Consider the following 65,066-nt stretch of genomic DNA (forward strand, 5'->3'; position numbering starts at 1 on the left):
TGGCATTTCCTAGACAAAAACCTCAAACAAAATATTACAAACACATAATAATATTAAAGACCATGTATAACATTGAAGTCTATAACCTGTACACACTCAAACAAGAAATCATGTGACGCACAAAAGATATAAGTTGTTGAAAATAAAAGCATTTATATATGTAATAGCAAGCAACCAAAACAACCAGGTTTTCGATATCCTACGTCTCCCCCTAAACATAAGCATCCTACTTCTCCCCTTTTTTTGTCTAGAAAGATCAAAGGCCTAAGAGTAGGAGTGAAATAATAAATGTCAAACAGGATGGAGAAAAAGGCATCAATTTCGTGAAACATTTACCTTCGAGGTGATCATCATGTGAAATCAGCGGAAGATCGGCGGAATATAACAAAATGAGGTGGGAAAAAAAAATCCTTTTTGTGAACTAGAATCACTTCGGAAGAATGAAAGTGACGATAAATTCAGAAGGGAAAGAAAACCAGAGCAACAGTAAAAAAATAAACATGGAAATAAACACATCTTTCATATTGTCTTAAGCTCCCCCTAAACAAATGCTTGAAACAAAACATAATAAAATGCAACACGCTGATGATATTTTTTTTTTTTTTAATTTGTATGAGAAGAAAATCATTGTACCAAGAAGAATAATAGAGTAACCACATGTAGTTCTGAAACCTTATTCACAAACTAGCACTTTTTCTAAAACATAACGTGTTTGAGCAATATAGCCTAAAGTTGATACTACACAAATGTAATTAAGCTTTACATGATCCACTCAAATTTAACCGTAAACTCACAAGACATACTCTCATATTGACTCTCAAAGTGTTTGGGACTAATTGTATATGCTCAAAAGATCATTACATGAATGCTTTACCATATATAGGCTTGTAGATTGATCTCATCTCTACGCATCGAAATTACTTTCTTTGGATCAAGTAGGTCTTTGTGAAACGTTCACTACTACATTGAACACTTCTTGCAGCGAAGTGAAGCTTGTCGTGCAAAGACATCTTTTGTCCTCTAAATATTAACACAATGAAAACTTAGTTGCAAACCTGTTGTCCAGCAAAGCTCATGAAAAAGTGTTTGTGCGACGAAGGAAATGCAATTGGTCATGTAATGGCACTTGCGTGGCAAAGAATAGCTTTGTTTGTACCATACTTGACCAATCCCGAAACTACTGAGTACCGGTCAACGTTATACCGTCAAGGACCCATAAGAGTTTCCCTCCAACCAGGAGGCCAAATACAGTGCGACACGTGTCGACATCAGAAGCCAATCATAGCGCGACACGTGTCAACATCAGAAGTCAATCACAACATGACACGTGTCAATGTCAGAATGAAACTAGAAACTCTCTTCTATAAATAGAGATCATTCTCTCACAATATTTCCTAATGTCATTTGTACTAAATCATTCACTAGTACTCACTAAAAGAGAGCTTGAACCTATGTACTTGTGTAAACCCTTCACAATTAATGAGAACTCCTCTACTCCATGGACGTAGGCAATCTGGGTGAACCACGTACATCTTGTGTTTGCTTCCCTGTCCTTAGCCGTTTGCTTACTTATCCATACTAGTGACAGGAGCAATCTAGCGAATGTCACAAACTTAACACTTTCTGTTGTACCAAAGTCCTCGCTAATTTTGTGTATCAACATTTGGCGCCGTCTGTGGGAACAACACTTATTCCCACTCTCTTCAGCTTTGTCAAGCTGGTTTCCACCATTCGTACATTCTTTTTTGACCAAGCATCCCTCTCCAACATGGGGAGCGAAAGAAGCCACAGCACACAAAATGACACCCCTCTTGCACTTAGTGCGAAGCAACGAAAGAATGAAGGAAAGAGGGTTGCTCTTCAAGCTAAAGTCGATGAGCTAGAAGCTTAAAACAACAAAATAGCAATGAAGAATGAGGTCCTCCATGAGCAGTATGAGAAGATATTTGAGACGCTCCACGAAACTATGCATACTCAAACACGCGAGCTTGTTGCCCCTATGGACATCAACAGGAGAAACCCCATTCTCACTTGCCTTTGGTACAGAGGCAGTTGTCCCAGTTGAGCTTGAGCAAGCAACGTTCCGAGTCCAGAACTACGTGCAAAGCAAAAATGATAAACAACTTACCCTCAACTTAGATCTAGTCGAGGAACACAGAAACTAGGCTCACTTGAGGAATGTTGCCTACAAGCAGCGCATCTCCAACTACTATGACTCAAGGGTCAAACCTCGTTCTTTCAAAGTGGGGGACTGGGTATTGAAGAAAAGATTACTCTGCGACAAAGTCCCGAGTGAAGGAACACTTAGTCCAAACTGGGATGGACCGTTTGAAGTTGTTGGCATCAGTCACCCTGGCTCCTACAAGCTTAGAAGCTCCAATGGCAAGACCCTTGGCCATCCATGAAACGCTGATCACTTGAAGTACTATTACAAGTAAACTCACATTGTACAAGTGTTAAGCTTCAGCTGTTCAGCATCCTATGTAACGAAGACTATTTGGCATAAATTCAATAAAGAGGTGATTTAGACAACTCGATCCTAATCCTCTTACATTCCTAGCAATGAAACACTCGGGTTCAAAGCTTCAACATGAATGCTTCCAACATGAAACAAAGTCTAAGTATATGTCAACAAGACTATACAAATAAACGAACAGCTTCACAGTATATTCGTTCAATCATACATTCCAACATATTCATACATAAGCCAACTGTGCTTTGAAAGGGTTCAACATATTTTGTGTCATTCGACACTTGCTACAATGTGCCTAGACATCTTGCCCTTATTCTCACCAACCAGGTGATGACATATGAAAAAGGAACTCATCTTCATGCCACCAACCAGGTGATGAAATGTACAACCCGTACTCTCCTTCATGCCACCAACCAGGTGATGACATGTACAACCCGTACTCTAATATCATTTGGCAACTTGCCACTCATGCCACCAACCAGGTGAAGAAAGAACTCATCTTCATGCCACCAACCAGGTGATGAAATGTACAACCCGTACTCTAATATCATTTGGCAACTTGCCACTCATGCCACCAACCAGGTGAAGAAGGAACTCATCTTCATGCCACCAACCAGGTGATGAAATGTACAACCCGTACTCTCCTTCATGCCACCAACCAGGTGATGAAATGTACAACCCGTACTCTAATATCATTTGGCAACTTGTCACTCATGCCACCAACCAGGTGAAGAAGGAACTCATCTTCATGCCACCAACCAGGTGATGAAATGTACAACCTTTACTCTCCTTCATGCCACCAACCAGGTGATGAAATGTACAACCCATACTCTAATACCATTTGGCAACTTGCCATTCATGCCACCAACCAGGGGAAGAAAGAACTCACCTTCGTACCACCAACCAAGTGATGAAAGCAACTCACCATTCATTCCATCTATCAAAAGACAAGTGGTACAACTTGTACATGTGAACTCCTAGCATTCACAAATAATCAGAAACCCTCAAGCTTGACAACTTAACTAGAGGAGCACTTATGCCCAACAAGAGTTATAGTTACTAACAAAGTCTTATTGCAAGCCAACAACAACTTCAGTGCATGGCATACGAAGATAAAGCTATTCAGCCCTCTTGCATCTGCTTCAAACATTTCCCCTTTGTAACAATGCAAACACTACAACTCGTAGAAAGCTTCACACACTCTTGATCAAGACAGTGTGAAGCAAAACCAATTTATGGTGCCAACAAGAGCTTCATCAATAGAGGGCAACCACAATTCTCAAAAGCTTCACACACTCTTGATCAAGACAGTGTGAAGCAAAACCAATTTATGGTGCCAACAACAAGAGCTTCATCAATGGAGGGCAACCACAATTCTCAAAAGCTTCACACACTCTTAGTGTGAAGCAAAACCAATTTATGGTGCCAACAAGAGCTTCATCAAAGGAGTTCAACCATAATTCTCAAAAGCTTCACACTATCTTGATCAAAATAGTGTGAAGCAAAATCAATTCATGGTACCCAAAAAAAGCTTCAACTCCAAAGTTTCACCTACAAAGCTTTAACACAAAAGCTTCACCAACAAAAGCTTCATCAATGGAGGACAACTACAAATTCTCAAAAGCTTCACACTATCTTGATCAAGGTAGTGTGAAGCAAAATCAATTCATGGTACCCAACGAAAGCTTCAACTTCAAAGCGTCACCTACAAAGCTTCAACTCCAAAGCTTCACCTACAAAAGCTTGACCCACAAAAGCTTCACCTACAAAAGCTTGACCCACAAAAGCTTAACCCACAAAACTTCACCCATAAAAGCTTCACCTACAAAACTTCAACACAAAAGCTTCACACTATCTTGATCAAGATAATGTGAAGCAAAATCAATTCATGGTGCCCAACAAAGCTTGACCCACAAAAGCTTGACCCATAAAAGCTTGACCCACAAAAGCTTGACCCATAAAAGCTTGACCCATAAAAGCTTCACCTACAAAAGCTTGACCCACAAAAGCTCCCACTACATTGCTATGACCAAGAAGGGTAAAGGAATAGCATTATTACTTGCTCAAAAATCGAAGAGGCACCGCCCTACGAATCTCAAGAGCCAGACTCCCAACAGGATTACTTTCTCAAAAATCGAAGAGGTACCACTCTCCGAATCTCAAGAGCCAGACTCCCAATAGGATTGCTTTCTCAAAAATCGAAGAGGCACCGCTCTCCGAATCTCGAGAGCCAGATCCCTGACATGATTGCTTGTTCGAAAGCCGAAGAGGCATCGCTCTCTAAACTTCAAGAGCCAGATTTCCTTGATAAAGCTTGTCTGCAATCTTCACACACAACATCAGCTTTCCAGATACCACATACCACTTTTTCAAAGTGCTCTGACAAAGTTAAAACACGTGAAGCTTGCAGCTCTCATTACATTGCTACGATCAAGAAGGGTAAAGGAATAACATTACTACTTGTTGTTAGGGAGACTCCTATATATGTCGACCTCCATCCTCCACGGACATGCAGACCTGCAAAAATGCTCAACCCTTCCTCATATCTAAGAGGGCACTCCCAACGAAGCCTCTCGAAATACTCAGCTTTCTTCCCCCTCAATAATACCTATGCAAACCAGCCACACCAGAGCAAGAGTATCTCATATCATCAGGGTCAAAAGCAAGAGTATCCCATATCATGCTTTTTCCCTGTCTTTTCCTTTGCCCTTGTTCTTACTTGCAAGACAAGGAGAAATAGAGCAATCAGTCAGCACTCGGAATCAAGCTTCCAGTCAGGAACTGACTGCCTGGAACCCCTTGCCTGATTACTTACCTGACATTGCTCTCGAGTACTCGTCTTCAACATCTTCCAAAAAAGATACCACATTTGCCTGAGGAACAGATAAGGGAAGTGAGAAGGATACAAGGAAGCATGTGGAGACAAGCGCAACAGAACACATGTCGATTCATCTATTACTTCGTCAACAACAAAAGTATCCCATATCATCAAGGTCGAACACACTCTTGATTTGATGGACTTGTTTTGACCCTCAAATTCTTGAGTCGGCCTTGTACTCTAGAGGAAACTAGAAAACCCTCCAGCCCAGTTCAAGAATAAGCCTGTGGAAAGTTACTTCTTCAAAAGCAAAAGTATATCGTATCATCTCTTCTCCATTTACTTCTCCTTATCCTTGTTGCTATTTAAGACATAAGGAGAAGGAGAACAATCAACCGGAAGCCGAAGCCGAACCTCTGATCCAGGTTGCTTGCTTGGAAGTTTGATTGCTTACCTTGTCTGTTACCTCTTTCGGCAAATCTCCTAGCTCGGCGACTTGGGGGACTCCTACTATTGGGTTTTGTATCACACTTGACCAAGCCCGAAACTACAATTAAGCTTTAAGTGAAATTGATACATTACCTTGTGCATCTTCATCGGTTAAAGATACCACCCCTGGATGGAGGAAAAATACTTCCAGAGAAGATGTCACAGCTACGTATGAGACAGATAAGGCAAGTGAAAATGATACCACACTTCGGTACTTAGAAGTTTCGTGATTACTCAATGGCTTGGATATTGCAAGTCCTCAACCGAGGAGTTTCCCTCACTCGGGAACTTAGGGGAGCACTGTTTGTACCATACTTGACCAATCCCGAAACTACTGAGCACCGGTCAACGTTGATGCGAAAAATTACTTGACACACAAATTAAACCCTCTTTTTGACAATTGTAGTATAGATGTAAGTAGGGTATCGTTCTAGGCCGGGGATTAGGAGGGATTGCTAATCTATTCTAAATTAATTTAAAAATATTAAATAAGATTCAAGGACACAAAACTAGGCTAAAATCTCTAATAACTCGAAACACACTTAGAATGACTCAAAATAATGAAAACAATCAAATTGGACACTAGGAACTGAAATGGACGGAAATTGAATTAAAAGACTAACAACAATAAAAACTAACTAAGTAATATAATTTAATAATGGGGGGGTTTGGTTTTGACGAGAAGTAAATTAAACTTAAATAAATTACAGAATTGACAAAAGCATGAAATTAAGGTGAAAGGATAGGTGACGGATTAGCTAGAGGGTTCTTCTCCACACATGACACATATGCAACCTAAATTGATTTTCAGTTGTTCTTTTAATAAGTTGTGAATCTCAACACTTCAGATTAACCGTGAACAACACTATTTTAATCTTCAAGTTTTCCTTAAGTTATTGAATTGGACGGAAAAACGCATACAACAATTCAAAACATTCTTCAAAAGTCCCCTACGTGAAAAGCACAATAGAGATACAATCAAAGATCATTAAACTTTGTGAAAACTATAAGCATTGACGAGGCATTCGTAACTATGAAAAGCATGATACTCTTGCCAAGAATTCACTTAACACGATTGTGGATAACAACCTTCACTACTTGTGAATATAAGTTCATAACGATTAGGTGAAATTCACTTATATTCTAGCATCAAATTCATGCATGTAAATTAAGTATGCATCCTTAATCGACATACAAAAATAAGTTATCAATCAAGCAGTTAAGCAAATTAAATCACAACTCAGAAATCACAACTGAAGGTAATCAATTCATATTACAAATATATTCATGGTTTCGAATTAACCTCTAGCCAAAATAAATTAGTTACACATTATTAACAAATTAAACCAAACGTAAATCATGAGTTTGAGAAGATAACACCAATAAAAACGGAGTGAAGCCCTCTGCCTCTGTGCTCCTCTTCTCCCCTGGCTGTCGCACTCTGACCTCTTTTTCCCCGAGGCTCAAACTGCGCAAGGCAGCTTGCTAATTCCCCCAAAATCACGTCCCCGTCAGTCCATTCTCCCTCTGCACTCTCTCCTCTATATCACGCTGCCCAAAGGCAGCCCTCCATTTCCTGCGCTCTTCTGTCAGTCCCCTGCTTCAGCTTTTATTCTTTCCGCGCTGCTCCTCTGGGCTGCCAAGACAGCCCACTGCTGTCCTCTCACATGCTCCCTGGCGCACTGCTTTCCTTTCACATGCTCCTCTCTCCCGTGTCACTTTCTCTAGCTGCCAAAAGCAGCTCTTTTATTTCTTTATAATTTTTCAAGCTGCTAAGGCAGCTTCCTGCCTTTTTAATTTATGCCGCTGCCCATGTTTGGATTCCTTCATTTCCAGCTGCAAAGCAGCTTCCTTTTCTCTATATTCTCCTCCCGATGTTCTTTAAGACTTTCAGTATATAATCCCACTGACTGCAAACTCTGAATAAAGAGATCCTGCATGCAAATTTCACACAAACATGTCGAAAATGAGTTTTTCATTAAATTACTTTTCAGTTTATGTTTTTGGCTAGATAGGAAGGACGTTAATTACTCTATGTACTTATTTTCAACTTATTTTAATGGAATACAATTTTGACGAAGTTATTACATAAAATTTCACTTATTCTATTTTTATTTTCTTTGCATAACAAATCCTATAAATACAAAAATAACGTAAATAGCTCAAAAATATAAGGAACTAACTAAGAAAGGACAAGTGAATTCGAAGTAAAAATATATATAAATATGATCCGATCAAACGTTATACCGTCAAGGACCCAGAAGAGTTTCCCTCCAACCAGGAGGCCAATTACAGCGCGACACATGTCGACATCAGAAACCAATCATAGCGTGACACGTGTCAACATCAGAAGCTAATCCCAACACGACACGTGTCAATGTCAGAATGAAACTAGAAACTCTCTTCTATAAATAGAGATCATTCTCTCACAATATTTCCTAATGTCATTTGTACTAAATCATTCACTAGTACTCACTAACGGAGAGCTTGAACCTATGTACTTGTGTAAACCCTTCACAATTAATGAGAACTCCTCTACTCCGTGGACGTAGGCAATCTGGGTGAACCACGTACATCTTGTGTTTGCTTCCCTGTCCCTAGCCGTTTACTTACTTATCCACACTAGTGACTGGAGCAATCTAGCGGAGGTCACAAACTTAACACTTTCTGTTGTACCAAAGTCCTCGCTGATTTTGTGCATCAACAAGCTTCATCGCATAAAATATAGGGGAATGAAACTTTTTTTTTAATTTTTAAATTCCATAATTTAATAAATTTTTTCAAATTATTTAATTAAATTAAGAAAATAATTAATAAATAAAATTTTTATTTATTTATACTATTAATGCAAATGTACGTACAAGTAAAAAAAAATCTACATAAAAAGCATTGTTAGGTCTATTGTGTCGAGGTCGGCGTACTGGGTCTCTTCCAGGTGGAAGGGCTCGATGGTTGACGGTTCATGAGAAGCCAGTGGGAGACAAATGCCGGACGAGTAAAGGGCTTGTAATATTTGGGTCATCAAACTCCTCTGGGCTTTGACGGTCAAGTTAGTGAATTGTTTTAGACTCAAGTCGTGAGTAAAAGAATTCAAGTGTTTAGATTACGTTACCAGAGATGAACCCTATATAGGAATATTTATACTATGGGTAGAGAGACATTTTTAAGATAGAATCCTTGTTCTAAGCCAAGAGAGACATTTTTAAGATAGAATCCTTGTTCTAAGCCAGGAGAATACTAGTGAATATCTAGGAGTAGATATTGCACCCTCCTACGAGTTATGATTACTTGCAGCGCACGCCATTTCCTAAATTGTAGGAACTCTAAGACTTAAAGGATCTAATTGAGTCCATATCCGGATCAGACCGAGTGTCTTGCAAAACAAGCATGGTCATCCTGCAGAGTCGCTAGAACTCCACCCAGTGTCCCGGAACAGGGTGATGGTGGCAACGTTGCTCCGTTTGAACCAACTCTGCCAGGGACCTAGTGAGTCCGTGACAGACTTCTGAGGTATCTGTATTTGGATCTACCTTATTCCAGTCCTAGAAAATCATGGTCCCACATCAACAAAAGTGTTGAACCAACATTTAGGAGCTTCAATATCCTGTGGTAATAAAACTAGAAAAGTCTTGCATAAAGATCACATGAAAATTTTTTATTTGGATTTTATATGGGCCCATACCATTCATGAAGATGAGGATCTGTTTGGGATATACACAAAAATTAGCTAACGAATAATTTATTCTTTAATGATGATGTGTCATCATTTTACAATGCAACCTCTTAATCGAAAGTGTTCATTCTCTTTATCATCATCTAAAATAATTCTAGGTTTATCATTTTCTCTCTCTCCTAGCTCCGACTTAGGGTTGGTGGAAACCCCTCTCCCACCTTCTCCCAATTCTCTAGCCTTTCTCCCTTTTTCCTTCCTAGTTTTTCTTCCCCTACCACTCTCTGCACTTCCTCTCCCTCCTTCACCTATCTGCCTCCCTCTTCCCATTCTCGCACCTCCAATGTACTTCTTTGATTTTTTTTTTCCTAATTTCACTGGGTTTGGTGATGCCTAACATGCTTTCCCCTCCCATTCCCACCGTTGTCCAGACAACCCTCCAACGTTTGTAAGAGTTTTCTTCCTAAATCTAGGATTTTTGGGTAGTTTTATGGTTTTGGGTAGGACTTCTAGTTGTGTTGGAGTCTGATACACATCATATAGCTTGATTTTCATGGTGGTTGCATGCTCCTTGATTGACTGTGACTAAGCCACCTTACTTTGCCAAATTTGTGGTGGTTGCTCCCATGGCAGCTAAAGATTTCTCTAGAAGCGATATGCACCTCACCATGGAGACTTGTTGATTGATGGTTTTGTTATTGGATTAGGTAATTTTTATTTGTTTTGTTTTGTTCTGATTAGTGGGTCTGGGTCGAATCATTTCAACGAGTTGTTTGTGACCTTGTTATTAATGTAATGGATTTTGTGCAGCCTACAGCTAGGTATGTTGCATCTATCATCTTTGTGGCAGATATGTACTGCTTGCTCATGGTTATTGTTGTGGTAGCCACGTAGAGGTTCCTTATCTGCAAATTTGTGAGAATTTATCTCATGATCAAGAGATTGGTTACAGAAGAAATGTACCTATACGACACCTTCTTGTATATGTTTGTTTTGATAAATGAAATTGTTATTGCATTTGTCAAAATTAAAAACCATTTCTAGAAAAAAAAAATCAATATGGAGAACGTTTAGTCATCTATTTACCGGGCCAGTCCATAGGTTTCAAAAGCCCAGGGCGAAATCTCAAATGATGCCCCTTTTGTGGACAAATTGGTTGGCAATTTTCTTTTACAAATTTATTAATTTCATTCACAATGATAAGTAATTTGTTAATGGGTAATACTAGAGAGACCAACTACTTAAACCAAATTTTGTAAACCATATGATGTGGTTACTGACAATTGGATTAAAGAACATTGCGAAAGGGAAAACTTAGTCATGCCATAAGAGATTTGGCGAGCAACACACTACAAATCAAGACCCAGATTGCAATTGCAAATGCAACATGCTGTAACTGAGAATTCAAGGTAGACTTGTTCCAACGCCCATTTCTTGCTAATGATGACCATTTCTCACTGCTCAGAGCAATTGGAAGGAGCCAGGCCGGACACTACGGTCCCCTTGTCCCTTATGAAAAAAGAACAATAAAACCTGAATTTTGAAGTCCAATTCAATTCAAAAGTCCCAAATTCCCGGATGCAAATTTACAAAGTAATATAGTTGTCAAATTAAAAACAATAACAATTAGAAAATAAACAGTAGCAACAACAAAATTACGAATGTAATAGAATTGTAGAGGTTATATAAAATCTTTTTGTGCACTAGTAAGCGTAGTTAGAAATTCACATTACATCTAAATTGGAAAATCCGACTTATTTCATTAATCATTAATTCTTAAGTAGCTCAATATAATTATGAATTTCAATTAATTTTATCTATCTAAATAAGTTGACAACAATACAAAAGCATCAAGAAAACTTGGAAAAAAATGTACCAACGGAGAGATGAAAAAAAAAAAAAGATTAATGAGTAGACATCAAACTAGGAGGATCCTCTCCGGATCCTCAAATCATGTCCGTTTATCGTATCACATCCCAGTCCGCATAGCAAGATATTGTCTGCTTTGGGCCATGCCCTCACGGATTTGTTCTTAGGTTTCGATCACCCATCCTAGGACTGCTCTTGCCCAAATTCGTTGAACTTCTGAATTCTTATGGGATTTAGAGCCAGTGAGTTCCCAAAACGAGTCTTACAATGGGAGGTGAGCATGTACATATAAGACATAGAGGATCCTCTTCCCTGGGCGATGTGGGACACTACATTCCACCCCTGTTAGGGACCCGATGTCCTCATCAGCACACTTCTGGCCAAGGAGTGGCGGCTTACCATTCCCTCACGGTTTTGTTTTTAGGTTTTAGCACGAGAACTTCCCAGGAAGTCACCTATCTTAGGACTGCTCTCGCCCAAACTCACTTAACTTCAGAGTTCTTATGGGATTCGAAGCCAGTAAGTTCCCAAAAGGCCACATGCTATAGGGAGGGGAGCATGTACATATAAGGCACATCACCCCTCTCCGTTGGTCGATGTGGGATCTTACACATCGTATATCATGTAGTCAGTTTTCGTCAAGTACTATTTATATTTAATTTAAAATAAAAGTATTTAAAATGATTTCTAGCTCTATAATGTACAATGAATGGACACGATTTAAGGATCCCTAGGATCCTCACAAAGAGGATCCGGAGAGGATCCTCATTCGATATCAAATACCTTTGACGATGGGTATATCATCGTTTGAACTTGCAAAACCCTACAAACCTCATGAATAGTGTTTTTAGGGGGAGTTCAAAATAAATATAATAATTAATGAACAAGTTGAAAAATGTGAAGAATATATAAATGTTCATGATTGCGTCCTACGCTTAGACAATAATTACATCGTAGTTTTAGATTTTTAAAACTCTCCAAACCCTCAAAAATAGTTTTTTTTTTTTTTTTTTTTTTTTGAATGCAAAATTTATAAAAATTCATAATTATTAATGTACATGTGTGAAAGATGTTAAAAAATAATTGCTTGTAATGACAAGTTTTACAACTTTTGTGAAAAGCTCAACTCCAAAATCCGGCACCATAATCCATGAATCCTAGATTTATATTTAACTGTCGATTGTTATTTATGCTCTATTCTTATAACCGGATTTCATTTTTCAAAATTTCTTTTTTGAAAGTATGATCTTTTACCTGATGGAGAAAAATGAACAATTCGGATTGTTGATGTATATAATATTCCAATGTTTACAGTTAACTGAAATGTGAATCGATGTTATATAGTTTATAGAGTCTTTATAAATTATGAGCAATATTTTCACTAACCATAAAAAACTGAACATGATACCAACGATCCAAACCATTCATCTTTTTGCATCTACTAAAAGATCGTGTTTTCAAAAAAGAAAATCTGAAAGAACGAAATTCGGTAGAAGAATGGAGCGTGAATGTAAACGTAAACGACAATCAATAGTTAAATTTAAATCTAGGGTTTATGGGATTATAGTGGCAAGTTTCAGAGTTGACCTCTTCACAAAACTTGTAGATCTTATCATTACGAGCGTTTATAAATATTTTTTTATATTTATTATACTTCTAGATTAATTAAAAGACTATTTTGTAGTAATGTACTAATATTTTTTTATTAGGCTCTTATTTTGGGGAGTGTAATACTTGAAAGACAAAGTGTTTCTATGTTTAGAAATAATGTAAGATCCCATATCGCCAAGGGGAATGGATCATCTAAGCCTTATATGTATATTCCCATCTTTACCTAGCACGAGGCCTTTTGGGAGCTCACTGGCTTTGGGTTCCGTCGGAACTCCGAAATTAAGAGAGTTCGTGCAAGAGCAATCCCATGATGGGTGACTCACTGGGAAGTTCTCGTGTGAGTTCCTAGAAACAAAACCGTGAGGGCGTGATTGGGGCCCAAAACGGACAATATTGTGCTACGGTGGAGTCGAGCCCGGGATGTGGTGGGGGTCCGGGCCGGGATGTGACAATTTGGTATCAGAGCCAATCCTTGGGCGGAAGTGTGCCGACGAGGACGTTGGGCCCCTAAGGGGAGTGGATTGTAACATCCCACATCGCCCAGGGGAGTAGATCCTCTAAACCTTATATGTATATTCCCATCTGTACCTAGCACGAGGCCTTTTGGAAGCTCACTAGCTTCGGGTTCCGTCGGAACTCCGAAGTTAAGCGAGTTCGTGCGAGAGCAATCCCATGATGGGTGACCCACTTGGAAGTTCTCATGTAAGTTCCTAGAAACAAAATCATGAGGACGTGGTCGGGGCCCAAAGTGGACAATATCGTGCTACAATAGAGTCAAGCCTAGGATGTGGTAGGGGCTCGGGCCAGGATGTGACAATAATATTTATGTGACAATGTGGTATGTGGATACTAATTTAATATTATGTTTTTCATTTGATTATTTATTGATTTAAAATATATCTCCTTTAGCGGATAATAGGTCGAGTCATATTATCCCTTATTAATACTAACAGGTCGATTCAGGTTTGATCATTTTACCCGTTTATTTTAACGAATGTTATATGACACGACCCGTTAAACTATCAGTATATCACGAAAACGACACGAACACATAAAACACAACTGGAATGCCAAGCCTACCTGTCTATATGTGTTTGAACAAAGTGACAATTATGGTCACTAGTAAAACCTTTTTTGATAAAACATCAAATTTTTTTTATTCATTTGAATAACTAAATGGTTTCCATATTAAATGAACTCTTTAATTTCCATAGATAGCTAAACAGTTTCCATATCCAATGAATTTTTTAGAGGCCATTTTTTTTTTTAAATTGTTGTAGAAATCATCTTTAGATAATAATAAAAAGAATAAGAGGTTACGATTATAACGTTTATATGATAATATAATATCACTTCATTCCTGAAAAAGGAGTCCACAGATAAGAAGCCAAAGAGTCATAAACATGCATACGTAGGAATAATTCAACCGACCGACACCATGTTTAAAACATGCATATTCGAGTAGACAACGATCGTATATGATTACACAATAATGAGTAAATGACAATTTATTTGCTTTCAGACTGACAAAGGTTGGCTCACATATTGACATGTCCTGTCCTCCTATTCTCCGCCGCGTCGGAAGTAGGGTAGCGGGAATCCCCTTCGGATCAGATTCTCCCTCCATCCCAGATCAGCTTTCAAGACCATTCATTAAATTTAATTTTCAGAAATTAACGAAAGAATTAACAAATATAAATAAAATACAAATAAAAGATAAAGATCTCCAGGAAAATGCTTTGATACGAAGCTTTAGGAGCCAAAAATTGTGTTTCTACGCTAAAATGAAAAGAAGCTTATTACTTGATTCTCCAAAATTCGGGTGGCTGAAAAATGTGTCAATAAGAAAGAAGATATTACTCCACTTTGAAAAACGGGCTAATTGATGAGTATTGAACTTATATTATATAAGGAAAACTAATGAAAATGGCTTGAAAACTTTGAGTTTTAATGATAAGGACAAAATAAAAGGTAAAGTGAATAGTACCAGGATTGACTTTTTAGTGTAAAAATGTGGTTTTTCGTTAAAGTGAACAGTACCGGGTGTTTTTCGTTAAAGTTCCCTATTATATATTGTACCCTATTTTTAGTATGTTTCCTTATTTATTTTCGTGAAATTTTGATATTTTGATTTATATTTTTAATGTAGAACATGTGACTTATTCTTGAGCAAAAGGTGATCGAGCAGACAAATTTTGGAGTGATTCTAATTGGAGGATTTTCGTGAGTCTTTCTACTTATTTGTGTCAAAGTTTCAGATTTTTCTACCAAGTGGTTAACCTATGGCGATGAAATAAAGAACTAGTGCGCAATGCTATCAAATTGACGTTTTAGGCTTATTTGGGCTTTTCGAAATCCAAAATGGTGTCTTTTGGCGATGAGCCTGTTTTGGAGCTGATTTAGGCCTGAATTGGACTATTTAGTAAGCTGGCAAATTCTCCACGTTTGATTAGGAGATTGTTTCCTAGTTTCTCTTAATTTAATTTGTTTCTTAGTTTTTGGAAGACCTTTTCTAGGAAGGATTTTAATTGTAGTAGTATAAATAAAGAGGACGGCCCCAAGGATTTGACACAACTTTGAGAGGATTGCCAAAGGCTCTGGCGAATTGAAAATTTCAAATTACAAAGTGTTTTCACTCTTTTTCTATTCAATAAAAATTCATTTGATTTTAATTATAAATATGCGTAACTAACTTCTTTTTTCTAGGGCAAGGCCCCGAGCCTTAGTATGAATATGTAGTTTTTATTTAATTGCTTATGATATTATGCATGCAGACTTTGAATTGTTAATCATTGTGTTTAAATTGTTTTTATATCTTATTGCTTAGCTACCATTAGGGTGTTTTAGATAAGTAATTAGATGCAATTTCTTGAAATGCGGCCTAAAAATTGAGGAATGCTTCTTGTGGTTAATAATTGTATGTTCACTTAAGGCGAATGTCATGTCTTAAGGGTTGCATGGTTTTTTAAAAGGTTTTCACAAAGCGGAATGAGTCATGCATGTTTACATTTTGTTTGAATCCTACAAATGGATTGCATGTTTGATGTACATTCTATCTTGAATGCCACCATTAGAATATGTAGTAGGAAAACTTAACCTTCAAAGTTGCATGGATCATTCATAAGTGATTGGTGAATCTAGATAGAATTATTAAGGTGACGGGGGACCTTGGTGTCTTTTTATATTTGTTTCGAAACCTTGTGTTTTTAAATTGGTTTCTCAAAATTTACTTTCTTTCTAGTTTCTTTAATTATTTTTATTAAATTCGCTTTTATTATTTTAACACAAAATCAACATTTTCTAAACTGTGTTTTCAATTAATTAAGATTTGATTTTACATAAATTGCTTTAAATAATCCATGTGAGAATAACCTTATACCCTTGCAAGTATTTTATGAGATTTTAATCCTCTTTGTGCAGGTACTAAAAATCTTCTCACTAATCATAATACAAAAAAAGATGCTCGCTTACGGTTTTATATCACGTCTTCCATCAGTAATCATTTTGTGAAAAAGTAGGACAAATTCATAAGAGACAATTTTTACACGTTTTTTTTAGCTTCTCACGCCTCTTTATTTATAAGGGGTGTGCTATCCACATAACCCATTTTACTTCTCACACCCCTTGATAATTTATATCCGTTGATCTTCTTCAATTCATCCGATCCGAAGGCCGTAAATTAAAAAAGTGTGTGAGAAGTAAAATGAGATGTATGGATATCACACCCTATTTATAATCATCAAAATGAATAAATCAAACGAAAAACAATAAACTTGATTAAACATGAATGTGCGAGAGGCAAAACCGAGTTTGTCTATCATTTCATGTCCAAAACAATTAAAAGACATCTTATTCTAACCAAAACAAGTAGACAAAATGATACTTCAAGAAAATAGCCCTTTCATGATCCATTTCAAGCACTACATATTGTTTAAATTTAAAAGCGAAACCTCAAACAGCAAGTTACCAAATCACAGCTCAAAAGCTCAGTGTAAACGCTGTTGTAGACCGGGTAGGATAAGCATTCCAGCCCATCCTAAATAAGTAATATGTAACTCTACATGGTTACAAGGATCTACATCAACTGGTTACTTGCATGCTCCCAGAACAAAGGAAACACCGTGCTTTATTTCTAAATATTATTATACCCAATTATCTCTACCAAACCGAACCCAGTATCCTACTCTGCATGCTTACAAAACCGACTGGAAAAGCATCTCCGCAAGTTCCTGAAACGAAGCCCACAACTTGATATTAGTACGTATCTTAAACAAAAATAAAGAATTACTAGGATAGCAGCAAGTGAATGTTGTCCGTATTTTCATGTTCTCTTCATAACTAGTAGCCAGCATAATGCTACACGTTCTACGAATCCTTTTATTCGTCCAAAAAGGATGCAAATGAATCTTATTTTTTTTTCTCCATCGTTTCTCAAGGAAGCTGAAATACTGAGTACAACTCCAGGAATATATTTTTTTTTCTTTTTCGCACTTCTCAGATCTTCCATCCCCTATTTAGATTTTCATCACTAGTTATAGAAATATGTATGGTCACTCAGAATGCAGAGCACGAGACAAGACATAATAAGAGCAATTTCATCTGACATTTTTTTAATATTATTCCAGTGGCGTCCACTGTTTTGTTTCAATTATTTATACGCATCTGCAGTGCCAGTTTTGATGCAAAATTATCCGTGATTGTTGGATCTTTGATGCTAGGAGCTCAAATGAATGTTAAGTATTACCTGCTTGGCAGAAGGAACTGTTGGTTCACCCCATTCTATTGCCTTCTTCTCAAGATACTCAAAATCAGCCTTACCAGCCTGTTGAAGGTGCATTACCATGCATTAGACATCTAGACAGTTTAAAACCACGAAACCAGACAAAGCGTTTGAAAGTGGTTACCTCTATAAGGGCCCCAACTTCAGTATCGAAACTCTTGTATCGTTTGCGAACAAGGTCAGGCAGAGAACCATCCTTAATGTTGTAATTCAGAAATGAAGAGACATAGTATCATGATTAGCAAGCAGAAAACAAAATTATAATCTATTGAGAAGTAAATAGATGAGAGTCAAGCGCACTACCTCAACCAACTTTGCAACATTACGGAGGCCACGGGCCAGGGTATCCATTCCGCTGATATGAGCAATGAACAAATCCTCAACATCTGTGCTTTCTCTTCGTCTTTATATCATTTAACAAAAAGGGTAAAAAAGAAAAAAAACAATATAAGAAAATTTAGCTATCAGCGTAAAAATATCACCATGTATGCATTCACAATAAAATGGAAAGTCAACATAAGGAACTGACAATTTGGCATCAAAGTTGAATCCTCCAGGTGCTATTCCTCCCTGAGATAAAGAGAGGAAAGAAATAGATCAACTCATGAAATTGCATGCCCGACCAATCACAAGTTTTTTTTAAATCTTAAAACAAGAAGCCGAAATAGATGTCATTTGTGACATACATTCTTTACTACACTCTGCATAACCAGAGTTGCCTCTGCAATATCTGTGAGAAACTGATCTGTATCCCATCCTGTGACAGTGACAAAATCACAGTATTACAACTTTATTCATATATAGTTTCAGTTCCAAAGAGATAATCCTACCAGTCTGAGGATCTCCAGTGTTTGCATCAACGTTTCCTAGTAGACCATTGAGTCTTGCAGTTTCAAGCTCATGATAACAGCTGCAAAGTTTTATAGGTTTGGTGGAGGAGTTCAAATTTTCTGATGTGCTCACACAAATCAAGGGAGAAATATAAAGTGAGCATTAGCTTAAGAAGAGCTTAAGGCACAAGCTGTGATTTACCTGTGACCAGATAGTGTTGCATGATTGCACTCAATGTTAAGCTTAAATTCTCCTACAAAAGAAATGGGGTGACACTGTTAAGTATTAACTCATTAAAAGTAAAGAATACTTTATGAAGTTTATATGATTGAAAAATAGTTCTCAATGTCTCAAAACTTTTGCGTAAGGAATTCAAATAAATAGAGTACAAAATGACATGTCCACATGAATACAAAAACCAAATATAAAACACTTCTGTATTGTATAAAATTTCACAACTCAACTCATTCATATAGCCAACTTTGGAGCTTAACCAAAAACTAATAGTAACAAAGTCAAGTGACTCGTGAATATAGAGGGTACGTGTAAAATTCACCTATAAGGCCATATTTTCGCAGGAAGTTTGCTGATGTTGCAGCATCCCAGTCATACCTAACAAAATCATCTCACAGGTAAACAAACAGATGAGTGAAAACCATATTAAATTACTAATAGTCTAATAATCAAGCAAATAGCTTACTGGTGTTTGGTAGGTTCTTGAGGCTTGGGTTCAATCAACAATGTCCCTGAGAAGTGGGTACCAAAACAAAATGAATAAACAAATAAAATTGAAAAGATATGTTAAGAAACTAATCACTCTGGTATAAAAGTCGAAGTCAAAGTTATAAAGCTATCTGGTATAAAGCTTTGGTTTAAATTTAACGCAAGTATACCATTGTATCCAATTTTCTTCTTGTAGGCAACAGCAGCTTCAAGAAACCTTGCCTGTAAATATACCCACAAAAGATCATGCTATGTAATAAGGCAGGCCTCATTATGAAACCGATGGATGGGCTACACTGCTACAGCAATATGGTAGCATAAATACTGCGTATTCCTTGATAGGTTTGAACTACAGTTGCTAAAGGAGGGTTTTTACAAGACAGGAAAAGAAAAAAGAAAACAAAAAAAAATGAAATATATCACTGAAAGGAAGCCTATTTTGAAATAACTGCAAACGAAACACACCAGATGATCAAGCTCTCTTCCCATGTCAGTATTCAAGAGACTCTGGTAACCTTCACGGCCACCCCAGAAAACATAATTTTCGCCCCCTAAATAATGAGTAACCTGCAGAATGTGTAAAGAATTACATATACATAAATGCAAACAAGATTATTCGTTTGGGATTACATGTACCAACACCAACCTCAATGGCTTTCTTAACTTGAGCAGCAGCATATGCATATACACCTATTTCAGGGCTGTAAAGCATTTTGAGCATTAGTCCATGCAAAAAGGAGTATATTAATTATTTGTTACAAAGATTACCTAGTAGCACCACCATGCATGTAGCGAGGATGCAAAAACAGCTGAGCTGTGCCCCATAAAGGTCGAATTTTGGTTCCCTACAGGGCATACCAAAGAACTTAATAAGAATGTGGTTTCATAAATACTTGGACATTTGACATTTTCCACTTGACTTTGTTGGGATATCAGAAACAACAGTCATTAGCATGGGGTTTTGGAGGCTGGGTATGATTCATTGGTCTCTTTTTCCACAGTAAAGTGACTGAAAAGAACTATCAGACACCCTATAAGCTATGCCTAAAGTGGGAGAACTAAGGCCATCTCCAACCGAGGCTCCAGAGGGCCAGAGGGCTAAAAATAGCCCGAAAACCGTCTCCAACCGAGGGCTAGGCGAGAGGGCTCGTGGGCCCCATGGAATCTGAAAGGGCCAAAGGGCCAACCGGCTGGCCCAATTCAGCCAGCCAGCCTCGGCCTAGGCCAAATTTTTTAGTATTCCTGTAAGATATAACCGACAGAATTGTTAATTATTCCTGTCGGTTATATCCGACAGGAATGCTAGGCCAAATTTCAAATACAACGGCTAGTTGAAGCCAGCTAGTCGTTTTTTTTATTTTTTTATTTTTTTAAACAAAAATTTTTTTAAATTGTTTTTTTTAAATTCTATTTTTTTCCTATAACTTCCTAACCCATTATACAGCAACAACAACAACAACAACAAAGCCTTTTCCCACTAAGTGGGGTCGGCTATATGAATCCTAGAACACCATTGCGCTCGGTTTTGTGTCATGTCCTTAACCCATTATACAACATTAAATTAAATTAAGTAACATGAAACAACATTAAACAATATGAAACAACATTAAACAACATTATATTTAAATAATAAATTATGTTTGGACCTATGACTCTTTGGCCATTATACAACATTAAATTAAATGAAGTAACATGAAACAGCATTAAATAACATTAAATTTAAATAATAAATTATGTTTGGACCTATGATCCTTTGGCCTTAGGTTGGAGATGGTTTTTTGTGACGGGGCTAAAACGAGCCCTTGGCTCTTTGGCCCTCAATAGAAATGGAGGCAAAAATGGCCCTGTACTGTTTATTAAAATATTAATATCTTGGAGGAACGAGCCATCTTGCCAGCCTTCGGTTGGAGATGGCCTAAGTATGACTGCATATGTCACATCTTAAACCGATGTAACAAAACTTTTATTTGCATGAAAATAATTGCCTTTACATATTCTATCAACTTACCGTATCATTGTGTGCTGGCATACTGATGAAAAATTACCTGAAGGTCTTTAGCAAGGGCCACCACTTCATCCAAGTTTTTATTAGATTCCTGCAACAAGCAAAACAATGTCAATGAACAATTTCCAGCTTCATATGATCTTATACTTTCCTTGAGAGAGCAATGCAATTCCTATCTCCCAATTTGCTTTTCTCATTCTAAAACAATTATATAAGCAAACTAGAAAGTGTATCACCTCCAAGGTTTTGCCATCAGGAGCGATATCCCTGTCATGGAAACACCACCTATCAACTCCAAGCTTGTTTATGAACTCAAAGTTGGCTCTCACTGCATCGTCATTTATACAAGAATATGTATTACATGAGCTCAATAATCATCAATCCAAATGCAGAGGGTAGAAGTAACAGTCAAAGTCTCACTTCTTCTCTTTGCCATAGCCACAGAATTAGTTCCATCCTCCCATGGCCAATTCTTTGTAGGTGCACCAAATGGGTCACCTCCTGTTCCACGGAATGTGTGCCAAAATGCAACACTAAACCTCATCCAATCCTATGTAGTGAAGAAACTTCAGTCACAACAAGCCATTAACTGCTTGATAATTCAAATTTTATTATACAGAACAACCAACCTTCATTTTTTTCCCAAGAATCTCCTCATCTGCATTATACCACTTGAATGCAAGGGGGTTCTTGGTAGAAGGGCCCTGAAAGAAGGACAATACTAGGTCATATATTTGGGCGAAGATAATCGAGAAAGTTGAACATTTCCATACGAAGATTTTTGTAAAGAAAACTTTCTTCAATTAATAAGAATAAAAAGTTCTTAAATTTTGGCCAAACAGAAACAATAAAGATATTCAAATGCAATCGGTCTTCCAAATCAAATTAGCTGAAAGTTTGTTAATCTTAAGAATGCCAAGAGTAACATAGTAGGAGGAAAATATTCTAGAAATTCCTTTCTATTCCTACTAGGAATTAAACAATATAAAATGGGAAAGGTCTATCATGATAAGAGTGGTTTTCACCCTTTACCTCATACTTAATTTTGGGAATGCCGGGGAAAAATTCCCCTTCCCATTCATCAGAATCACCACACCCACTTCCAAGATCTGATGCAGGGCATGTTGGCGAATCAGCAATCTACGTTCAAGATAAAACCAATGATAATAAGAAAAAAAAATCAAAATTAGCTGGAATTAATTGTTAAACATTATATATATGTATGTATGTATGTATGTATAATATGGAAACATTATAGGTAGAGGAAGATCCGTTACCACTCCAAACGTAATCACATTCAAACAAAGAAGAAGCAACAAAATCCTTCCAGCCCTCATTTTCAGTGTCTCAAGCCAATATTCCCCTGCAATACAACAAAAATTGATCATATACATCAAATTCCGAATAAACACTCACAATCACAAGTGTATTGTGGCGAAAAGCCGTAATCAAATTCCACGTGATACCTCTCTCTCACACTCAGCAGTAACATGAACTCTATGAGGAGAGCTCAGCTATAACATACCTCACAAAGGATCAGTGATCACCGCCATTATATGAATTCACACACTTTTCATGAGCAATTACAAATAAAGTTACAAAGAGACACAGAGAAATACAATTTTAAGATATACCCAATTACCCATCATCAAAATTTACAAATATAAAAATGGGTATCCACCAACACATCCAAATATTCAATCACCAAAGCAGAAAGTTCAAAAATTCAAATTAGCCAAAGCTTAATCACCACTCACTTTTACTAATTACCACATCCAAAAAAGATCATCAGCCTCATAAAAACAAAAACAAAAGCAAAAAATTAGGAAAATAAATAATCAAAAATAAAAAATGACAACTTATCAAGGACAAAAATTAAATTTAAAAAAAATCGCAGATAAGATTACAGAAGGGAAGAGATGGAAGGAAACTTACAGAACGAAATGAGCTCTCTCCGGAGGCTGATGATATGAAATGGAGATTCCCAGTGCCTATTATTTGGAACTAATCAGGTGCGAAATATACAAAAGGGATTAAGGATTATCCGTTTATAAAGGATAGCATTATGCGCGAGGTGGTAAAGTATCTCACAGGCAGAGTTTTATTGGAAGATGGTGCAGCTTAGAGCCGTTTGATTGTTTGACTCCGTCTTAAGGGCAGTGTTATTGGCGGGTGATTCTTTGTTATCTCACTGCGGGAGACGTAAGTTATCTTCCTCAGATAGGAAGACACACGTGGCAATGACTCAGCGGTGACGATTATCAAATTATCAATAACCAACGCTTTCACTCACCCAATTGCTTTTAGTTCGGCTGTGAGAGAATTGAAATTGTCTCTCCGCTTGAGAGCCTTTCTCACCGTCTTGTGTGAGTAGTTGCAATTTCGTCAATATTCCTTGTCCTTAGCTGCTGGAGCCTTTCTCACCGGCTTCATGGCTGGTTTTTTCCAGCTTGAGGTTGCCATTGAAGAGTTGTTCTTAGCTGCTGGAGCTGATCAGAATGTTCCTCAACATCTACATCGATGAGAGCGCAGATCGACTCACGAGAGCCGCCAAGGTACCCTCACCATCCATCTCACACAAATTTTCTACTACTATCATATAGTAGAGGAACTTATATTTGTTGTTAGGGTATTTTGAGGCATCCAAAATGTGTAATTCACAAGAGCCGCCAAGGTACCCCTTTGCTATGCTCATCATCCATCTCACATCTTGAACATTAATTATTTTTTGTTTGAAGGTGTTGCAGCAACTTAGTGGCCAAACACCTGTTTTCTCCAAAGGTAATAATTTTTTAGCTCTTTGCATCTTTATTGGTAATTCATTTTTTGCATCATTTTATCTGTCTGCTACTAGAGATTCCAAAAGGTGTAATTCACAACCAAATTGATGTTCAAGACATTTTCAAGTCCATAGGGTATTTTGAGGTGTACTCAATTTATAATTTTAGCTAATAAGACAATATTATGTTTTTTCTTCTATATTCGAGTTCAAATCGTTCTATTTTCAGTTTTGTAAGAGATGATCTTTTACCGATTGTCAAGGTGCTTCCAACCATAAATTGATATATTACGTACCGTTATTTTTTTCTCTTAATTTATCAGGAATTTATTTGCATATGTGTAGTGTAGACAATTTTAACCAATGAGTATTTTATTTGGAATTGATCTTTGTCTTACTTATGGCATATACAATGAAAATATGATACGTGTTTAGATATGTGTTTACTTTTTTTCTTTTCATTTGTCGTTATTTTTCATACATTTGTGTTGATATAGGGAAGCAGTGTGATCGCTAACTTTGTGTCACATTTTTGTGTAGGATTTTATTTTTTATTTGAGACTTGGATATGAAAAGATGGATTGTGTTTATCCGGTTTATATTAATTCAAAGAAAATTGTGGCTCAAGGGAACAGTTAATGATCCACAGGGCATCAAAGTATCTTACTCAACTGTATATTACATGTGTGTATTGCATTATGTCTGTGCGAATACCTTTTTTCACTATCAATCTTTATTAGTTTTGAATTCTGAGTTGATTTAACAAACAGGTTTCTTTTTATTTCAGATTAATTTGGTTCTCTCTAAATGAATCAAAGATCACAAGACTAGAACCAGTGGTTTCCAAAAAAGGTTGGTTCTTGAATATTTTCATTTATGTTTTTTCAGTTCTTTGAATGGAATTCCTATAATCCAAAATGAGCTATTGAACAGCTCTTTTGCTACATTGTGTTTGCAAATCAATATTTAGGCTAATAATTGAAGGCTGATTCTTTTTTGTTTAAAAATTTAATTTGGTTTTGTAGGTAAAGATTGTAAATTTGATTTAGGTATGAATACTTACACTTATTCATCTTTGCATTTTCTCCTTCTTTTAAGAAATTACATTTCCTTTCACAACTTCAACCAAAACCATTCAACAAACAAACATATTCACAGAGGAGGTTGTTGGTTCAAGTACCAATTTCAGGCATTGATACTCTGACTTTATATCAACATTTTTTGGATTGCATAGGTTATTTTTAGGAGTTGACAGAAATGAAAATTTTGTTTAGTTTCATATGTGCTTATCTATCATTGTAACTGGGCAATAATTTCTTTACTGCCCTATATATTCTGACTTATTAGGCTAGCATTCATTTGGTCTTGCAATTTTAATTATCAATTCAATTCAATTCCTTCATTGCTAATATTAATGTCTCCATCTAGCATCCTCATTGAGTAAAAAAGGTCGTACCCAGTGCACAAGGCTCCCACTTTACGCAGGGTCTGAGAGAGGTGAATGTCGGCTAACCTTATCCTCATTTATGGAGAGGCTGCTCCCAAGTCTCGAACCCGAGACCTACCGCTCATGGGCGAAGGCACTTGCCATCGCACCAGCCTTCGCCCATGAGCGACCTCTCCCAGGCTAAATGTCTCCATCTAGCGTCCTCATTGAGTATTTCTACTAAATTTTTCAGGCTAAAAAGGATGACAAGAATATTAGTGGTCAATTGTATTAGTTTAATGAGGGGAAGAACAAGTAAACTTATTCTACGTTTTCTTTCGTTTTTAGTTGAGCATTTATTTGTATTTTTCAAAAATTTTGGATTGTTTGTGTTTGACATTGATGATTGTGGCATTTTAGAAAAAGGTATATCCCAAACATAATAATTTTGTTTGGTTTTTTATTCCTTTTCCGCTTCTCTTCTTTTGATTCCCTGTTTATATATTATGTGTTTTCTTATGGCTGTTTTGAAACCTTACCTTTTCTGAATTTGTATGCTTTATGGGTCGTCATTTAATCTACTTAACTATCATCGTGATCATAGGAGGATGTTCGTGGCACACTACAAGTTTTCTTTTTGACAAGTTATTCATATTCATGATTCCGTTATCAATTGCAATTGCTTTCCCATGATTTCTCATGAATTGGACGTGAATGTATTTATAGATTTTTATTGTTTTTTAGCCAGACAAAAGATTTGATTGAGCAACAGGTGCTTCAACCATATATTATTATAATTGTACGACGCCTTAGCATTACAAGGTCTTGAAATTATCTCTTTCTTTCTCTAATTGGGTTTTTGACAAATTATATGAGATTTTATTGCTATTAATTTTGAGGAAGTTCTCAGATTCAAGACCATATATTTTTTTAATTTCTACCATTTGGCTTCTGTTGACTTTAACCTTGAGTTGTAGTGGTATTTGTGTTTTCTAAATTTCTTCCAATAACATAGTTTTAGTTTGATTTTGTTTGTATATTTCTCTTCAGAGCAATTCTTGGAGTTGCAAGCTTACCAGCTACAAAAATGAAATTTATTGAAAAAATCTGGAGAGAAGGGCCTCCTAAATTATTATGACCACCGGAAGCAGTAAATCCTTTTGGTAAGCGCCTTCATTAGTACAATTTCTACTATTATAAAGCAAGCTAATATTTGAGTTTTTTGTTTTTCCCTAATATAGGTTGCATAATGAAAGGGACTGCCTTTGGATGTTGCTAATATTTAGTGGTGTCAGTGTTGTAGTGTGAACAAAAAAATAATTTTATTTTTTCTCTACCAAATATTATGATGAATTTTATGTAAATGATGTCTTAATTGTACAAATCTATGCTATTCTACACATTTGGGCTGTTTTTTTTTTTGTTGGATACATTTGGGGTGTTAAAAATTAAAATTGGTATTGTTTATACTTGCATTTCTTTATTAATCAGATGCAGATCAGCATATTCAATATGTATCTATGCTCTCTCTGATGCTCTTACACAATCAATTGGTTGCAAATATGTTTGATTCCCGTTCTACCATTTTCACCTTTATGAAACCTAAATTCTAAATCTATTACCTACAATTTAAGCACTTCTACAAGGTTAAGGGTACATTTGTTGGTTCAATTTTACGCTGTTGTAAGGTTAGACGTCTACCCATCACTCTAGATTTAACTTTGGTAGTTTTTCCAACATAATTGTTTATAAAAATTTTAATCCCACAGAAACTTGCGGGCATAATTTCTAGTGTGTGTGTGTGTGTGTGTGTGTGTGTGTAAACATGTAAAAGGATCCTCACCGGATCTTTTTCTTGGGGATCCTAGTGTCACGGGATGACTCTTTAAGCCTTCCGCCCGTGCGGCACTTAGACTTGAATACCTCGACGAACAAGCTAAGTAAGCCTTCGAAGCCTCGCTTCCCCGGATCGAATCACAAAGAAAGCTAAGATAACTTGGAGAATGCTAAGATCACTTAGAAGATGGGAGAAAGGAAGCTTTGTATTGAAAGTTAAGAGAACTTTACAATTGCTTACAATTCTTGGATGGTTTGGCCAAATGGCCTTGCCTCCTATTTATAGGCCTAAGTCACCTCCTCAATGGAGGGTTCTAGAATCCCCTACTTACATCCAAAAATATCTAGCATAGTTCTAGATACAACTTGCCTAATCTAGATTATTCTAGGTGAGGCTTAAATATGTACACTTGTGTGGAGTGTTCCGGTATGCCTTAGATTATCTTGAATGCTCCGCCACGTTCTTGATTTCTCCGGGACGTTCCAGAAGCTTCCATGAAGACATGGCTTCATGGGCTTAGATATATGATGTCTTGGGCATTTTCTTTGTTTTTAACACATGGCCCGTGACATCCTCCCCCACTTAAGCCGTCGACGTCCTCGTCGACTCTTGCCTCTCGAATGTCTGAATCAAGTCCTTATATTGCCATAAGGACGTCTCCTTCTCCCATGTTGCTTCGGAGTATGGTAGCCCCTTCCATTTGACAAAGTACTCCACATGCTTTGGTTGTCTTGGTCGCACCACGACACGCTTGGCTTCAATGCTCTCCACTTCTTTGTCAAATGCCTCCGTCATCAAAGGGGGTGCTCGATGAGACTCACCTCGACTTGGTTCCTCATCGTCCGCATGATAAGGCTTCAAGTTGCTCACATGGAACACCGGGTGAAACTTGAGGCGGGGTGGGAGTTCCACAACATACGCGGCTTTGCCAACCTTTTTGATGATAGGGAATGGTCCCTCGTATTTCCGCAACAAGCTCTTGTGCAAGCCACGAGTACTCTTGTGCTGAGACGCATTGAGCTTCACAAAGACTTGGTCGCCAGTTTGGAACTCCACATTCCTTCGCTTGCGATCCGCCCATTTCTTCATCTTCTTTGAAGCCTTCTCCAAATGAGCTCGAGCAAGTTTGTGGGCTAATTGCCACTCCTTAGCGGTTTTGAAAGCGGCTGGACTATTCCCCGTGTAGCCAGTCACGACCGTGTTCGGGGTCAAGGGTTGTTGCCCTATAGCCAACTCGAACGGACTTTTCCCCGTCGACTCCGAACGTTGCAAGTTATAAGAGAATTGGGCAACATCAAGTAACTTAGCCCAATCTCGTTGATTGGCACTAACATAGTGCCGCAAATAAGTCTCCAACAATGCATTAACCCGCTCCGTTTGTCCATCAGTTTGGGGATGAAAAGCTGTGGAGAAGTCTAACTTCGAGCCAAGTAATTTGAAGAGCTCCTTCCAAAATCTACCCGTGAAGCGAGCATCTCGATCGCTGACTATGCTCCTCGGAACACCCCAATACTTCACCACGTGCTTTAGAAACAAGCGTGCAGCCACTTCGGCTGTGCACTCCACGGGTGCGGGTATGAAAGTGGCATACTTGGTGAATCTATCGACCACGACGAAGATAGATCCACATCCATCAGACTTGGGCAAATGTGTGATGAAATCCATGGTCAAACACTCCCAGGGTCTTGATGGGGTGGGAAGTGGTTCCAACAGTCCTCCCGGTTGCCTTTGTTCCACTTTGTCTTGTTGGCACACAAGGCAAGTCTTCACGTATGAATCTACATCATCCCGCATTTGTGGCCAATAATAAGCATCGCTCACCAAAGCCAACGTGCGGTGAGTGCCAGGATGTCCTGCCCACATTGAGTCATGGCACTCCTTAAGGATTTCTTTCCTTAAGTTTCCCCACTTTGGGACGTAGATCCGCTTGCCCTTGGTGTATAGCAAGCCGTCATCAAGCCAAAACCTTCTTGTCTTCCCTTCCTTGACAAACTCCACAATGTTCTTGGCTTGGACGTCATGTGATAAACCTTCTCGGACACGGCCCAAGAGATGGCTTTGCGGCTTGAGTACCGTAGCCATTAACTCTACTCGTCTACTTAGAGCATCGGCCACCACATTCTCCTTTCCTTGCTTGTACTCTAGCTTGTAATCAAACTCCGCTAAGAACTCTTGCCACCTTGCTTGCTTAGGTGTGAGCTTTTGTTGGGTTTGAAAGTAGCTAGTGGCAACGTTGTCCGTCTTGATGATGAATGGGGTACCAAGCAAGTAATGCCTCCAAACTCTAAGGCAATGGACGATGGCGGTCATCTCCTTTTCATGGGTCGTGTACCTCTTCTCGGCATTGTTTAGCTTGCGACTTTCATAGGCTATCGGATGTCCCTCTTGCATCAACACTCCTCCTATGGCAAAGTCGGAAGCATCAGTGTGCAACTCGAATGGCTTACTAAGGTCGGGTAACCTTAGTACAGGCTCCTCCATTAGGGCCTTCTTCAACCTCTCAAAGGCCTCTTGACACCGGTCCGTCCATTCCCATGCCTTGTTCTTCTTAAGAAGGTCTGTTAAGGGTGCTGCTATGGCTGAATACCCTTTTATGAATCTCCGATAGTAGTTGGCTAGCCCCAGAAAAGATCGTAGTGTTGGTACCTTGGTCGGCGGTTCCCACTCTTGAATGGCCTTGATCTTGCCCTTTTCCATCATAAGTTTCCCCTCCTTTATCTTGTGGCCAAGAAATTCTACTTCTTTTGTGGCAAAGGAGCATTTCTCCTTCTTGACATAGAGTTCATGCTCCCGAAGGGTCTTGAACACTATGCGCAAGTGCTTGACGTGCTCCTCCAATGTCTTGCTATAGACAACGATATCATCAATGTAAACCACAACAAACTTGTCAAGATAAGGGTGGAATACCTTGTTCATCAATGTGCAGAATGTTGCGGGGGCATTGGTCAGACCAAATGGCATGACTTTATACTCGAACGATCCATATCTGGTCACCATCGCCGTCTTCAATTCGTCTCCAGGGGCTATCCTCACTTGGTAGTATCCCGATCGAAGATCTAACTTTGTGAAGTACCTTGCTTCACCAAGTTGATCAAATAAGTCGGCGATTAACGGAAGTGGGTACTTGTTCTTGATGGTAATCTTGTTCAATGCTCTATAGTCGATGCACAACCTTAGGCTACCTTCTTTCTTGCGTTGGAACAAGACGGGTGCACCATATGGGGACTTGGAGGGTTGGATGTAGCCAGCATCAAGTAGCTCGTTGAGTTGCTTCCTCAATTCCTCCAACTCGGGTGGCGACATCCTATAAGGTGATTTGGAGGGAGGCTTAGCACCATGCTCCAACTCAGTTGCATGGTCGACCTCTCTCCTTGGTGGCAACTTCTTTGGCAGTTCCTTAGGCATCACGTCCGCAAACTCCACAAGGACGTCTTCCACTTGTTTCGGCAAAGGCTCGTGCTTCTCCTCCCCTTCATTCAACATTAGGGTTGCAAGAAATGTGGCCTCGCCTTTCTTCCAAGACTTGGCAAATTGAATTGCCGACAAGTGCTGGGTACACTTCTTGGCTTGCCTTTCCAACGGCACCAGGCAAGGTTGTCTTCCGTCGGCCAGGATACAGAAAATATTGTAGAAGGGAATGGGAAAGGCTCGTACCTTGTCCATGAACTCTAACCCAATGACTACGCCATAATCGTCCATCTTGACTACAGTGAAGTCGATCGTTCCCTTCCATGAGCCAATGTCTACGTGCACATTGCGCGCAACTCCAACAATGGGGGTGGCAGCGGAATTTACCGTCTTCACGCTACCGGGCTCCTTTGTGACTCGGAGGCCAAGCCTTGTGGCTTCCTCCGACGTCATGAAGTTGTGTGTTGCTCCCGTGTCCACCAACACACGCGTCGTCTTGTCACCAGTCTTGACGTCGACGAACACTGATCCTCCCCCAACTTGAGCCTTAGGTTGTGGGAGGGTTGTCTGGATGGCATTCAGTAGACGGATGCATCCCATACTTACATCGTTACTCTCCCCGGCCTTGTCCTCCTTGAAAGCCATGGCCTTAAGGGCCTTCTTTTGTGGGCAATCTCGCATCATGTGAGGGCCGTCGCATAGGTAACAAGTGGGTTGCCAAGACTTACCCTTGCCTTTGTCATGCTTATCGGCTTTCTTCTCCTTCGGTTTGCTTGTCTCGGCCTTGTCCTTCGGCTTATGTTCTCCCCCACTTCTCTCATGGTTACCCCTCTTCCCCGTGGACTTGGAATCACCTTGGTGGCTTGATTTAAACTCAATCAAGGATTCGGCAGCGGCAATGGCATCAGACAATGATTGCACGTGTCTCCTTTGTAGTTCGAGCTTTGCCCAATTTTGTAGTCCACTCATGAAGTACATGAGCTTGTCTTCCTCTAACATGTTGGGCACCTCGAATAACAAGCTCACAAAGGCGTTGACATAGTCTTTGACGCTCCCCGTTTGCTTGAGCCACCTTAGTTTCTCCTTGGCTTCGTACTTGGCATTTTGGGGATAGAAGTGCAACATAAGATCTTTCTTAAATTCATCCCAAGTAGCGAGGGAGAACGTACCTTGCTCAATCTCCATGCTTCGGCGACGCCACCACATAAGGGCATTGTCAGCTAAGAACATGGTTGCCGTTGAGATTTTGGACTCGTCATCTTCAAGCTTCAGGTACTTGAAGTATCGCTCCACGTTCCACACGAATGTGTCGAGCTCCTTTGCTTCCCTCTTCCCATTATAGGATTTGGGTTTAAAGGAGTCGATTACCTTGGAGTCCAACACCTTAATTTCCCTCGGCCCTTGCACGAATTGCTTCACGACTGCTTCTTTACAAAACGCCACATCTCCCTTAAGTTCCCTTGTGTCCTTTATCTCTTCTTGAAGTGCCACAAACCTTGCCTCTATGTTGTCAAGGTGAACCTGGACTTCCCTCCGCATCTTGTCTGCCATGGTGTTGAGAGCGCCAAGGAGCTCATCTCGTAGCCCTTCCACCAAGCCACGCAATTCATCCTTACCATTGTCCACCATGGTTTGGATTTCCTCCTTGTCGACAACGTCCTCATCAAGTCGAGTATCGAACTCGAGTATGGTTCGTTCCACCTTCTCGAGTCGCTCTTCCATGGTCTCCATCGATGCTTGCAAGTCCTTTAACTTTGGCTTGCTCTTGGCAACGTCTTGGACCTCTGCAGTACGCTCCCTTAGGTCGGAGACTCCGGACACCATCTCTCTACTTGCCATATCCTATTTTCCTTCAAGTGATTCACGAGCTTGGCTCTGATACCAGCTGTCACGGGATGACTCTTTAAGCCTTCCGCCCGTGCGGCACTTAGACTTGAATACCTCGACGAACAAGCTAAGTAAGCCTTCGAAGCCTCGCTTCCCCGGATCGAATCACAAAGAAAGCTAAGATAACTTGGAGAATGCTAAGATCACTTAGAAGATGGGAGAAAGGAAGCTTTGTATTGAAAGTTAAGAGAACTTTACAATTGCTTACAATTCTTGGATGGTTTGGCCAAATGGCCTTGCCTCCTATTTATAGGCCTAAGTCACCTCCTCAATGGAGGGTTCTAGAATCCCCTACTTACATCCAAAAATATCTAGCATAGTTCTAGATACAACTTGCCTAATCTAGATTATTCTAGGTGAGGCTTAAATATGTACACTTGTGTGGAGTGTTCCGGTATGCCCTAGATTATCTTGAATGCTCCGCCACGTTCTTGATTTCTCCGGGACGTTCCAGAAGCTTCCATGAAGACATGGCTTCATGGGCTTAGATATATGATGTCTTGGGCATTTTCTTTGTTTTTAACACATGGCCCGTGACACTAGGGATCCGTGATCGTGATCGTTTATCGTACATCGTACGGTCAGTTTTCGTTAGGTACTATTTATATTTAGTTTTAAATTTTGAAATGATTTTTGACAATACGATGTACGATGAACGATCACGGTTACGGAATCCTTAGGATCATTTTCCTATAAACACGCGCACAAACACTCTGCCCTTCCACTTCACGTGCCCTCTCGTGCTCTCCAGTTTGTGTGGTCACGGTTAAGTCACGTCAACATTTTATATTACTATTCATTTTTGTCTTATTATCTCTATAAAAAAAATAATATAAAATGTTGACGTGGTTTAATCGTGATCACAAAAAACAGGAGGGCACGGGAAGGGAAGTGGGAGGGCAGAGAATCTGCCTTCCCTATAATGGACACATGGTTAATGAGTTATGAGAGGGAAAGCCAAGTGGCAGCTCATGATAAAAAGAATGACAAATGTCACAAAGAAACATGACAAGTAGGATACAAAGATTACTATGGGGTTCTGCGCTGTCTAACAAGAATGGAAATGAAGGTTGTGATGAGTTGCAAAGGCTATACGTGTAGATTCATGCAAGTATAATACATATTTCCAAATAGATTTATAATAATAATAATTGTTTGTACCATACTTAGAGCTTCCGTATTTAGACCTCGTATAAATACTCGGAGGACTCAAATGTAATTATGTAATAAATAAAGAGGTAAATATGTAATAAGTGAGGAGCCCTTATTTTATAAAAGGACTCCTCACTCTCCTCATTAAGGGAGGCCAAGTTTAGGCCAAGATTGTGGGCAAGGCTTAGGCCACGGAAAATGGTCTAGAGAGAAAATAGGCTAGAGAGCACACTGCCTCTAGTCTTCTTGTATATTCCTCATTTAGAGTGAAACATATCAACATCAGTGTGGATGTAGTCCAAACATTGGGGTGAACCATGATACATCTTGTGTTCTTTACTTTCTTGTAGATTCACGGTCGGATTTATGTTGTTCCAAGACCCCTCCGGTTTTGTGCATCAACATTTGGCGCCGTCTGTGGGAATCGACACAAAAAGCTATTTCGGTTCTCTTTCATTTTTTCATCCCACCACCGTGAGACCTCACCACACTCCACCTTGAATCTGCAGAAACTCAGAACCTCCTTGGGCTTTTCCAGAAAAGCCCCACAAACACAAAGCCACCATGTCATTTCCTCTATCTTTCTCTGTCTCTCTGGGTTTCTGCTCATAAAAGAGCCCCAAAGATTCTCTATTTTTCTTTTTCAAAGTCCTCATTCTTTTTCCTTTTCTAAAGATCGAGATCTCTCAGCATGCATCAATACCAGATCTATCTCTCTCTTTCTCTCGCCCTCTCTATTTGCTTCCTTCTTTTTCCTTTTGTCATTTCTCCATTTCTTGCAAAAAATACATAGGAATTCCTCCACATCCACCACCACGATAATATTATGTCCGCACCTCATCATGATCAATCATCGAAGAAAAGACTCCACTCTCATCGAGGGCTCCTCATCCTCATCCTCATCACGATCCACTTCTCAACAACAACAAGCACCTCAACCCCTCAACCGCTTTTCCACCACATGCATCGACAGCCACCAACCCTGAAAGTGGCGATGGAAATCTCGATGGATGTGATAAAGTAGGTGTAGATCTCGCTTCTTTCCGAAACGAACATGTCGTCCTACGACCCAGACGACATGCCGTTGCCCAATCTGCCTTCGGTCGAAGAAACCCTGGCGGAGTTGGATCCGTCGCCGCCGTACCTGAGGTGCAAGCATTGCAAAGGGCGGCTGCTGAAGGGCGTTCAAACGCTAACCTGTGTCTTCTGCAGCAGAGAACCCTGCAATGACCTCCCTCCTTACCCCATCAATTTTGCGTGATACTTTTGGGTACCGGTGGCTACTCTAGTCCCTGAGCTTAAGTGGATCGGAGATAGTGAATTTACCTATTGGAGCAAATGAATTAAACAGATGATAGACTGCACGGAAGGCTGAGTTAAGTCTGTTTGATCTCTTAAATCTTAAAGTAAAATAAACCTCTAGGCAAGAGAAAATTGAGACTGATCTCTCAAATGAGACCCCCAATCTGCCCAAATTACCAGATTTGGCTGGAGTCAATCTCGACAACTTTTTCTTTGAAGGAAACTAAGACAGTGCTTCAAGTAGTTCTGAAGAGCTGTTTGGGTCTAACACACAGATTGTAAGTAAAGATAGTTTCCAAGGTCATGAAACTCTTAGTTTGTTTGAGAATGTAAAGCCTTTTGAGACAGTTGTGCAAACTACTGAAGGAGAGAATGGCGATTCTGGTTGGGCGGCAAGTTTTCAGTTTGCTGCTTCTAAATCACTTTCTCAAGCTCCCCGAGACCTTCCCCGATACTCAGGCCCCAGGCTCTCCTCAAACCAAAACTCCACTCAGTTTCACCATGTGAGGCAGGACAAGCAATAATTCAGAAAGCCCAGTGACCCATCCCCTGCATCTTCTTTGCAGGGTGGTAGCCATGTGAAATCATCTTTTGAAAAAGCAGAAAGGGAAAAGAAAAAGCAAAAGAAAGTCTACAGTTGAGTATGTCTGGAGGTGGAGAGACAGAGAGAGGTGCGGTGGAAAAGAAAAAGTAAAAGCAAAAGCAAAAGGAAAAGCTCAAATTCCCTTCAATTGTGCAGATGGGCTTTGCCAACCCTGACGTTTTGAAAGTTGCAGGAAAGGAAGTGGAAAACATGGCACATCCATACCCACTGTCATTGATGAACATTTTATTAAGTTGTTTTCTGCAAACTAGAGCAATTATTGTATAGTTATATTGATGTGTAAAAAAGGTAGCATGCCAAAAAAAAAAAAAAAAGGGCAAGCCCAATATAATGGGCTGGAATGTTATGTGGAGGGCGAAGGCCCATATGCCAAAAAAAGCTAGGCCCTATGGCTTCAAACTCTAACCTTCATCCTTCCACTTAAGGTTCACCCGCTATTATCACCAACCAGGTGATCAAAAGTACGTCCAGTACTCCAAATTTATTCGGCACCTTGTCGCTATTATCACCAACCAGGTGATCAAAAGTACGCCCAGTACTCCTAAATCATTCAGCACTCTGCCGCTATTATCACCAACCAGGTGATCAAAAGTACGCCCAGTACTCCTAAATCATTCAGCACTCTGCCGCTATTATCACCAACCAGGTGATCAAAAGTACGCCCAGTACTCTAAAAGTATTCGGCAACCTGCCGATATTATCACCAACTAGGTGATCAAAAGTATGTCCAATACTCCAAAATTATTCGGCAGCCTGCCGCTATTACCACCAACCAAGTGATCAAAAGTACGTCCAGTACTCCAAAATTATACATGAGCATCACTCATGTCAATCATACATAAACATTCATGAGCATCACTCATGTCAACATTCATGAGCATCATTCATGTCAAACATTCATGAGCATCACTCATGTCAACATTCATGAGCATCACTCATGTCAACATTCATGAGCATCACTCATGTCAATCAGCTTCGAAAGCTTCATTTACAGAGCTCTAGCTTCAAAAGCTTCATTTACAAAGCTTTGACTTCAAAGCTTCACCTACAAAGCTTCAGTGCAGGATATACAAAGACCGCCTTCAAACAACTGCCACTTCGGCCCATACATGGATCGAATTTGAAATCTTCAGCCAACAAACTCTATTGACTAAAGACTTGGGGGACTACACTATGTACCATATATTGGGCTTCCGCAACTGGGCCTCATGAAAAATACTTGGGGGACTTAGCCCATTATTTATGTACTGAGGAGCGAACCCTTATTTTATAAAAGGGGACTCCCTCACTATCATTAGAGAGCACCCATTATTCATGTATTGAGCAGCGAGCCCTTATTCTATAAAAGGGACTCTCTCGCTATAATTAGAGAGCATTGCCGCTAGCTGAGCAATCGCCTTGCTGCGAGCATCAACTCTAGCCCATCACTTATGTATTGAGGAGCGAACCCTTATTCTATAAAAGGGACTCCCGCATCATCATTAGAGAGCATCGCCGCCAGCTGAGCAACCGCCTCATCGCGAGCATCAACTTTAGCCCATCACTTATGTATTGAGGAGCGAACCCTTATTCTATTAAAGGGACTCTATCACCTTCATTAGAGAGCATCGCCGCCAGCTGAGCAATCGCCTTGCCGCGAGCATCACTCCTAACCCATCATTCATGTATTGAGGAGTGAGCCCTTATTCTATAAAAGGGACTCCCTCACTATCATTAGAGAGCACCTATTATTCATGTATTGAGGAGCGAGCCCTTATTCTATAAAAAGGACTCCCTCACCATCATTAGAGAGCATCGCCGCCAGCTGAGCAACCGCCTCGCCGCGAGCATCAACTCTAGCCTATCACTTATGTATTGAGGAACGAATCCTTATTCGCCGCCAGCTGAGCAACCGCCTCGCCGCGAGCATCACTCCTAACCCATCATTCATGTATTGAGGAGCGAGCTCTTATTCTATAAAATGGACTCCCTTACCTTCAACGCAACAAGCCGAGCCAACCAAGGCAACATAAGCCACAAACCGAGCAGCCTCGCAACATGTGCGACTTCTAATTAAGCATCATTTCAGATTAAGCAACGCCTCATATCGAGTATCAGTTTAAGACAACATCTAGTTACTTCGGCCCACACATGGACTGAATTTCAAGTCTCCAGCCAAAAGATTCTTTTGACTGAAAACTTGGGGGACTACTGTTTGTACCATACTTAGGGCCTCTGTATTTAGACCTCGTATAAATACTCGGGGGACTTAAATGTAATTATGTAATAAATGAAAGGGCAAATATGTAATAAGTGAGGAGGCCTTATTCTCCTCACTCTCCTCATTAAGGGAGGCCAAGTTTAGGCCAAGATTGAGGGCAAGGCTTAGGCCACAGAAAATGGGCTAGAAAGAAAATAGGCTAGAGAGCACACTGCCTCTAGCCTTCTTGTATATTCCTTATTCAAAGTGAAACATTATCAACATCAGTGTGGATGTAGCCCAAATATTGGGGTGAACCACGATACATCTTGTGTTCTTTACTTTCTTGCAGATTCACGGTCGGATTTACGTTGTTCCAAGATCCCTCCGGTTTTGTGCATCAACAATAATAATAATAATAATACATACATACATACATACATACATATTTTGAAAAATACGGGTCTCACAGGATGCTTCGTCGGGAGCATAGAATTGACCTGGACAGGATTTGCTAGTGCAGAAGCAGTTGCTGTAGTGTTCTAGGTTTCATTTTCATTTTTGTTAGGTTTGGCTCAACTTTTGTTTGGGCTTTGTTGGAATCAAATTCGCACGCTGTAAGTGGGGTTGAGCACAAACTCGAGCAACCTGCAAAACAGTAAACAACTGTGAGCAAGCCTAAGACCATGGAGCAGGTGTGCCAGCCAAAGGTTATCTGACAATCAAGTTAGTGAATGATTTTGGACTTAAGCTGTGGTCAAGAGAATTGAAATGTTTAGATTACGTTACCATAAATGAACTCTAGATAGACATATTTATACTATAGGGGTGAGAGACCTTTTTAAGATAAAATCCTCGTCCTAAGCCTGGGGAATCCTAGAAGATGTCTAGAAGTAGATATTACATTCTCTTTGGAATTTTGATTACTTGATGCATATGCCAATTCCTAGATTGTAGGAATTCCAAGACTTACAGGATCTGATTGTGTCCATATCTAGATCAAATCGTTTATCTTGTCGAACAAGCATGGTTATCAAGTGGAGTTGTTAGGACTTTGCCTATTGCATTGGAGTAGAGTGATGATGGCACCGCTACTTCACTTGTTACAGCTCCACCTTGAGCTGATAAGTCTATGGTCGGACTTCTGAGGTAACTGTATTCGAATTAGCCTTACTCCGACCCTGAAAAATCCATAATTGCCCCTAATATCCATATGAGAGGCAACCTGTTCCCCTTGAGGATGGGTTATTACCTAAAGACCATACCCTTCAGAGTAAGCAGAAATATGTACCATTTTAGTCTTCGTGAGTTCTGACCCTTGACATTAAATGGGGATTGTTGAGTCGCTTCGATTTCCATCACACATCTTCTAAAATCATGCAAAAAAAATCAAACACAACTGTGACTAGCACCTCCCCTTTGCGTGCATGATCCCCACGCATTTTATTTGATTGACTTTGATTCCCACGCACACCGTTCACTAGGTAGACAAACCTTCGTTTTCAACCGTGAGATCTTTAAGTGATTAGCCTTTAAATAGTCATTTCTCTTTGAGATTTAATAATCATTTTTGTTTCTGCAACATGGAACTTCTATGTTTTAACCAAAGCTTACTTTCCATACTCAGTTTTCTCCTTGATCTTTGATGTTTAAATATGTAAACCAAAAACTCCATTTGTTTTTGTCAATTTCTGCTAAACAAAGCCAAATAACACCCAATATAGCCATAGTCTTATCCTAATGTCCCCCACTTCTGGCGATTTGTTTTATATTATAACATTCATCCCCTTGTTAGCACTCTCGATGTAGGATTTGTATCTGAGTTCAATCTGTTTAAAGGTTTGTAATTCTTTTGGTAGCCTTTCATCACCGCTTTATACCTATTTGGTCCCTTTTACTAGGAATTTGATAATGAACGTGTGATTGTGTGACTATGTGCTTGTCTTCGTATCTATGAAGAGATTCTTAATTTGATAAATGTTTCTAAGTAATGAACTTCAAGAAATAAGTAAGCAATGGAACAAAATACGAATAAATTTGTGGGGCAAAGAGAGAGCTCAAAAGCCTCCTCGGTATTGATTTGGAGGAACATTACCTCCCAAACTTAGTATTTGTAAAGGATTCTCGTCATGATAGTTGAAGCACCACCTTACTCTTGTACCAAGAATTAAACATTAAGCTCATGAAGAATTCTCTACTTTTTCCTTACTAATACATTATCGGATTGGAGAAGTCCAAGCTTATGTTTGAAAATACCTGCAATAAGTGAATTAGTAACAACTTTTGACCCCACCCCAGTCTTTAGGGCAAGGACTTCAATACTTGCAATGTAGTTTAGAAATGGATTTTTCTTCCTAGACTGGATCGCGTGTCTGTTTCTAGTGAAGCTTGAACAAAAGTTCTTTGGAAATTTGGTCTTCAGCATGTGGGTCGGAAATAGCTTTTGAATTCTTTTGTCGGACCTTATGCGCCGGACCTGAGTGTTTCCAATCAAACTACCTTGGCTAGCTTGACCAAAGCACTTCTGTCAATCGGAGCTCCGTTGGAATAAAATTCCTTTTGGAAATTGCCTAGTTTGAATGCCCCTTCCCACTTGCTAACATACGATGTTGCAGAGCATACTTAACTTAATATGTTGGCCCGAGACAGAAATAATTGTACGTAGGGTTGGAGTTCAGAGCCATATTCAGATGATTTCCAGATCACCCTTTCTACTATTCCCTTGTATGGCCTGGAGCCCAAGTTTGAATGTTATAACCCACAACTTTACTAGTTGTATAAACTTTTTAGATGCCGGATGGGGCATTGGACTTCCGGGTCAGAGCGCCATGTCCCCCGCCAATCGTTACTGCGCTTATTTCGGTTTGAGTCTCCCAAACTGCTAACCGTTCAAGATGGACTGAGCTAAGAGAGGCTTATTTGACAGTGTTGCTTTGAACTTTTAGACTTGCGTTCGTGCGAAGTTTTCAAAGTTTATGTATTTGTATGGATAAGGTATTCCCTGCATCACCAAAAAAGAAAGAAATGATGGAACAAACATTAAAAATGAACTTCTTTATTCATAATCAAAGTAGGATTGATTTAACAAGGGGGTGTGATTGAATCCAGAAATGATTACATACATATCTCTGGGATGGAGAATCAAATCACTGATATAGTTCTAAGAAAAGATGATATGGTGTAAAAATTACACCAGGGATCACTTTTGACGGTAAGCCTATGGTGGGGCATGAGAAGGATGAGTTCTCCATGGACTTATCTTTGAATATCACATGGTTGAATCATGCTGGCTTTGAATATCACTCAAGAAGAGTTGTATGTGCTTTGTTGTTAGAGGTAGATTTCAAAACCAAGTTTTACTCTTGTTGTTTTGAAACAACGTCACTATGTATTGGTTCAAGCTGTTACACTCCTATACTTATGCACTGCTCTAAAATATATTACTTGAGGAACAAGTCTTGTTTTCAAATAACCAAGTGGGGGATTGTTGGGATATTGTGTTTATTGTAAAACATAGTTTCAATATTTTGAATTTTGAAGGAAGACGTTGGCTTCTTATTTTTGGGAAAGTGATTTTTGTTTAACAGCAAAGATTTTATTTTGAAGTGGGAGACCTATTCTTCCTTAACTAGTTGATTTAGTTCATGATTTGTTGGCCTGATTCTTTGGCCATTTTTCCCTCAACTTTCCAATGTTAAACTCCAAGCTTTTGTTATAAATATTAGCAAATCAAATGCAAGTAGCTTTTGTCATGAACAATTGAAACAAGTTTATCTACTACTATATTTACTTCTCAATAAATATGTAGTGTTTGAGTAACTTGCATGCACAAGATCTTAAACATCATGAATAAGTGAATGTAGACAATAAGGGACAAGTTGGGAACCTTGTAAAAAGATGAGTAAAATATGAAAATTTCTTTCAACCTCAATACTTTGCAGTCGAGTCGTTGTGGCAAAATAAAGCCATATTTTAAACCTATAACTTCATCTTCCAATTATTTGAACCACCAAAGTTTAAATTCCAGTTACATAGTCATGGTGATTCACACATGATATTCTTTCTTAACATTTTGTAAATGCCAAAATTCATATAAAACTTGCTTCACATTGTTAATTGTCGTCAATAAGCTTCACCTCGACAGATGATATAAAAAAAATATTACCTATCAACTTTCATATTCATCTTACACCATGGAAAAACTTTGAAGACTATATTACTATTGTTGATGCTACTTGGACACACAAAACTAACACTTTTTTTACACACTCTCTAATAATTGGTGAGCCCATACACAATGGTAGAGCCCACATGTATTAAAAATGTGTCAACAAGTATGTTAATCTTGTATGTCTGAATAGTTTTATTGTACTATTATATATTAGAACAATCCTTACATCATGATGAAAACAACTTTTGTGTCTTATTTTACCCTGAGTTCCAATTAGAATGTAAGAACCAAAATATTAAAGAAATAAAGATGACTTTGAAATCATTGCAAACAAAAGCAATGACTACTGTTGGTAATCTAGTAGCAGGTGAAAAATGAATTTTGGTATTGGCCAGTGGTGTAGATTAAAAGCTTTCATTATGAAGCAAACTTTCAATTAATTTCAAAAGCAAACATGATGGGAATACTTGATAGTGTAAATGGGCCATCTGACATATGACCTCTTGTCAGGTCTAATTTCTCCAAGCTTTCGAGTTTTGATTCTGTTATGGGAAAGTGAGAAATGATGCGTATTGTGCCACATTTTGCATGATGAAAAATCAATTTGTTGGCGAAGGTAGCTTGGCCTGACAAATCAGTTTGTCGGGAAAACTCCAATTCATATAAAAACTTCTTCACATTGTTATTTGTCGTCATTATATACCAAGTTTCTTGTCAACATATGATAAAAAATACTACCAACCAGCTTTGATATTCAGCTTACACCCTAGCAAAACTTGAACAATATATTAATATTATTGATGCTACTTGGACATACCAAATCAACACTTGTGTCGACACACTCTCCAATATTAGGTGAGGGGTAGTATTAAGGAGACCAACTTTTAAAACTAAATTTTGTAAACTATATGACATGGTTGTTAATGATTGGATGATTACTTATGTGTTGATTAACGTGCTTATATTTTGTTAGTGACACATCATATGATTTGCATATTTGGTTTAAAAAGTTTGTTTACCTAACATTACTAGGTGAGACCCACATGCAATGTTAGAGCTCACATCTATATATAAAGCCAACACAAAAGGTGAATAGTATTTTTGGTGTCACCAAGCTTCAACAAAAATATTTGGATAGAAATGGCACCAAGACTAAAAAACTTGAAAGGCATCGCAAAATAATGCATCAAATAAGGTAGGGGTATTTTTGTCATTTTAACAGTATTTTTTAAATAATTAATTTTTTTGTGCTGTGTTTGTTTTTTAATTAGTACCTCACAATAGGCTAGCAATAATGTGATTCAATTTCTCTATTTTTAAACACGTTCAAAACATCTTAAGAGGTGTGTAATGCTGGTTATAAAAAAGGTCTTTGGTATGCGGATAATAATGTGATTAAATTAGTTGTCAAATGATTATTTTTTTTTAACAAACGATATTATCTACACTAAGAGGGAGGGGGTGGGCTTAGCCTTACAATAGGCTAGCAATAATGTGATTCAATTAGTTGTTTATTAAATATTATTTTCTCTATTCTTAATGTAAATTCTATAGAGATCGATTTTATTATATGGATTCAGCAGCTTTAATTGGTTTATGAGGGGTTTCTTCTAGTATAATCTAAGATTATTCATTTGCTTCAAATATTTGACTTTTCTTTTATCAATTTACACATATAAATACATTTAAAACGTGTAGGTCACACATAGCACTCCATGATTCAAAAAATGTCATCTACACGCGCCTGAGCACGTGCATGAAGGCTAGTATGTTAGAAAATATGTGAACAAGTATGTTAATTTTGTCTGTTCAAATAGTTTTATTGTACTATTATATAATAGAACAATCTATTGGAACCCTATTGGACACTAAACTTATCTCATTCAGGTTTTGTGTTTAGTGGAAACTGAGAACAGTTAGAGTTAATAGGTGAATAAACTTCTTCCTTTAAAGTAGGACATTAAGGGTTAAACATGTTGGTGAGTGGATATCCCATGTTGGAGCACTATAGACGTGTGTTTTGAACAAACCGTTTTCCTTGATAGGAAGAACTTGTTATGGTTGCACGTTTATAAAAAGGATAAGTCCCTGTTCAAGAGGAACACATTCATATATCAGAAAATCTAGCCCTATTCTAGAAGAACATCAGGTCCTCCTTGAGTAGAAGATTTCCTTTTCTTTCCCTGCGATCAATGGCTTCACAAGGTCAGAACTAAAATCACAGTACTTGATGAATGTTCGTAATCTATGTTTGCGGCTATATTAAATGCCAACATTTGGTATCAGAGCATATAATAGCTCTTCATAGATTCTTTGATGCGTTTAAGGAAGTTTGCTTAATTGATTTATTCATCTTTTCGCGTTTTACTAATGATTTGGTTTCTTGAGTATCACAAGTACAGGAATGGATCTTGCGCTAAGATAATTTAAGTTCCAGCCTTAACATCATTGAAGGATACATGCGGATAAAACCATTTAAAACAAATATTTGTAAAGCTAGTTGGATTTGTAAGTCATGACATGATAATGTACTACTCCAAAGAGAAGAGGGTTAACTAGTTGGATTTGTGAATCAGTACATAGGTTTTTAATGAATGTTTGAGCCAACTATTTTCTTATCCAAAGATTTGAAATATGTGTTGTAACTTAAGTATTTGTTAGAAGGGCTATGTAATTAGGATTCATATGGTTTTATGTGCATAAAACTGCAGTAATGTATCTTGCCCAAAGGTGTTGCATATACTGTGATAGTTGTAACATTGTCAACAATGTTTAACTTTTATTTGGTTTGACAGTGAATGCAAATGCCCTGAGCTTTTCCTCCATTGAACCACTTAATGGAGGGAATTTCAAAAGGTGGAGACAGGATGTAAGGATCGTGCTTGGCTTGATGGACTATGACCTTGCACTGAGGGAGGATGAACTACCTGTTATGACAGCGAACAGCACTGCAGAGCAAAGGTTGAAGTCTGAGAAATGGGAGAAGTCAAACCGAATGGCTCTCATGGTCATGAAAAGGTCCATCATTGACTTCTCAAAAGTTTGATGGCAAAACAAGTGTCAGGGAGCATATACTAAAAATGGTGGAGGTTGCAACCAAGCTCAAGGATCTAGAGGTGCCAATCGAAGATTCCTTTGTTGTTCACATGGCTTTCTCATCCCTTCCTGAGTCATTTGAACAACTTAAGGTGTCATACAATACTCAAAAGGAGAAATGGAGTCTCGATGAGATGATTTCTATCTATGCACAAGAGGAGAGCAGGCAAGGGTGCGGTGGTGAATCTTGTTGACTACAATGCAAGTAAGAATCCTATGGTGAATGCTGGTAAGCAGACTAAGCTTTTTAAATCCTCCACTACTACTACCAATGTTGCTTCTTCCTCTACAGGACCTCAAAACCTTAGGCCAAATTTGGAGAATGTGAAATGCTTTTTTTGCAAACAATATGGACATTTGAAAAGGGACTACGAGAAATGTAAAAAATGGGCAGTGAAGAAAGGAAAAGGTACAAAGATTTTCAATGTTTTTGTTTGTTTTCAAACTTTACTTGTTGAAGCCCCTCCAAATACTTGGTGGTTTGACACTGGTTGTTCAGTGCATATTACCAATTCCTTGCAGGGATTTTCAAGAAAAATGTCAACAAGTAATGAAGTCTTTGAAGTGCATGTGGGCAATGGGAATAAAGTGCCTGTGGAAGCAACCTCAAGTTGTCGTCAGGCTTTATTTTAGAACTTTTAGATGTACTTTATGTTCCTACTTTAACTAGGTCTTTAATTTTTTCTTCAAGACTTGTAAAAGACGGTTTTGCTTTCGTTGGTGATGATGAAAGCATAAGGATCTTTATGAAAAATAATTTGAGTCAATTGCTGGGCGTTTGCCTTTTAGATAATGATTTATGGAAATTAGATTGTGTTGTCATGAATGATTTAAGTTGTTACACTTTAGACTCTTTTGTTCGAATGAAAAGGCCCTTATCAAATGATCTTTCTTCCATGCTTTGGCATAGAAGGTTAGGTCATATTTCAAAGAAAACACTGCAGCATTTGGTGCATGAAAATATTTTGCCAGCCTTGGATTTTAACGACTTGCATGAGTGTGGATTGTTACAAGGAAAATTTAACTAAAAAGGTCGTACCCAGTGCACAAGGCTCCCGCTTTACGCAGGGTCTGGGAGAGGTGAATGTCGGCTAGCCTTACAAGGAAAATTTAACTAAAACAAAAAAAAAGGATGTAACAAGAAGTAAAAAACTGTTATAAATAATTCATTCAGATGTTTGTGGTCCTTTTCTAGTTAAAACAATCTATGGAAGTATTTATTTTGTGACTTTTATTGATGATTTTTCAAGGTATGGAAGTGTCTCTCTAATTTCAGAAAAATCACAAGTCCCAAATTGTTTAAAATTTTTTAAAACAGAAGTAGATAACCAATTAAACACTACAATTAAGGTTTTGAGATCGGATAAAGGAGGAGAATACTTTGGCAGGTTCACCGAGGTTGGGCAACAAAAGGAACCGCTAGCTATGTATCTAGAAGAATGTGGCATCCAAGCTCAGTACACCACACTTGGGACGCCTGATCAAAACAGTGTGGCAGATAGGAGGAATAAGACATTGATAGAGATGACAAGAAGCATGATGAGCAGATCGGTTCTTCCTCAGTTTCTTTGGGGAGGAGCATTAAAGATGGAAAACTATATAGTGAATCGTGTCCCTAGCAAATCAGTGAGCAAGACACCCTTTGAACTTTGGACTTCGAGGAAACCTAGCATCAATCACCTACATGTATGGGGTTGTAGGGCAAAAGCAAGAATATATAATCCACATGAAAAGAAACTTGATTCAAGAACAGTGAGTTGTCACTTTATTGGCTTTCCTGAGAGGTCTAAAGGATACAAGTTTTACGTTCCACACTTGCAGACTAGGGTTTTTTAGACTAACAATGCAAAGTTCATCGAGGAAGAAGTGAATGGTGATGAAAATGCAAGCAATTTTGTTTTTCAGGATCTTGGGAATCCCATTGATGTGTCGAGCAATAATGATGAAGAGAGTCAAAGCCTTGGAGAAACTATAGTTTTTTCAAACTTGTTTCTCATAGCCATCATATGAAAATAATGCTGCAGAGGGTCATCAAATAAATGAACCACAACAAGATGGACCAATAGTTGAACATAATGCTGATAAGTTGAAACTTCCTTGGAAGCACCAAGAAGAGCCTCACAAAGAATTCGCAGATCAGCGATTCCAGAAGATTATATCACTTACTTTTGTGAAGTTGAGCATGATGAAGGTATAATGACTGATCCAGCAACTTACATGCATGCAATTAAAAGTGAAAACTCTTTATCATGGCAGGGAGCAATGGAAGAGGAGATAAGGTCTATGCATTCTAACCATGTGTGGACCCTCGTAAAGAAGACATAATCTATAATACCCATTGGATGCAAATGGGTGTACAAAACTAAGAGAGATTCGAAAGGGAAGGTTGAAAGGTTCAAAGCGAGATTGGTGGCTAAAGGCTTCACTCAAAGGGAAGGGGTAGACTATAATGAAACATTTTCTCCGGTGTCATCCAAGGATTCCCTACGGATAATCTTAGCACTTGTGGCACACTTTGACTTGGAACTACACCAAATGGACATCAAAACAGCATTTTTAAATGGTGAATTGGAAGAGGAAATTTATATGAACCAACCTCCTGGTTTCATTGAAGAGGGCAAAGAACATCTAGTTTGCAGATTGAGCAAGTCTATATATGGTCTAAAACAAGCATCGAGGTAATGGTTTATGAAATTTGATGAAAAGGTAACTTATATTGGCTTCGCTAAGAATAAGGTTGATGATTGCATTTATTTTAAAAGCACTGGTTCCAAGTTCATTTTCCTTATATTTTATGTTGACCATATACTTCTTGCAAGCAATGATTTGAACCTATTGCTTGAAACCAAGTTGTTGTTGTCAAATACCTTCGATATGAAAGACTTGGGGGAGGCCTCTTTTGTATTCGGCATAGAGATTAAAAGAGACAGGTCAAGAAACTCGCTGGGGATTTCGCAAAGGTCATACATTGAGAAAATATTAAAACGTTTCAACATGGAAGGATGTTCAGGAGGAGAAGTCCCGGTGAGCAAAGGTGACAAATTGAACAAGGAGTAATGTCCTAAGAATGACTTGGAGAGGAAAACCATGTTGAACAAACCCTATGCTTCATTGGTGGGGAGCTTGATGGATGCTCAGGTTTGTACTAGACCTGACTTAGCTTACTCAATTAGTGTACTTGGGAGGTATCAATCAAATCCTGGAGAACAACATTGGGTGGCAGCTAAGAATGTAACGAGATATTTGCAAAGAACAAAATCACACATGCTTGTGTATGGAAATAGTGAAAATCTAGAGGTGGTAGGGTACTCTGATTCGGACTGCACAGATGATAGAAGGTCCACAAATGGTTATTTGTTCTTCATGGCTGGATGAGCAATCTCGTGGAGAAGTGCAAAACAGAAGACACTTGCAACATCGACCATGCAAGCTGAATATAGTGGACATTATTTCAAGACCAATTGTTATACACTGCGACAACAAAGCTGCTGTATTCATCTCTAAGAACAACAAGCAATCTTCTGTAAATAGACTGATGGACATCAAATATCGATCTGTTAGTGAGGATGTCAAAAGTGGTTTGGTGGTAATTAAGCATATTAACAATGGTTCGATGATAGCAGATCCCCTAACCAAACCATTACCAGTTGCAGTGTTCAAGCAGCACGTTGCAAAAATGAGGGTACTAGAGTCTTTTGATTCTGTGACTGTGGGAGTAAAACTTAGTCTTGTCTTATTTGCTTGCAATAGATGAATTCTAAATTTATTTCATGTACTGCTTTTGATTTGAGCTAGTAATCATTAATGAGACTTGGCTGAAAAGCTATGATCATATAAATGATATTTTTGCAATGAAGCTCGATTGTTTTTAAAAGCTTTTCAAGTGGCTATTTGATCCTACTTTTCAGCATGCAGAAAAGTTGAAGTTGGTTTGTTGTTAACTAAGGCAACGCTAAGGTAATGGGGAATCTAGTGGGAGCATACAGTAAAGCTCTCTTATAGCTAACATGTTTAAGCATCATACGTGAATAATTACATGTTATGGTGATTTCAGAGTGGCTGCACCATTTTGTGCAAACTTTTCTGAAGTTCTATGACTTGAGTCATTCATGGTGGATGTGTTTATTTATTTATTAACTCATGTGATCAATAAAGAATTGTTGTTAGTAGAAACATTGCTCAAAACAAAGACGATGAGTTTAGGTCCAAGTGGAAGAATGTTGGAACCCTATTGGACTCTAAACTTATCTCATTCAGGTTTTGTGTTTAGTGGAAACTGACAACAATTAGAGTTAATAGGTGAATAAACTTCTTCCTTTAAAGTTGGACATTAAGTGTTAAACATGTTGGTGAGTGGATATCCCACATTGGAGCACTATAGACGTGTGTTTTGAACAAACCATTTTCCTTGATAGGAGGAAACTGTTATGGTTGCACGTTTATAAAAAGGATAAGTCCCTGCTCAAAAGGAGCACGTTCATATATCAAAAAATCTAGCCCTATTCTAGAAGAACATCAGGTCCTCCGTGAGTAGAAGATTTCTTTTTCTTTCCCTGTGATCAATGGCTTCACAAGGTTAGAACTAAAATCACAGTACTTGATGCATATTCGTAATCTATGTTTGCAGCTATATTAAATTCCAACACAATCCTTACATCTTGATGAAAATAAACAAACAAAAACTGAAAGAGTAATATGATTTGGATACACAAATTAACACATTTGTTGACATTCTCTAATACAGGTGCAGTGCACATATAGTGGTAAGACTGATCTCTATTGAAGAGTGCGTCACTAAGTGTGTTTTTAATTTTTCCTGATCAAACTATTCTACAACGTACTTTGTACAAGATAACAACATACTAAAGATGCTGCAGCTGGCTAACTAGTTATTTTTTTATAATTATATGCAGCTCTGAGGAGACAAATTCCAGAACAATAAAAGAGCACCGCGGTTATTCATCGTCTTGATTAGCTTCTTATTTTATTTATTTTTCGATCATCTCCTGAGCTAAGGGAGGGGATCCTCCTGACCAAGTGTTATGGACCATTGGATTTTCATCCAACAGTTATAATTATATTAACTTTAAAAGGACCCACCTGTTTGTAGCCGTTGGATAAAAATCCAACGGTCTATAACACTTGGTCAGGAGGATCCTCTCCATTAGCTCAGGAGAGGATCCAAATCCGTTCCTATGGGTCGTAAAGCAAGATGTAAACGTAGAGTAGGTAAACCTCGTGTGTTGCAAATCTTTTACCTTTCGGGCAGAAAACAAATAAGAAAAAAGAGGAAAGTTTTTTGCTTGCTTCAAAATTCATATGTTAGTGTATTCAAATACACAATAAGGTCATCAATGCATTATGGCACGGAATGTTGGACGGTCAAATATCAACGTGTACAAAGTGAGTGTGAGATGAAAATGCTTCATTGAATGTGTGAGTACACAAAAAACGATAGGATTAAGAATGAGGATATCTGAGGTAAAGTAGGAGCAGCTAAAATTGAAGATAAGATGAGAGAAAATCGATTAAGGTGGTTTAGACATGTGAAATGAAGACCTACATGCGCTTTGGTTAGAAGATATGATTACGAGACAGAAGCTCAGCGGCAAAGGGGTACACAAACACAAAATCACGTTGTCTTGAAACTTCAAGCATATAACATATTTGGGTGGACTAAATTGCAATTCTATGACACTGAATTCTACATTTTCTTCCGCATGCACTTGAACTTCCTTTAAATTCTCAATCGAGTACACCTAATTTCCAAGATTTCTGTGTGAACAGTACAAAATTCTGGCTTCAATTTTCACCTAATTTCCAAGATTTCTACGTGAACGGTACAAAATTCCTACTTCAATTTTCTCATCCAAACACATTGATTTTGTAACTTTTAGGTACTCTCATATTGCCTAAAAATTGAATGTGAAATCATGATCCTCACCAGAATACCAGACAATAAAGTAAGGTGGAGCATCGCTCAGGTTAGAAACCATGTAGATGCACTCATTTGGAAAGTAACAATTCGGGGAAATGGCTTGGAACGATAACGAAAAATTACACATCTCTGCATTTACATTTGACATCAAATATACATCACAGTATCTTCATAGGAGACAATATACATGATGAGCTTTTTATTTTAATCCGCACACAATTAGCTTTAAATTGGGAGTAGCCTCTCCATAAATGGGGGTAAGGCTAGCCGACATTCACCTCTCCCAGACCCTGCGTAAAGCGGGAGCCTTGTGCACTGGGTACGACCTTACACAATTAGCTTTAAAATTGATAAATAACGTAGCAGTCGTATCCATTGCTGAATCATCTATTGGAAAAAAATCGAACTTACACACAACTTAGAGAAGGAAGCAATCTATCATATGGAAAACCACATCCGCACCATCAGAATTGAACCAATAACTCTTCACCTGTATGCATGAGGAAGTAGATAGACGTAAGAAAAAGAAAGCGCAAAACACAACACGCTTCGCTATGAAAATAACTTGTTACTACTACTTACTAGTACAGTTCGTTGGGAACTTCACATGTATAAAAAGGCTTAAAATCTATGAACTAACTTCAACTCAGTAGCATTCTGCCTATAGACTATCTCTGAGTTAAAATGCCGTCCTTCAATATTTGGTATAAAACAAAATTATGGGTCTACCACGGAAAGGAAGTGTTTGGACCTCTGAAAATTTTATAAGTTTAAAAAATGAGCTCACAACAAAGCATTTTATGTGTTTGTATATTCCACTAATAAAATCATACAAAGTGTAGAAAAGCCATAGGAACAGAGCCAACCAAAACTTGCCTGAATGGTATTATGAGCAATATATCGTTGTGTGCTTTTCTTAAAGCTAACATCCACGCGTTCCCAAGGTATCTGAGTAAGACCTCTAATCATCTCCTCTACACGCAGGAAGGGACAATGCAATTTCAAACTGAAAGTAAAATTTGAATATATGAAATCGTAAAAAACAGTATTCTGTCATGAAGTCTAACCATCCCCGCCCAACCCTCATCACCATCTGGGAGAAAGCCCAGGTCCTGAGTTTTTTCAATAGTAAAGACCAACCCAGCAGAGAAAGTTTGACAAACCTTCCAAGTCTATGTTAAAGTCTTGAGCACTTGACGATGCTTTAATATGAATATGATCAGAAGTTTCTCGCTTGATATATACAATATGTGGATATCTCTCATCGGTTACAAGGAGGTTGGACTGCAAATAGAATTGAACAAAAAAAAAAGAAAAAAGAAAAAAGATCGAAGTGTGTTTGGAACCTTAACAGATAGGTACACCCTGAACAGGCATGCAAGACATGAAGTGAAGAGTAAACAAGCAAAACCTACCTTTGGAAGTTCATATTGACGCCGGATTGATGATGTTCTCCACCCAACCATATCTTGAAAATAAGTGAACATAAAACAAGATTTCCTCTGGTTCCAAAATGAAAATACACAAATATACCATAGATCCAAATTTTAATAGCAAATTAAACAGGAAAAAGGATACAATCATAATTTGCATTAGCATATGCCACACGACATTTAAATGCACGTAATGCTGATCTGTACAGGCAAGGAAAAGATTATATTACCATCTACAAAATGATTATAATTCAAATCTTTCATGAAATCGAGGAGTATTATGGACATACTAATACTAACATGAATTTTAGGTCATCACAGTCATTAACCATTCGAACAAGAAGAGGAGGTCTGCCATCATCATCGTCTGTTAGGAAGAGATACTTCCCAGATCTCCCAGCAATAAAGTGTGCAGTTTGAGAAGCTCTTCTCTCGAGAAAAGGAAGACCACAGAGAAATGGGAGCTGCGAAAAAAAAGTTAACAAATCAGATTCATGTTCACAGGACTCGCATATTTTCTGCGAAGATTCTCTAATGTAGAATGGAAGTAACAAAAACATTAGGAATTCTTAAATTCGCAGCTACTTTTCATCACTACATACTCTATTACTCATCATTTGTGTGCGTAAATTGCTCAATTTTGTTTATCCATAGAAAATATAAAGAAAATAAACATATCCTACCTGTTTATTTCCCCACGAACCAAGATGTGGTGTTGCGACCGTTATAAAGTTCATTGCTTCCAGTCCAGCAATTGTACCATGGTGAGGCTGGTCAATGGATTGTGTCAAATTATTTGTATGCCCATCAATTACGCAATTACCATTTTGACACGACGGTTCTGATTTTGGAAAAGGTATACAGCCTTCCGATGGCATACCTTGCAACCAACCCACCTAAGGAATGAGCCACAAAGGATATTTTCCGCACCTCAAACCTCTTTCTGATGACAGCTAATACCTGCATTCCTTTTAACTCTGTAATTTATGATTTGCCCATAGTTTCAAATAAATAACATTATAAAATTAAGATTTACCTTTGCAGTTTTCTTATACATTGTGAGTACCATAAGCGTTATTATGATTAAAAAAAAAATGCCCACGTTAGTATCATAAACCAAGGCATGCTATGTTAAAATATGCGGATTAATATTCTATTACCAAATACCTCTTCAGCTAGCCTCTCACCCATCAAGTCAACACCATCAAATGTCAATCTTGAAGAGCTACATTCATTACCTGCTGGAAAAATTCCAAGTCAGAAACAATCATGTATTCTGGAAATAATATGATTCCTCAAGTAAATTTGCAGCAAACAAGGAGGAGCATGCATATTTGCAAGTTTGATCACTAATAGATATCAGATACAGAAGAGACTTGGAAAGGGGTTTTTTAAACATCTTTTATACTAAAGTCCATATAGGATTATAGCATATGAAGCCAAATTCAAACTTGACCCTCCCCAATTACATAAATGTTTACAAATTGAAAAGACACTAAGATACTTAGGTACTTAGTGAATAAGACCCTTCAGTGCACATGTAAGAAGAAATCATAAGCGAAAAGAAGCACTAACGGTGCACAATTACTTTATCAGGAAGCTTTTTCACAAACTGATCAGCAGCGTATCTCCAGTCTGAAGCACTGAAATCATGGAAAAAGAATTTCACATGAAATGCAAGAAATAAAAAAAAAAGGTTTACAAAATGGCAAAAAGAAAAAATTAGTCAGGGAAGGACAAAAATAAGAATTTAGGCCTTGTTTGGTTTCTAGGATTGCATTGGAATACATAACTCATTATATTCAAGGTATATTGAAGATAGAGGCAATTGATTTTTCATTTTGAGGGGATTAGACATGAAGAAAACTTATCCCTTCTAATCTTACCATTTGGTGGGGATTGGAATAGAGAAGTTTCCTTAATAAGTGATCCACCTACCTTCAAGTTGGACACAATTCTATCATTTCTTCCTTCAACATACCTTCAATATTTTGGGTTATCCAATCCAATCAAGTCCTAGACACCAAGCGAGGCCCTAAAATGAGAATATCTTCAATTAAATAGAGGGTGATATTTGAAGAGAAGTCTGTCAAAAGCTCAAACATAGGAAGAAGAAATAATTGAAATCACAGAATGGCAGACAAGGTAGAGGGTACAAAAGTGATTTAAGGGATGAGATTCAACTCTTGTTCATCTGTACATCCTCTTTAAGGGTAGGTTTTGAGCACTACACGTTTTATGTAGTCTTTGTTTTTACACAAGGCTGCACATAAGTTAAAGAAATGAGATTCCCAAAAGAGGCAATCAGACTTTAGGGGTGTAAATGAGCTAAATCAAGTCATATATTAGGGTGCTTAGGGTTTAGGCTTGGCTTGACTTAAGTATTCTGAAGTCAAGCTTGAATCAAGCTTGGCTAAAATATTTCTTTCCGAAGTTGAGCTTGATTTGGTTTGTATCTGGGACGGGGGGGCAATCTTGAGCTCATCCTGGCTTGGTGTGAACACGAGAAAGTGAGTCTTACAAGTCAAGCTCAAATGAACCATCCAGCACTCAAGCTGAAGTCAAGTGATCTCGAAGTGATGAAACTTGAGCTGCTCATACAAAAGTTGAGCCTGATTTTTAACAAGCTCAATATTTTGTGTATATCTCTTCTATGCGTCCAAGCACAATATGAATCCAAGTGTCTCTAGCCTAGTCAATAACCTACCTAAGGCCCTGTTTGGGATTGAGGTGATTTTAAAAAAAGCCACTGTAAAAGAAAACTGAGGGTTATTTTTGTGTTTGGTAAACTGAAAAAAAAGGGCTTATTTTGGAAGCTGCTGTGAGAATAAGCTGAAAATCAAAGGAAAAACTGAAGCTGCTATTTGCTGCTTTGAAAAAAAACCAGTTTTTTCAAAGCACACGGAGCTACAGTTCTCCTCTAATGAAAAGACACACTATCATCCTGCTTTTTTTTCCAAAAGCACTTTCACAAAAAAGTTTACCAAACACTCTACTGGCTTTATTTCACAGCCGCTTATTCTCACAGCACAGCCGCTTATTCTCACACCAGCTTTTTTTCAAAGCACAGCAATACCAAACCAGCCCTAAATCATCTTGTCGTTAGACTTACTTCACTCCCATCCAATCCAATGTAAGCACTGGCCTGCATTCCAAAACCCCATTTTCTCCCTATCTCCACAAACCCACTTCCCTAGTGAAATGGCAGTTCAATATTATCATAAAATCACATTATAATTTAACTATGTTTTTACACATTATCAAGTATATTGAAAAAATAAGAAAGACCCACAAACTAAAATTGGGAAGATGATGTACCTGCCGATGATCCTATTGACCATAATGACAAGATGTTCCGGGGCGGCAAAGACATCTTCCCCGCCGCTGTCGATCTCCACCTTAATCCCCTGGTGAAGGGGGTCCCGGAAGCATCCTCCGGCTACAAATCGGCGGAGCAAGTCCATCCGAGTCCTAGTGATCCACAGCCCACGGTTGGAGGAGCTAAAGCCCAGGTGGTTGATGGAGCACAGCGCCTCGAAACAGCGATGCTTTCGCGTCCGGGTGGCGGCACGGAGGACGGGGATTGCGGAATAGAGCGGAGAATTGGTCGCGATCATGTGTTTTTAGAAAGAGAGATTTGGGGTTCGAAAAAGTGTTGGGGTAACGTATGATGAGCAGTGCAAGAATCCTAAATTGCAAATAACAAACATCTATCAGAGTTAATAAGATGAACTGAAGAAAGTCAGAATAGAACCATCTTGTACTAACTGTGATCTTCTAACGAAAAAAAATATTTTTACTCCAAAAAAGTTGCTCATGTGATATTCACTTACAACATATTTTTATCACTTTAATTAAAACTCAAAATTTTTAAACCATTTTCATATTTTTCTTTTCTATTATAATATTATTAGACCATGTTCCCAAACTGAATAAGTCTCCTATTAGTGATGGAGCTAGTTTTCTTTATAGAACTCGAATTTACCATATGAGCATGGACGTTCTTTTATATATACACAAACTATAACCAACTCTCACCGCTGTACTAACCATTGTATCCACGTTCAAAATATAAATACCGTTAACCATATTACCATTTTTTTTATGACATAATGCTAAAGAGACTAAATTTTATGATGAGAACTAAAGAAAATTTGCCTTAGTGCATTTCATCTACAATTTTAATTGAAAACAAATTATATGTAAAGTGGACCTTAATTTTGTTATGCGGCACTAATACCACATGTAGAACATATTTTGAAAGCATAAAAATAGCAAGACACTAGGATCAAGAATATGAAGCAAGTCAACATAAATAAGAGATGAAACTTATATGTAGAGTATCGAGAAAGGTTGGCATTGGAGACCTCTTGATTGTCTTCTACCAAGGTTCTAAAAATTGTTAGGTGCTAGTCGGGCAATGGGCAGGGGTCTAGAGTGTGACAACATGTCCCTACTTTTACAATTTTTATTAATTTTAAATGAGTGAATTGACGAAAATGCCCTAGAGGCGAGGGTATTGACTTTCGTTGACTAGCTTATGGTGAGACTTACAAAATGTTATTTTAGCATATCCCTGCAGTACTCGACAATACGAACGCGTAGGGGCAAGCAGAATCAAAACCGTATTTACGATAGGGATTTTAAGGAACTATAAATCCGAAAAGTACTTTTGTAAAGATTACTATTTATTATTTTATATATTTCTATTAATTATTATGTTATTATTTTAAAATTATTTTGTGGGAAATGAGGGAAGGGAGAGTAATGGATGGAGGAAAAAAGGGAGAAAGCAGAGGGGGCTACTGCCCAATTAGAGGGGAAAAAGGAAGGGGGTTGGCCGAATCGGGAGAGGGGAAAGAAAGGAGGGTGACCAATGGAGAAAGAAGAAAGGAAAGGAAGGGAGAGGGAAGAGAAGCACGGTATCATGGATCCTTTACTGGCTCTTTGCGACCTGACCCGCGAAACTGTGGAACCTAATGCATTCCGACAATTCCTCCAGGCAAAATTCGGTGATTTAAGCTAAGCCACCACCTGGGAATCACTCCATGACCTTTCCTCTACCTATTCCACCCCAAATTTGATGAAATTTGGCCTTGAAATTGTGAAACCTGCACGGTGGGTGCGACGGGGTTCATGACAACTATCCACCAATCCTGAAGCTAACTCCGTCAACCACTACCACCAATAGACTCCCCTCAACCTCAGGAGCAAAGCCCAAGCAGTGGAGGAAGCGTCAGAACTAGTCTGGAGGTCAAATCAAGGACACCTAAATTCTAGGGTTTCGGTGGATTCGAGGCAATTCCGAGCACTTCATGGCCAAATTGGACTTGGCCACATGTATGAAACTTGCTCCCTTTGTTGAGATCTTCATTTCTGTAAAATTTGAGAATTTTTTGAAATAGTTGATTTTTTTGACTAGTTGGGGCTGTCGACCTCTGCGTGGGCAGAGATACCACTTGACCTCCCTAGGCTAAATGGGTGCCCCGATTCCATATTAGACATCCGATTGATAAAATTCTGTTGTTTAGTTATATTTCCATTAAGGGCTGGCACTTGGTTATCATATGATTCTGTTGGATCGTCACCAAACTTTAATATGTTATAGTACGTAATATTTGAAGACAATAAGAATTTATGGATTGGGAATCCGACATACAGATCTTCCAGAATTAGATTTCTAAGTTTGTAAAATTAAATGTTGGCCGCCACTTAATTGTAACGATTGTCGAAGATCCGACCGTTGAATCGTTCCGAAACTTTAGGATGTTGTTCTAGAAGCTTATTGAAACTCTTAGGAAGTTATGAATTGAAAAACCAAGGTGCTGATCTTCCCGATCAAGTTATGTAGGGTTATGGACCCTATCGTCGACCTGTGACCGACGGTTGACTTTTGGTCAATGGATTACAAATAATTCTAGAATGTCGTTGGCGATGTATTTTATGTAAGTTACGTGTTCTATCAATACAAATTCTGAGATGTGATTTGATATTTGTTCTAGGCGACGATTGTTCATGACACCGCGATATTTGTGTTACGGAGTTGTAGCGCGGACTTTAGGTGATTGGGTCGTTTCTTTTATATAGTATATACATATTTGTTAGTTTCCATTTATACATTGAAAGAGAATTTACAACATATGCCTAGCTTAGACTAATGCTTATAAGAATTAGTGAAATAACAAAAAATTACGAAGTGATCATACCTACGACTATGAATGATATTATGTTGATTGGAACTATCGAACCACTATGGCATGACTATATTTATGTTTTATGCTCATCATTTGCTGCACCGGTGTTAATGCTTGCCCAGGGTCAGGGCCAATCTTTCACGTGTATGTTCACATCCTCACCGCACACTTGCCTTGGATCCAAGTAGGTGCCAGTCCTTTTGTACAAGTTGCAATAGGCAACTCCGACTCGCATGTGACCGTGAATAGCGCCAGTCTTCACGTGATTGTAGCACTATAGTGTATATCATTATTACACCCAGTCATGTTCATGTCAAAATATCTCTGCTTGAACTCGTGTGTCAGCATGTGTTGATGAGCACTTGGTTTGATATGTTTGCTTATGCAAAAAGTATATGATTACTGACGTCATGCACTTATATATGAACTATTGTGTTGTATTGATATCTTGATATTTTGCAGGCTACGGTGAGTATTTCCATACTATATGTAGTATGTATATCTTGGAAACTATACAAGTTTTACGGCAAGGGGTTATAACATTTTCAAAGGTTTTTATTAAAACTTTATTTTCAGGTCCACTCACCCTTGTTTTTCGCCCCTTCAGGTTTTAGTAGCTTAGCTTTCTTATTGATAAGGATTCTTGGCAAATCTTGGTGTAGATGATTACCTTCGATGATATAATTTTCACCCTATCTTATTGTACTATACTGTACTTATGCTCTGACATCATGTGTGAAATGAGTTCATTCCTGGTCACAACATACTCTTATATTTAGGCACTTTTAGGTTTAAATTTATTCACATATTCCACCACACTACATTTTATGGCTTCATCACCTTCTAGATGTCAGCCAGCACAACTCGATTAGGAGTCCAAGTGGACATTCCGGGTTAGGGTGTGTCATGGTGCCTAGGCGGTTAGGCAGGGTTTAGGCGGGCGGCTAGGCGGCCTAGGCGGATTTACACCTAAAAAAAACTATACTTGTATGGATAATAAGTGTCTATTTACACCTAAAAAAAACTATACTTGTATGGATAATAAAAGAATGATAAAATGCAAAAATAGAAGTAGAAGAATACACAAATTATATATATCCAAAAAGTTCAATATTTAAAAAACAGTAAACATATAATCATAATGTGGAGGATTTGGATGATAGACTAAATTCTTCTTGTTCATGAATGATGATCCTTGCATTGGATTGGACATAAACTAAATTATTTAACCTTGTTGTAACTAGTTTATTATTTCTTTTCTTTGTATGTATCCCCTCAAAAGTGCTCCAATTCGTTTCACTATTGGATGAACTTGTAGTAAATCCATCATTTGCAAATTAGGTACACCATTTCCATAAGTATATCACCATGAAACCAAAAAAGAAAAAAAGCACACAATTAATAAAAAATATAAAAAAATATAAAAAAACTGCCTAGGACCGCCTAGGTGCCGCCTAGCTCTCCACCTAGAAGCCGCCTAGCGCTAGCTCTAGACCGATTTTTCGAAACAATTTGCCCAAAATCGGGCCAGGCCTTCACCGCCTAGCGCCTAAGTGTTCCCTAGGCTGATTTTTAGAACACTGTCTTCTACTCTCTACAATCTAAAATGGTCTTGATAGTGAATATCACTTAGCATTGGGATATGGCGTGTATTGTGAAAACATGGACAATCCTTATATAGTTGCTAGGATATCTCTCAATCAAATCTATCATTAAATGAAGAATCAGAATCATATAATTTATGTCCTATCTTAATAAGTCTTACCAAATAGGGATTACGTAATTGGTTAATAAGAGTTTAGACTCAATTATTTTAACCATATTGGGGCTGCAAGATCACTAAATACTAAGTCACTTATATAATATGTTACTCGAGAATCAAGTGATTTGATTGATAAGTCATTGGTACTCACAATATTTTTTTTACATTGCAAGCTCCAATGATGCTTCTAAACATAAGGCTTCATTATCTCTATTAATTAATGAAACCCTCTTTGTTAACCAAAAGAAGGTGAAAAGACAACTTAGTCTTCTATCACATAAAAAAGATGATGGGCAATAATGTAATTTCACAGGTCCAAACTTTACTATTTTTTTTATTGAAGCCTCACTTACAAGTGATGTTAAAATATCTCTAATATTTAAAATTTAAAAAAAAAAAAAAAAAAAAAAAAAATCTCCCACTCCCCCCACGTTCTCTCTCTCTCTCTCTCTCTCTCTCTCTCTCTCCTTCGCATTTTCTAAAAAAATGTGTTCATACACACAAAGTGTGTAGGCAAATGCGAGTTTGTATTATAGGATTTGCATGACTTGGATAAGTTACTCGATTAAATGAATGTTGAATGAAAATATAGTATATTTTGTCCAAATGAAAGCAGAAGATGAAGAAATCATGAAATAAACTTATCCTTCCTAATACGCTAATCCCCACAAAAAAAAAAAAAAAAATGAGTGGGATAAGCTTTCTTCTGGATTTCTTCATCTTCTACCTTCACTTAAACAAATATATAAATTTGTCATCCATATTTATTTTTAACTTTCATTGAAGTTAGAGAGTTTTCCAAGCCAGCCCAATTCTAAACAACTAACAATCCCTCAGCCTCAGATTTCTGCGTTTGAGTGTGAGGCTTACCAGGAGTATTAATAGGTTTACTAGAAGTCATTCCAGCCTTTGCTATCAACTTATAGCATATTTTTCCTGATTCACAATAATACTACCATTCTCCTTGTAGGAAATCTGCAAACCCAAGAAGTATGTCAACTTATTGACTTTGTTCCTGATTCACAAGGGATATTTTTTTATAAAAATAAATTAATTTTGTAGTAGCAAGTAAGGCCATTTTTAATCGAAATGGCTAAATATAGCTCCTGTCAAGAATTATAGCCCTGCAAAATAATATTTTTAAATGAATTGTGTAAGACCATACTCATATACCATCTCCAACCGAAGGGGCTAAACATAACCCTCTCAATAATTTTTCAGTTTTAAGTTTATGCTTTAAATTTATTAGTTAACACAATTAAACAACCGTTGAATGTTTTCAAATCTAGTTGTTGAATTTGAATCAATTATTGCAATTGAAGAGCTGGACCACAAAAAATGGACTATGAGGGAAGGCTACATTTGGCTAGCCTAATGCTCCTTTAGCCAAATAATGGTCTGATGGGCTCCATAGAATTATAGTCCAGCCATAAGTTGGAAATGAGTTTTTCGACAAATCAAGTCATTTTTTTTGCTTTTAAACCTTTAACTTTCTTTAGAGATGGCCTAAGAAAGCTGCAAGCTGTAAATCATTAACTTTTGTTCTTTAGACCTATAGTTTCTCTATTCATATAAACTATAGAGCAGAATATATCTTTGCTCTTATTTTTATGTTTCCATCTCCATGGGTTTTTGTACTTAAATTTAATTGAATAAAAATAATCCCACGAATTTATTCCTTCAAATGGGAGACGAATCTATCATAAATTTGGAGCATAAAATAACCAGCAGCCCACCCTAAATTATGAAATTAGAGAAATTAATCATTAAATAACAGCTAAATGAGACTTTGTGGCCTAACTACAAAGAAATGTGGCAATCATTATCGAACATGGGTGCCACCCCGGAGTTTTGACACTATATACCCCAAAATCCAACTACTACGGCAGCTCAAAATTATAAATAAACACAATGAACCATTTACACAACACTTTCCGAATCAAAAGAATATCAAGACTTTCATAAAATGCATATAACATTGTACTACTGCTTCACCATCACCATTTTTTTGCTCCTTAATATCTCAAGAATTGCAGATGCTGCAACAAGGCAAACCAAGTACCTAAGCCAGGCCAACCAATTTATGGATCCTCAAAATGCTGCTCGGTCAGCCAACAGAATCCCACCATTGGCGTGGGATGCAAAGTTGGCAAGGTATGCACAATGGTACGCAAGCCAAAGGCGGTTCGACTGCGCGTTGAGGCACTCGAACGGGCCTTACGGGGAGAACATTTTCTGGGGGAGTGGCATCGAGTGGACGCCAGCTCAGGCAGTGACGGCTTGGGTTTCAGAACGGAAGTCTTACAATTACTGGGCAAATTCTTGTGCTACAAGGCAGCAATGTGGGCATTATACACAGATTGTGTGGAGGTCAACAAGCAAAGTTGGCTGTGCTAGAGTCAATTGTTTTGGTGGTAGGGGTGTCTTCATGGTTTGCAACTATGACCCTCCGGGGAATTACATTGGAGAAAGGCCTTACTAAAGTAATTAATTTTCCTTAAATTTTTCATAAAAATTGTTTGCTACATACATATGCACTCCTATACCTTCATGTGCCTTTGTGGCAATTGAGTACGTATCATTATGTGTATTTTTGTTAATCTATGTCGCGGTATAACTACTAAAATTAATAAAAGGTGCATGAACTTTGAGGATGATTGAATTCATAGTTGTATCATTTTCCTTTACATAGGTTCCTCTTGAATAACTGGTGCCATCACATGGATAAAATCTTTTTGAGTTTTGCGTTGTCAAGCCATGCACACTCATTTTAGCTTCTCAGACACCCTTCTTTATTTTAGATAATTAGATTGATTAAATCAAATGAAAACAATGATATCAAAGAAAAAAAAAATATTAAATAGGAGAGGTAAGAGGCTGTTAAGGGGGGCGTGTTTATTGTTTAACATTTCCCTTATCATATTTCTTATCTGACGATTTGTCATATGACAATTTAGCAATATTATATATGTGCATAATTTAGGAGTGTCCAATAAGTAAACAATATTTCTCTATTTCGTCACCATATAAACTTGGGCTTTCCGAATAAAACACACACACACACACACATATATATATATATAGGGATAAGATCAAGGAAAGATTTTGACAAATATTTTTACACTTCTTTTTAATCTTTAGATTTTATATCATCCAATGGTCCTAATTAAAAGTGATGTGGAGGATTTAAATCAATAAATAACATGAATGATGACATGGAATATAAATAATCATAAATAAATAAAATCTGCAAAACGTAGGAGGGAGGGATGAAGACCTCCATTGATTTTGTGAAAGCCCAGAACAACCGAATTTGGTCTTTCTTCATGACAATTTGACCAAAAGGAATAAAGGGTGATAATTACAACTTAAGAACTATCTAAAATTGAAGATATCAAAGTTTTACCATAACCCAATTCTCACCCAAAGATACTAAGAACGAAGACTTAATTTAGGGTTTAATTGTGTTTATTTAACATGTGACGACCCGTCCCAATTGTCATTATAATTTTCTTCCCTGAGTATGTGAGATGACAATTATGCCCTCGGTGGCTTAGTGACGTGGATGTACATATGTAGTTTTAAATAATCTTCTTTGCTATCGTAATAAAATCGTACTCGACGTCACGAACGTGTCGATGCGAGTTAGGGTCGAATCGGATTCCTAATGAAAATGTTGCGACGATTAAAGAACGAGTTAGGGTAGAAATATATTGTTGGGTTGACTATATTTTATTCACCAATCAATTAGTTCTTGTTATGTCTAGCCCAATCAGATTTTAGGTTGAATTGTTATTTTCCTTGGGCTAATTGGACCTTAAAACTTTCTCTCTTTCTCTTTCTCTTTCTCACGGCAGCCCAATCAGGGCCTTACTTCTTTTCTTTCTGGCCAATCCATGATCACACACACACATGTACACACACACACACGTATCTTTCACCCTCTCCTTCTTTCTCGATTCTTCTTCCCTTTCGTACAATCGTGAGACCACCACACTCAAACCATACCAAAACATCACAGATCAAGTCCTTGGACACTACCATCATCTTCTTCACAACCTCATTCACACCTTTGTTTCCTCGAACGGTCATCGGAAACATAAGAACGGCCCAGAAGCTCCGCCACGGTGGGTTTTAAGGACGTTGTGATCATGGATGATTTGCATGATTTTAAGGCTCGGGATAGACTCTAAGCAACTCCCTTACCATCTTGGAGTGGGATTGTAGTGGTTTGGACATCGAAACACACGGGTTTATGAAGTTGTAGAGTTGGCAAGAGGTATCAAAGGAAATTCTGACCATTTTCCGTTGGTTTTAGGACCTCAAATAGAAACCGGCGAACCAGATGGCGGCAGGCGGCGGACTCCAGCGAGTCACCGGAGAAGAAGGAGCATATCCGTTAACTTTAACGGAATATTCTAATGGTGTTAGATGAAACGTACCCCAAGGACAAGTGTGGACAAGCGAGATTAGGGGGGGCTACGATCCTGCTACTTATCAGTGAGTGGGCATTTGCTTCATATATATATATCGTGGTTTCCAGAACATTTTTATAATGATTTATGCTTTAAATGCCATGTTGAAAATGAGTTGCATTTTAAGTATTGCATTATTATAAATCGTGAATTA

General features: G+C 38.1%; 3 protein-coding genes and 3 pseudogenes across 11 annotated transcripts; 4 read left to right on the forward strand and 2 right to left on the reverse strand.

Moving 5' to 3' along the window:
- Window positions 1-16,810: 16,810 nt before the first annotated feature.
- On the reverse strand, window positions 16,811-23,353 carry LOC126607239 (xylose isomerase-like). 2 transcript variants are annotated; one of them, XM_050274758.1, is made up of 22 exons: window positions 23,205-23,314; window positions 22,736-22,783; window positions 22,547-22,632; window positions 22,302-22,409; window positions 21,899-21,973; window positions 21,690-21,819; window positions 21,506-21,597; window positions 21,310-21,360; window positions 20,033-20,109; window positions 19,911-19,965; window positions 19,730-19,831; window positions 19,435-19,486; window positions 19,242-19,287; window positions 19,098-19,153; window positions 18,743-18,794; window positions 18,541-18,620; window positions 18,397-18,467; window positions 18,240-18,280; window positions 18,014-18,113; window positions 17,835-17,906; window positions 17,675-17,752; window positions 16,811-17,159 (listed from the first exon to the last, which is right to left on the reverse strand). In XM_050274758.1, exons 3-22 carry the CDS (start codon window positions 22,604-22,606, stop codon window positions 17,124-17,126), a joined length of 1,434 nt encoding a protein of 477 aa, XP_050130715.1. In that variant the 5' UTR covers window positions 22,607-22,632; window positions 22,736-22,783; window positions 23,205-23,314; the 3' UTR covers window positions 16,811-17,123. The 2 variants fall into 2 exon arrangements, with proteins under 2 accessions (XP_050130715.1, XP_050130713.1); XM_050274756.1 differs by lacking the exon at window positions 22,736-22,783 and having other exon boundaries at window positions 23,205-23,353.
- Window positions 23,354-23,460: 107 nt separating this feature from the next.
- LOC126607240 (uncharacterized) lies at window positions 23,461-26,943 on the forward strand. Of its 8 annotated transcripts, none has more exons than XR_007617538.1 (6): window positions 23,526-23,824; window positions 24,008-24,050; window positions 24,589-24,732; window positions 24,819-24,900; window positions 26,525-26,637; window positions 26,716-26,943. XR_007617538.1 is itself a non-coding variant. In XM_050274760.1 (5 exons), the coding sequence occupies exons 1-5, from the start codon at window positions 23,790-23,792 to the stop codon at window positions 26,563-26,565; spliced, it is 225 nt and encodes a 74-aa protein (XP_050130717.1). In that variant the 5' UTR covers window positions 23,461-23,789; the 3' UTR covers window positions 26,566-26,631. The 8 variants fall into 8 exon arrangements, 2 of the variants coding, with proteins under 2 accessions (XP_050130717.1, XP_050130716.1); XR_007617536.1 differs by having other exon boundaries at window positions 24,836-24,900; XR_007617540.1 differs by having other exon boundaries at window positions 24,589-24,706.
- Window positions 26,944-34,719: 7,776 nt separating this feature from the next.
- On the forward strand, window positions 34,720-35,620 carry LOC126609288 (uncharacterized; annotated as a pseudogene).
- A 9,540-nt stretch (window positions 35,621-45,160) lies between these two features.
- On the forward strand, window positions 45,161-45,661 carry LOC126607296 (uncharacterized; annotated as a pseudogene).
- Window positions 45,662-51,157: 5,496 nt separating this feature from the next.
- Window positions 51,158-56,206, reverse strand: LOC126608955 (uncharacterized; annotated as a pseudogene).
- Window positions 56,207-62,371: 6,165 nt separating this feature from the next.
- LOC126608686 (pathogenesis-related protein PR-1-like) lies at window positions 62,372-63,094 on the forward strand. The gene has a single exon (XM_050276655.1). It carries the CDS (start codon window positions 62,404-62,406, stop codon window positions 62,917-62,919), a length of 516 nt encoding a protein of 171 aa, XP_050132612.1. The 5' UTR covers window positions 62,372-62,403; the 3' UTR covers window positions 62,920-63,094.
- Window positions 63,095-65,066: the final 1,972 nt, after the last annotated feature.

The sequence above is a fragment of the Malus sylvestris genome, chromosome 16 (assembly GCF_916048215.2).
Source record: "Malus sylvestris chromosome 16, drMalSylv7.2, whole genome shotgun sequence".
Lineage (NCBI taxonomy): Eukaryota > Viridiplantae > Streptophyta > Magnoliopsida > Rosales > Rosaceae > Malus > Malus sylvestris.

Coding starts and splice junctions, on each gene's coding strand:
- LOC126607239 (XM_050274756.1), bottom strand. CDS start 22,606: ATGAGGGCTGGAAGGATTTTGTTGCTTCTTCTTTGTTTGAATGTGATT. Junction 21,974..22,301: donor TTCCCAAAATTAAGTATGAG/GTAAAGGGTGAA, acceptor TCCTTCTTTCAG/GGCCCTTCTACCAAGAACCC. Junction 21,820..21,898: donor TTCTTGGGAAAAAAATGAAG/GTTGGTTGTTCT, acceptor TTCACTACATAG/GATTGGATGAGGTTTAGTGT.
- LOC126607240 (XM_050274759.1), top strand. CDS start 23,790: ATGAGAGCGCAGATCGACTCACGAGAGCCGCCAAG. Junction 24,051..24,818: donor AACACCTGTTTTCTCCAAAG/GTAATAATTTTT, acceptor TTTAACAAACAG/GTTTCTTTTTATTTCAGATT. Junction 24,901..25,476: donor ACCAGTGGTTTCCAAAAAAG/GTTGGTTCTTGA, acceptor GTCTCCATCTAG/CATCCTCATTGAGTAAAAAA.
- LOC126608686 (XM_050276655.1), top strand. CDS start 62,404: ATGCATATAACATTGTACTACTGCTTCACCATCACCATTTTTTTGCTC.